Source organism: Zootoca vivipara, chromosome 10 (genome assembly GCF_965207765.1).
Source record: "Zootoca vivipara chromosome 10, rZooViv2.hap1.1, whole genome shotgun sequence".
Classification (NCBI taxonomy): Eukaryota; Metazoa; Chordata; class Lepidosauria; order Squamata; family Lacertidae; genus Zootoca; species Zootoca vivipara.
This window is the reverse complement of record NC_142593.1, coordinates 25,991,985-26,064,073: the sequence shown is the minus strand read 5'-3', so window position 1 is coordinate 26,064,073 and position 72,089 is coordinate 25,991,985. Positions and strand designations below refer to the sequence as shown.

Below are 72,089 nucleotides of genomic sequence, written 5' to 3'. Positions count from 1 at the left end.
ATTGCCATTTGAATAGTTTTATTGATAAAACATAGGTAAAATACTGCCAAGTATTACAAAGACAATGCTTGTCAATGGGATTTACCTTTTAAGATTCTGCAGCATGATGGAATCTAGGATTTCCTGATTTCCTCATGAATTGCACATAGCTTGAGCTGTGACTGATACTTCTATAACTGCAAGGCTTTAATCTTCGCATGGTTCTCCAACTTGCCAACATACATTTTGTGCAGAGTTAGAGTTGCATGCCTCCTGAAATGCTCCAGATGTCAGTGTGGAAATTAGTTTCAGGGTCTCTTTGTTTTCTTGTTAGAGGACCCATTAATCCTGCTCTCTAGTTGAGATGGCCCTCGCTTCTTACAAAGCGAACACAACCACTTCACCACACCCCAGATTCTGTGAGACAACACGTAACAATCTTAGCCTAAACAACAATGCATCAGAATACTGAGAAACAAAAATAATTATTTTTTAATCCAGTTGGACTGTGTGTTGAATTGGTTTGGGTATTAATTAAATTCAAAAAACACCCAAAGGCATCATAACTAATTTACATTAAAGACTCTTTTTTTATCAATGGAGTAAACAAAGGTAGCTTGGTCTACACACCCAGAGGTCCATTTTAAAACAAATGTTCTTTAATCACTCCAAGGACTCACTTGGTGCTTAAAACTGGCTCATTCAGGCCAAAACTTTAAACCAGCAATGCTTTGCAAGTGTCACCGCTCTAATGCACACCTGGAACTCTTCTGGTACATTTATTTATATCTGTGTGTATTGATCTAATTAAGGTCTATACGATTGATTGTAATAAATAATTTCAAGGCAGTTTACACATGTAAAAAATTAAAACTATTATAAAATTATTAAATACAATAAAAAGGTGAGCCACCTACCGACAGCATTTCAATCCCCCCCAGATTCAGTCTTAAGTTTATTGCACATGAACTTGCACATCTTCTTTTTTGAGCTTCTGAGTAACAGCTGCCCACAGTCATTGTTCTTTCTGCATATTGAAGTTTGTGTGTGCAGAAAAGTGAAAATGGTTTTAGGGCCTCCCGGTTTGTGGCATCATGATTTTCCAGCATAAATGCAGTTGAAGGTCTGGTTCAATGAGGCCAGCAGGCAACCTTAAAACATTCTTAGTGCAAAACCATTAGAGATTCTCTTCCGCTCTGCCTGCACAGTCAGATGCACAATGCAAAAGGTTTTCCAGCATGTGTGCATTAGTATTCTTCATGCTCATTCGCAGCATGATATTCCCCACTCGGCATGCTGTTCTGTGAAAGCACACAGACTGTACTATGGATCCAAAAACTAACTGCCAGGAAAAAATGAGCTTACGATGTTTGGTGGTCAAATCTGTCCATTTTAATGCTAATTTTAGGCATAATTCATGCCCCCTTGGACAATTCATGCCCCCTTTCTCCTCAGTCCCTATCACTATCTGTCTCTCAGTAGGTAACAAGTATAGCTGAGCAAAAAACCTCCCACACCTCCCATACAGAGATCATTAGCTGACAGTATGGTCAGGCTGTGCCGCTCACCTGACATCTCTCTGGTTGCATTTGTTGCATATTGAAATGGACAGGGGGCAGTAAGAGGATGTGATGAGGTTGATACAGTGCAAATGCAGCAGCAGAGCCAATACAGTGCACCTGCTGGCGTGTTTGTACCTCACCACCCTCACCGCCCCCTCCCACACTCCATCCTGGCATGCAGCAGCGACTTAGCCCAAAGGAGGTCAGGTGAGCAACGTGGCTCCACCATGCCACCCACCACTGACTGATGCAGATTCAGTGGTTTGACTGTTCTCTGGGACTATGCATGCAGGCTACTGTACTTAATGGTGTGAGCATGTCTAGGTTGTATGAATAGCCCCAGGAAGGAGCAAGATAGTAGAATCTGCATGTGGGTGGTGTGCATGGGCCTTCCTGTTCCAGGAAATGGCCAGGTGCATTGCAATGTGTCCGGCAGGAAGTGATGTCAACAAAGGAGGAAGAGTTGGAGCCACATGAGGATCCTGTGCATTTTGCTGCATGAGCTGCTTATATGGGAGAATCTGGATTGTGGCCTTTCTTTGGGGATAATTTCGTTTTAGTCCCTGTGGAGAAGTCCTATTTTAAAATGTGTCTAATGAGTTTGCGTTATATACACAATGTCTAGGAGTTCACTGTGTGTGTGTGCGACGTTCCCAATGTGACGGATTAAGTTTAAAATACAAAGGATCCACTCACTCATGCTGCAAAGATCCCTCAACCTTTGGTGTAACATAAATCAGTGTCCCAAGTCTGCTGACATGGGCACACTTAGCAGAGCAAACTGCGCAACAAAAAGAGTCTTGAGGCTTGTGAAGACATACTAGCAAACTACGGATTTATTATCATAAATCAGAAACAAAGAAACATGTTGTCTCTCTCCTTGCCGTTCTTCCGAAAGTGAAAAGCAAAAGCAACAACAACACAACGGAAGTTCCACTTGTTCCAGCAAACAGTGCTGGAATGTAAACAGACACATGACACACAAGAATCCCATGTCTGCAACTAAAGGTGGAATGGAAAATTCCCAACAGTTAGTTGGTACTGAGTTATATTCTTCTTTCTTTCTTTGGCGATCAATCGTAGCCGAGTAAGATTGTCTTCCATGAACACAGTCTTAACAGTGAGTCATGACTGTGGAGGCCAATTCTGGATCTACACGTCCTTCCGCAGTGGGGACATAAGTTTCCAGGCAGGAGATCATCACAGTGAGGGTTTGCCAAACGTGCCTTCCTCTTAGCTCATTTCTCCTTTTCACCCTGAGTTTGTGCTTCTTCAGAGTCCATGACACCTTTGGAAAAGGCTGCTCTCCAGTTGGAGCACTCGAAGGCCAGTGTTTCCCATTTATCAGTGCTTATGTTACCCAGGTGGCGCTGTGGGTTAAACCACAGAGTCTAGGGCTTGCTGATCAGAAGGTCGGCGGTTCAAATCCCTGCAATGGGGTGAGCTCCCATTGCTCGGTCCCTGCTCCTGCCCACCTAGCAGTTCGAAAGCACGTCAAAGTGCAAGTAGATAAATAGGAACCGCTCCAGCGGGAAAGTAAACGGCGTTTCCGTGTGCTGTTCTGGTTCGCCAGAAGCAGCTTTGTCATGACCTGGAAGCTGTCTGCGGACAAACGCCGGTTCCCTTGGCCTATAGAGCGAGATGAGCGCCGCAACCCCAGAGTCGGACACGACTGGACCTGATGGTCAGGGGCCCCTTTACCTTTTTATGTTACTTTTTTTTAAAAAAAATATTTGCCTTGAGACCATCTTTAAACCTCTTTTGTTGTCTGCTGCTATTTCGCTTTCCATTCTTGAGTTGGGAATAGAGTATTTGCTTTGGAAGATGATAATCAGGCATCCGAACAACATGAACAGTCCAACGAAGTTGAAGAATCATTGTTTCGACACTGGTAATCTTTGCTTCTTCCAGTACGTTGGCATTGGTTCGCCTGTCTTCCCAAGTGATGTATATTTTTTTCCCAGAGACACCATTGATGGAATCATTTGAGGAGTTGGAGATGGCGTTTATAAGTGGTCCATGTTTCACAAACATACAGAAAAGTTGGCAGGACGATAGTTTTGTAAACAAGCATTTTGGTTTCCCTGCAAATCTTTACTGAGTTATATAAGACTGGTCTGAGAACAGCAAGGTTCTTTTTATATTGAGTTAGAGAATGGTAAAATTGCACTTCTGATTGGCTCGCTGGATTGAAATTCTTGGTCACTCATAGGACAGGATTCTCTGCCACTGAAATCTGATTCGTCGAAGGGTAGGCTGTCTGGAATATAAATAGGCTAGTTCTCCCACAGCTCAGGGAAGGAGTATGACAGATTGAGACTGCTGACAAAAAGCAGAAGCAGAGGAAGAACCTGGAAGAGATGGCTGAAGGCAGGAATCTTACATCTGCGGCTGCAGCTGAAACAAGACAGGCAAGAGGCTATTGAGATGAGGGAAAGCCTGGTAATATTGTCTGCCCCCAGATGCTAAATCATTGACTTAAGCCAAATATTGGCAGAGAGGCCATCTAAGGGCAGTGAGCAGTGAGGAAGATTTTTGCAAGGACCTTCTGGAGCAGACCAGAGAAAAGAACTGCCTGAGAGACTGAATTATAAGACAACCAGCAGAAATCCTTAGTACTAAGAGGGACTAAGGATAATTGGCATATACACTAACTCTTTGCAAATCGGTCTCATGTAGGTGTCTGCATTTGAAAGCAGCTATCATTTAAAATATCAACCACCTTTTAAAAGCCAGCATAAGCCTTAAAGAGACAGCAACCAACTAAGTATAGTATTTATGTTACCTTATAGCGAATAATAAAGAAAGAACATCTTTCTTTTTCTTTTTACTTATGAAGTGTGTCTGGCTGGTTTTGCACCATATCTAAAGTACCACAGCTACTGGGTTATACATTAAATGCACAGTATTTGATGGCAGTGCTCTGAAGATGAATCGGCAGCAGTAAATAAAAGCTGATTCTCCACACATTAAAGAAAGCTAAATTTCTACTTTTGAATTATGGTGCTGGAGGAGACTTGAGAGTCCCATGGACTGCAAGAAGATCAAACCTATCCATTCTTAAGGAAATCATCCCTGAGCGCTCAATAGAAGGACAGATCGTGAAGCTAAGGCTCCAATACTTTGGCCACCTCATGAGAAGAGAAGAATCCTTGGAAAAGACCCTGATGTTGGGAAAGATTGAGGGCACTAGGAGAAGGGGACGACAGAGGACGAGATGGTTGGACAGTGTTCTCAGAGCTACCACCATGAGTCTGACCAAACTGCAGGAGGCAGTGGAAGACAAGAGTGCCTGGCATGCTCTGGTCCATGGGGTCACGAAGAGTCGGACACGACTAAACAACTAAACAACAGCAAAAATTTCTACAGTCCCAAGGTGCATATTACAATCCATGTGTGCCTAACTCTAGGGATGGGTGGATCTGTCCGTTTTGGTTTCTCTCAGCTTCTCATTTCCTTTACGTTCAGTTCTCCACGATTCCGGATCACTTTGCGATTTTTGTTGTTGATGCATTTGCTCTTCAGGTAGAGCCACAACATACATTTAAACCATATGAGTCATGCCAAGAATAATGGAATAATGGAAACTATAGTTGCCTCCTCATGGCGCTACAATTCCCAGCATACTTAAACTACAGGTCCCAAAATTCCTTGAGAAATAATATGCTTTATATGTACATTGGATGTGCTTTAGATGTCTGTTATGTAAGTGGTCTCCTTCTCCTCATGTTCCTCCTTCACAATCCATAAGCACCCACCTTAAAGGCTTCTTTTGAAATTCAAATAGTTCCAGGGAGGTGTGGCTAGTTTGGCCCATGTTGCCACTGCAACTCAAAAAGAAAGCAATTATAAAATATGTTTTTATTATCATTTCCACCATAGGCCCCCACCTGCAGCTACTGTGCCCAGTCATTTCTGCCTATCATCACTTGCATCGTTAATGCCTATAGGATCTCGATGCCAAACACCAAGTAAGTCTCTATATATTTGAAGTTAACTTTGCTCTATATTTAGAGAGAAGCTTATGTTTCACTCACACCACAACTCCTAAGAAAAGATACTGTCTGGATTGGACCCAAATGGAACATAGCATGCCCTCAGTCAGGTATCTCATTGTCTCCTAAAATAAAGTTGACTACCCCTTGAACTCAATTAAGGTGAGTCGCAAACTGGGATATCTGGAATAAAGATCAAGCCTCCCTGAAACATATGTTTATATGCTGTTCTATACTTCCTAAATTTTGGGAGAAAGTGCTGGATTGTGTAACTATGACTATTCAGAAAAGAACTAAAATTTTCAGCAGAGAATATTCTTCTGCACCATATACCTACTATACGGAAGTTAACCACGAGACAACAAAAAATGGATTTTACGTGCTCTAATGGTAGCCAAGAGGCTGTTGTTGATGAGCTGGAAGAATTAAGACATGATCTCCTTCAATCAGTGGATTGATAATATGATAACACTTGCAACCTACAAACAGACTGCTTACAGACATAGACTCTGCTTGGATAAATGTGACAATATTTGGAATGAATTTATGCAAAATGTAGTAAGCTATTAATATTTACATTAGTATTAGGAGAATAATACCAAATTCATAAAATAATCTATGGGTTACAGTTTTTTAAAATATATTTTCATTTAATTCCACCCTTTACACAGTTGTGTGTTTTGTTCTTTTTTTTGTATCACTTTATTGCTTTATTATTGAAAAAGATTCAATAAAGTATCGATTATTTTTAAAAAACAAACAAACAAACCACAATCCAGCTGTTTCATGTTATTAGTATTCAGTCACCCCTAAAACAAATTCAAAGTTCTCCAGAGTTGAGTCAGGCTGCTGAAATTAGAACTAAGCAAAAGTTATGCTTACATAATCATGCAATGTGCAAACAATATGACCTAGCATGGTGAGAATCTGTAGCATTCAAAGCTGCCAATGAGAGGAAGCTCTGGGGAAACACAGCATACGGGGACACCTTCTATTTTTACTGGTTGTGTTTTCAGAATAAAAGAGAGTTTTTAGCCACCACGGGCATGTATGCCTTTAAGAAGATTGTCCCCAAGCTGAAGGCAGGAGTTTGTATCCTTTCACATCCCCCTAATACTTTTTATCCCCATTCCCAACACAGTAGTTAATCTTACAGCCTCTTTAGAGAGGCCTTTCCCAGTAAACTCCCTGTTCTCATCCCTCAGTGTCCCAAACCACGGAAATAGGATTATTCTATCTTCTAGACATGCCAACTCTGGGAGGAAGTGGAGAGTGGGTGAATTAAAAACAGCCTTTGAAGCTGCTGCCAGTGCAAAATGTAGTAGCCCATCTTTCAACAGGAGCAGAGAGTATAAAACTCTGATCTTGGCACAACTTCGCTGCCTGCCTCTTATGGGCACAGCTCAAAAGTGCTGCTTTTTGACAGCTTCTAGGGCTCTAAGCAGACAGGGACCTGCATGCTGGCTTCCATATTTTCTTCCCTGACCTTCAGTGAGGATGCCTGTGTAAAATAACCTTTCTTAAATCAGCTTACTTTGGCCAGAACATGGTGTCCCAGGACAGAAGCCAGACATAGCTGTTTGCTGAATTTGGCAACTAGTAATCATCATGATCTTGCAAGAAGGGAAGAATGGGTGTGTGGTTAAGGCATAGGATGGGGTATCTGGGTTTGCATCCTTGCTCTCCAGCAGATTGTATGTCTGGTTTTAGGCCTCGGTTGCCCCACATGCAATTATTATGATTAAGAAACAGACAGATCACTTGATCATATCAAGATCCAATATATTCATATTAGGTTGCATAGCAGATAGTCATAAAATGTAAAATAGTAGCAGTGCATGAAAGCTTTTGCAGTAGCAACTCTCCCCTGCATCAAGACTAAACTGCCTTCTAACTGCTTCCAATTAAAAAGGATATATGCCGATTTCCTGAAGTTCTGTTTCAGAAAACTCTGAGCAAATGAAAACATGACTAGTGCCATCTAGTGTATCTTTTTTGTTAAAGGGAACGTCTGAAATCTGAGGAATGTCATCATCATCTTATTGCGATTAGCATTAGTTAGTCACTCGATCAAAATAAAAAGTCTCAAAGTGACTGGGCAACAAGATAAAATACAAACAGATAAAGAAAACAGTGTACACATAAAGCACAACACTGCAAGGAGGGTAAGTCCTACATCTCCCCACTAAAAGATGAGTGCCATAGTAGAATTTAGCTTAGCCTCCAAAAGTCTAGGCAAACAAGAATGTCTGAGGCTGGTGTCTAAAAACTGACAAGGCCAAGGCCAAGCACATTTTCCTGAAGAGAGCAGAAATGGGAAGGGGGGCACCACTGAGAAAGTTTGTTCAATGTGCGTATTGTGAGCATTGGCACCAGCTTGCACCCGCAATTGAGGAAGCCGACATCCCTCATGCGACATCCCGCACGCCATGTCGTGCAATGTTGCCTGGTGTCGTGACGTCTCCGCTGGATATTGAGGGGGCTCAGACCCTCCTTTAAAACTTCGGGGGGGGGGGTGCCTTCCTGCCAGTAGCTGGCGCCCCTGATTGTGAGTCTCTGAAAATAGTATTTTGAGAGAAAGACAAAAATCTCTCTCTGCCCCTTTTCTCTACACCAATATTGGATGTATAACATACATTTTCCACAGGTGGCAAATCGTGGCTTTGTGTTACCTGCTTCTGTAAACAGAATGTAATACCTCTATGAACTAGAAAGTGCATTTGAGTTAAATACATCTCAGGTTCTGTTCTACATTGAATAGGTGCATTCAAATTGAGGGAGACATTCTGGCACTTTTAAAATACATATTCGGCTTATTAAATGTATTGTTGTGAGGTTGGGTTTTTGGGGGGTGGGGGTGGGGAGTAGGCTGTGTGCCTGAGTCCCTTCTAATTCCACCAATGATTCAATTGTTGGAATAGCCAGGGCAGTTTCTTGGTAATGCCCTCCCCTAAGTATGCCCCCCTTGGTAATGCCCTCCCCCAAGGTAACAAAGGAAGTGGCTCTGTGCCAGAGGAAAAATGGGTGGGCCCCTTTCCTTAACCCAACAATAATAAAATAATATAAACATATTAAACACAGATTCAACAATATAATATTGCTGATGCCAAAACATTGACAAGGTTGGTGCCAGGCCGGCCTTTCTGAGGAGAGAATCCCATAAATCCCATGGGTGGAGTATAAATAAATTACTACTACTACTACTACTACTACTACAAAAATAAAATAAAATACCCATTGTCTTGTGGCCACCATTGGACTCTGCATGCAGAGCAGGGTCTTAGGTGATTATCTCAGGAATTTCAAACTATAAAAAGGGCCTTCTCGATGGTGGTACCCACCCTGTGGAAGGCCCTCCCATCAGATGTTAAGGAAATAAACAACTATCCAACTTTTACCGGTAGAAGACATCTGAAGGAAACCCTGTTTAGGGAATTTTTTTAATGTTTGATGTTTCATTGTGTTTTTAATATTCTGTTGGGAGCCGTCCAGAGTGGCTGGGGAAACCCAGCCAGGTGGGTGGGGTATAAATAATGAACTATTATTAAATTATTATTATTATAAAGTGTTAAAACAAGCCCTTTGAACTGGGCCTGTGCTACCTGTGTAGTCAGGGCAGAACTGGTGTTATGTGTCCATGTTTTTTCTTGTTCCAGTTAACAATCAGCATTCTGCACTATCTGTAGTTTCTGAACCGTCTTCAAAGGCAACCCCACGTACAACACATTGTAGTTGTTCAACCTGGACTTTACCAGAGTTACAGCCAAGACAACACAGGCTATATACAGGCTAAAGTCGAAGAAAATGCTCATTTCTGTTTTGATGTAATTTTTCTCGTAAAAACAATGTAAGATGAAAAAATTGGAAAAATAAAATATTTAAAATATATATAAAAAGACAGCTCAGGCCATCTCTAGATAGACAGTCACAAAGATATTCCGCACCCTTCTTGTGGCCAATCCCCCATCTCTGAACCTGCTTTCATGCATCTGCTCACACAAGCAGGTTTAAGTTGGAGCAGAAAACTCATGTGAGATTGAGACTTCTCTCCTGTGTATGGTGTGTGGGGGGGTGCAATTTGCTTAGTGTGAGCTGTAGACAAGCATTTAGGTAACTATAAAACACTGATGTGTTGATTTTTCTAATAATAATAATAATAATAATGAAGAAATAAATCTAAGCATACAGTGGACCTAATGTAGCACCTTAAAGACCAACTAAGTTGGTCTTTAAGGTGCTACTGAAGGAATTTTTTTTTTTTTTACTTCGATCCAGACCAACACGGCTACCTACCTGTAACCAGTGGACCTAATGGTCAGGGGTCCCTTTTAAGCATACAGTGCCCCCTAGAGTTGATTTTTGGAGAACACTACAGTGGTGCCTCACTTAACGCATGCCCTGCTTAACAAAATTTCCGCTTAACGAAATGATTTTTCGAGCGGAGGTTGCCTCGCTAGACGAATTCGTTTTATGAAAAAATCATCTAGCGAATCGTGGTTTCCCATAGGAATGCATTGAAATTCAATTAATGCGTTCCTATGGGCAAATAAATAAATATTTTTTTTTCAATGCATTCCTATGGGATTCGCTAGACTAATTTTTCGTTATAAGAAAAGACCAGTGGAACGAATTAAATTCGTCTAGCGAGGCACCACTGTATTATTTCACTACAGTTAAAATTTAATTATTACTATCCGTACTTTTCTGCATTGCATTTCACTGATGATAATTCCCACCCCCAAATGTGTAGATATTCCTGGAACTCAGGATATCACTTCATGCACCTGCTGAAGTGGTTGGAGCTTATGTCATAATACATTTCTTAATCTCTAAGGTACCATAAGGCTCGTTGCTCTTTTTACCGCAATGGACTACACAGCTACCAGCCTGCCCCAAAATGGCTAAAAAACATATTGTTGTTGTTTAGTCATTTAGTCATGTCCGACTCTTTGTGACCTCATGGACCAGAGCACGCCAAGCACTCCTGTCTTCCACTGCCTCCCGCAGTTTCATCAGACTCATATTACCGCTTTCCAATCAATATAAATTGTTTGAAACGCTTTATCGCATGATCGTCTTATTCAGCCCCTCAGTTCCTGCTTCCTCCATCCCTTTCTCAGCTGTTGTCCTTGCACTTTCAGCGCTCTGTAATATTTATGAAATGAACTTTATAATCCCTGTCAATGTATATGTTGCCTGTGACAGTGTAGATGGAAATCTTTGCACCCATTCATAAGGGGAATTTTGCCTTACATCCTGTTCTCAAGTCCCCCTAGAGATACATGCATGTGGAGGGTGCCTTCTATGAACCAGAATCAGTTCTGGCATTTGACTTGCCATTTTGGTGAATGGCTGTGACAACATATTTTATGGCATCTTTTCCTATTGATGTCCAAACCCAGCAGGAAGCAGTGGATCCAAAGGCTGTTCAGATCATATCACATCACACTTCTAAGGACAGATGGATACAACTGATCATTTTGGGTTTTTTTAATTTTTTAAAAAAATAATTAGTATTTTTTTAAGTCTGCTCACCTCTCTTGGTGTGGCGGTGTGGCTGGATGGAAGAGGCTTCACTGGGGCCCCGACAGGGGAATTCAAATGGCAGTGCCCTTCCTGATAGGCGGAGGGGACATATGCCCCCGCCGCCTATCAGGAGCTGGATCTTAGCCTGCACCCTGCATTGGTGAATGGGGATGCAGGCTGGGACGTGGGCTGTGCCAGGGGTCAGAGCCAATGGAACAAACGGTGGGCTTCCCTTGGATCCGCCCCCTGCCCATTTAAACAGCCCATACCTGGGGCACAGCCTGTTTGTTCCTGTGCTGGCCCCCCCATCCCACCCACCCACGGTTTACGCTGATAGGCAATGACTTTGCTTTGGCTACGGTGGTCACCTTTCTTTATGGGGCCAGGTAGGAATTTGCCCACCCGGCTAATTGGCACTGACCTGGTGGTTTTCCCTACCTCATAGCAATTCGTCACAACTGGTTGAGCATTGGGGCAATCCCTTGTTTAGGATGGAGGGGAGGTTGTAGTCCCCACCTGCCCCTCCAAACGCTGGGGTATCCCGTTAAAGGGATCCAGGGGGAGTGGCCATGTCTGTGGACAAACACTGTGGAAAAGCTGTCTGTGGACAAACACCAGCTCCCTTGGTCTAAAAGTGGAGGTGAGCTCTGTGTGTGTGTGTGTGTGTGTGTGTGTGTGTGTGTGTGTGTGTGTGTGTATAATTTGTACCAAACCTTTCTCCCTGATGGGACTCAAGGTGGCTTAGACATAAAAACAAGAGCAGCTTAAAAACATAGAAAAATCCATCATTAAAATACAATTGAGCATTGATGGAATTAAACTGATATATTCTTGTATGCTTTGGGGTTGTTTTTTTTAAAAAAATGTTATTTTAATTATATTTTATTATTATTTCATTTTGTTTTTAATGTAAAATGTTTTAGGGAAATTGTTTGAGAAGTGGGATGTTTACAGCAAGTAAAAAAAGTAAAAAAGGCAATATCCTAATGCTAATTCTACAGTACATACATAAATAAGAGTTTTTATCCCATAGGTTTTTGAATAAATGCTTAGGTGTTTCATTCAGTAGGACTACCAAAGTGAATTTTGTCACAAAGCAGAGCGGTATTTCTCATACTGCATTTTTACATTCATAAAGATACATGCCATTAATATCCTCAAATACTTCCCAAAGTTATAGGATTTTAATGTGGTCCTAATGTAACTTAAAAAAAATATCATACAATGTGATAGAAATATAAAACTGTGATTTGAATATTAAAAATGGCAAGACTAAATGTCCTGTGTTGGATTCTAAGTAAACTGTCATCGGACCAGAGTGTAAAATGCATACTAATTTGTATGTAAACTTAGAGCTGGGTCTTTATTTCAATATCTTTATCATGAGGGCATATAATTTTGAGGGTTTGCAGTTGTTTAGCAAATTTGCTTTTTCTTGCATTGGAACAGAAGCAGCTGACAACAGCTTCCAGGGAAAATCAAAAGCTGAAACTGTTCTAAAGTAATATTATATGGTGCTGTGCCATTTTTTCCTTTCAAAATGTGTGGTGCGAAACTTCCCAATACCGTATCTTTCTTGTGTGTTTCTCAAGCATTTTGATAAATGGAAGAATGTCTGCCTGAATTACACAGTAAAATCAATATTCTACAGCCTTAATGATGGTTCAACCAACTTTGACATAATAATCTCACTCAGACTGTTGATTTAAGGAACATATTTATTGTAAGTAGGTAAGCCTGTGACATAATTGGTTCGTAGACACATTCTTGGGTTTGGTTATACTGTATATTGGTAAAGTGTTGTATAGGTTTAAGGTTGGTTCTGTGAATATTATTGTTTCCTTGTTCATTTATTTAAAGCCCCACATAGAAATGCCACACCGCCTAGTATGGAAGACAGCCAGGGGAGGATTAGAGTATGCATTTGAAATACTTATGTAGTAAAGGGACCCCTGACCATTAGGTCCAGTCGCAGATGACTCTGGGGTTGCGGAGCTCATCTCGCTTTACTGGCCAGCCTGACAAAGCTGCTTCTGGCGAACCAGAGCAGCACACGGAAACGCTGTGTACCTTCCCACTGTAGCAGTACCTATTTATCTACCTGCAGTTTGACGTGCTTTCGAACTGCTAGGTTGGCAGGAGCTGGGACTGAGCAACAGGAGCTCACCCCGTCGCGGGGATTCGAACCGCCGACCTTCTGATCGGCAAGTCCTAGACTCAGTGGTTTAACCCACAGCACCACCCGCGTCCTGCTACTTATGTACATAGCTGTCAAGTTCTCCCTTTTTTTTAAAGGGAAATTCCCTTATGCTGAATAGGCTTCCTCACGAGAAAAGGGAAAACCTGACAGCTCTGCTTATGGCGTACTTCAACACTGCTGATCTTTGCTTCTTCCAGTACACTGATATTCGTTTGCCTGTCTTCCCAAGTGATGTGTAAAATTTTTCGGAGACACCGTTGATCCAGAATTGGCCTCCACAGTCACTTATGGACCCATTGTTAAAATCGTGTTTATGGAAGACAATCTTACTCGGCTACGAGTGATCACCAAAGATGTAGTACTAATACTATTAACAACCACTAGATGAATAATATTGATAATAACCGCTAGATGGAGCTCCACACTCTAAACTTGCTAATAAAAATCCCTGCTTGTTATTACAGTGAGTCTCAGTGTCCTGTAGCATATCAGTTTGCCATGATAAACATTTTATTTAAATAATGCTCCCATTGGCCCAGAGCTCTTATCTACAGGATATAAAGAAGTAGCCATGTTAGTTAGTTTCTTGCAGTAAAACCAATACAGAGTTTTGTGGCAAATTAAAGGAATACTGCAATCCTAGCCATTTCTACTTAGGTCTAATTGAATTCCATGAGGGTTACTCCATGTGAGTGGCATTAGAATTACAGCCTAATACATGTAGCTTAAATCCATTGATTTCAATGGCCTACTCTGAGTCAGGCTAACATTGGCTATCACCAATGACTTTCATGGGCTAGAATACGCTTCATCAGATGGGTAAATGTCAACAGGGGATTTATAGAGGGTCAGGTGGTCATGAAATGCAAAAAGTGTGCTCTGTGACCATTCCATGCAAAATAAGCAGAGCAGCCATTCACAACAGGCTGTAATTGGTAATAACACGATCACCGTCAATTTGGGATATCAGTAGAATCTAGGATAACAGATTCAATTCCAGGATGTTTCTGTTTTCAGTACTAATTTGTGAAGAGTCTGCAGTAACTTTACATTTAAGCTTTAATTTAATGGTCTGTACATTTTGCATTATTCCCCCCTCTCTCACAATCTTCCCACCTGCATCTATCTCTATCTATCTAATCTATATCTATCTATCTATCTATCTATCTATCTATCTATCTATCTATCTATCTATCTATCATCTATCATCTATCTATCATCTATCATCTATCTAAAAAAGGTAAAGACCCCTGGACGGTTAAATCCAGTCAAAGGTGACTATGGGGTTGTGGCGTTCATCTCGCTTTGAGGCTGAGGCAGCTGGTGTTTGTCCACAGACAGCTTTCCGGGTCCTGTGACCAGCATGACTAAACCGCTTCTGGCACAAAGGAAACCAGAGCGCACGGAAATTGTTATGTATTAAGTTAACTGCAGTATTCCTTCTGGCCACCGTGGCTGCAGTTCTTACCCTGCTCACTGTGGCTGCAGTTCTCACTCAGGTCCACAGTAGGTGTTATGTATTAAGTTAACTGCAGTATTCCTTCTGGCCACCATGACTGCAGTTCTTACCCTGCCCACTGTGGCTGCAGTTCTCACTCAGGTCCACAACATGCAAATGAAGGATTGAGAGTGCTATTCACGGATTGGGTAGCTAGGGGAAGTTTGTTACTGTTGCAAGTTACTGAGTACTATATAAGCCAGTTGGCTAAGCTGCTGTTCAGTCTGGACTCAGAGCTAGAATAAAGAGCTTGTTGTTTTGAGAGCTGTGTCTTCATCCTTCTTACCCACTATTTTACAGAAATGCTGTTTACTTTCCTGCCATAGTGGTACCTATTTATCTCCTTGTACTGGTGTACTTTCGAACTGCTAGGTTGGCAGGAGCTGGGACAGAGCAACGGGAGCTCAGCCCATCATGGGGATTTGAACGGCTGACCTTCTGACCAGCAAGCCCAAGAGGCTCAGTGGTCTGTCTGTCTGTCTATCTATCTATCTATCTATCTATCTATCTATCTATCTATCTATCTATCTATCTATCTATCTATCTATCATCTATCTATCTATCTATCATCCCAGCCAGATGGGCGGGGTATAAATAATATATTATTATTATTATTATTATTATTATTATTATTATTATTATTATTATCCATCCTTCTATCCACCTACCTACCTACCTGCCAACTTCAGATAACACTTCATGCATCACTGAAGTGGATTGTTGTCCATGAAAGTTTATGCCGCAATAAATGTGTTCAGTTTTAAGGTGCTCCAAGCGTCTTTGTTGTTTTTGCCTTGATAGATGAAAGGCAGCAACCTTTCTGGAAACGATTATGTTAAGAAGACAATCAATAGGAAGTGAAATTGACAAATGCAAGAACAGCAGATGGTGCTCTGAGTAACAGAAATCTGATATTTGTCTGGAGATGACTAATCTTTCCATAGTTAGAGAGTTAACAAAAGTTAATCTTGGCTGTGACGCATTATTTGCTCACTCAATGAAGAGTTGGCACAACTCTTTCTGTTATTGGTCTCAGCCAGTCTGGAAAAAAGGCAAGAGAAGCGACAACTGTGATGGGATGAAAGCTGCTCTCTGAGTCCCTGGAGAGCTGCTGCCAGACAATGCTGGGTTAAATGGGCAAATAGTTTAACCTGATAAAAAGAAGCATCCTATCAAAATCCAGATAGCGTTTAATTCAAATACAAAAGACAAAGGTGCTATGGTGCTCTCTTTTTTGCCCAAGTTAGAAGCGAGGGGTGGAATTCAGTGTTGCGCCATTACAAACAGTCCATCTGTGCAACAACCAAACCAGGGGAGAGAGGGAACTTTTTACTTTGTTCAAAGTACCAGACAGAGAATCCAGAAGCATGTCAAAAGCTTTATGGAGGAAGACTATTGGCCCCTTTACTTACCTCTGTTCAGCTGTTAGCTGCAATACCCATATCTGGTCATCTGCAGCGGTGGTGCTACTGCTTCCTCTGATAGAAACCTACCATGGAGGAGCAATGAGCAAGGTGTCAAGACCCCATTGCTCTGGGCTAAGTCAGCTCTCCCATCTCCCATCTTCTTAGACTAGCAGAAACAGATAGTTGGTCTTCTTCTTCATTGTCATAAATGGTTGGTAGGGGGGAGATGGTCTAGTACAGCCTCCCCCAACCTGGAGACCTCCAGCCTTTTGGGACTACAACTCCCATCACCCTTTACCATTGACCATCCTGGCTGGGGCTGATGGGGTTTGGAGTCCAAAACATCTGGCTAACACCAGGTTGAGAAAGGCTGGTCTGGTGAGACTGATATCACTATTCTGTTGTACAGAATAAGAATTTAAATGCACATAAGCTATATGGATAACCCAATAGTGCGGGTGACATGGGCCTTTGTTGTGAAGCATTGTTAAAACACGGGGGATCCCTAACAACAGCTCATTTTTCCTAAATGGGAAAACTCTCATAGTAGTCATTTTTGTGTGTCTTTGTTTTCCAGAGTTAGAGGCATATACTAGCCAGAGCAACAGACCACCCTTAATTTTAGCGCCAAAATATGTTGGTGCCCTTTTATCATGATTAATTTCTTTCCAGTAGTTTCACTGACAACAGTGCCAGCCATGCGAAAAGCAATTAGGAATAGTAGATCAGCTCCTTGGGTGACCTAGAAAATAGTAGGCGGCAAAGGCAAATGGAACGGACCCAATAACAGCCTCTGTGTGTGCAACATGAAATGCCATAATTAACTACTTTTCTTGGAGCCTGAACATCACACCCTCCCACACACTGCAGAGGTAAGTAAACAGGAAAGATCTTTGCCTCTGCAGGCTACATTTCAGTTCTGTTTCAGGAGAAATTATACGTGCCAGCATTGCGCTCTGTGGCAAAAAATAATGATGGGCCGTAGTTCAGTGGTTGAACTTCTGCTTTGCAGGGCGAAAAGAGGGGAGGAAAGCCCTACTGAGCAAGCAGAAGCCTTGCACAAGGCTGATGAGGCATTTTAGTTGAATCCTGAGAGATTGAGAATGCTGTGTTTGTCCTGCATCCTAGGAGTGGCAGGAAGTTTTTTCCAGCAAAGCAAAAGTGGTGATTGCCTAAGCATCCCTTGTATTTCCTCCTATTATCTTGCATCTCTTTTATATAAATTTGTCACCGAGTCACGCACTATTTGACTTGGCTTTTGGAATACGGATGATGGAACATTCCCTTCTTTCTTAGCAAGAATATTTGCCATGCTATGCGTTAGAGACTTCATGATCCTCAAAGGAAAGGATTCTGCCCTGGCTCACTGCCTTTAATGGGACTGACATATGGCATTGGCTTTATCACTAGCCGAGCTTTTATTGCTTTATTCCACAGAGGAACTCTGGACTTCATTAATAAACCTGCAAATCTTTCATTCTAAGTGCACTTCCTTATCAGGCTGTACAGACCCGCATTACTGCATGTTTTAGCATTCAGAACATTTAACTGATAAGAAGTATTGTTAAACAAAACATTAGTAGATAAAACAAGAGCAAACCCATATTCTTCGCTACCGATATCACAGCAAGGGAGAAGAAATCACTCTCTGCTGCGTATTCTTAGATATCTAAATAGCTGAAGTAGCTTCACCATTAAGAGCTATTTCCCTGATAACCATTTGGCTACAGAGCTCTTGTTCTTGTCTAGTATCGTAAGAGGAAGATAACACTTGTCTCCATCAAAAGGCATTTTGCCTGGTTGCATCTTAGGGAGAGGTGAGAGGGCAAGGCCCACCTCCTGGGCCTGGCTGGGACCAGGTGGCATCTTTCTCCTCCTTTCTCCACCCCCCACCACAGCTGTCTCCCCTCTTGGCCATTCCACCATTACTGTATAACATTATGTAATCATTGGTACATGAATTTATTGGGCTTCCTCTTTCCGTCCTAGCTTCCCCCCTCCACCACTTTTGTCATTGAATCTATTACATCACACATCCTTGTTTTAAATTTTAAAAGGCCTCCAGTGAATGATCAGAAAGGCAGAGTTTAAACTGCAGTAAATAAGTAACAAAATAAATACCTTGATAAGAGTTACAAGCAATATTATTTACAGAAACATCAGCAAAGCTACTGTGACATGGGCATACAGACTGTCTTTCAAACACATATAGAACAGTGCCTTTTTTGCTAGGGGTACGCAGGGGTACGCATACCCCTAAACATTTTGTGAATCTTTGTACTTTTATCCATTTACTGTATTTATTTTCCTCGATTTGAACTATAAAATGGTGGTTTTCTTGAGTCAAAATGAGAGTACCCCTAAACATTTTTTTAAAGAAAAAAAAAGCACCGAGTTTGAAACAGACAAACTCTGCAATCCCTAAGCAGGCCCCCTGAACACTGCAATCTGAGGCATGTCTCTTCATTGAGTTCAATGGGGCTTATGCCTAGATAAACCTGTGTAGGATTGCAACCCAAGTCCCTGTCTTGTTACACACACGCACATGCTTACACACACACACACACACACACACACACACACACTACACACATAAACACAGGTCAGTTGCCATGGATGTTTTGGAGGAAGGGCAAGATAAAAACATTAATCAGGGAGGTAGCAGAGCTGTGCCTTAGAGACACGCATGAGGGTGAGGCAACCGCCTCAGGAGGCACCCTGCCAAGGGGCAGCACACTTGTTCTACCACCCAGCTCTTTCCCTGGCCTCTAGGGGCAGAGAGTGGCTGAATCCACACATACATAAAAACGCTTTGAAAATGCTTTTTAAAAAAGTTTAAAAATATATATGGAATTTGCCATTGGCCCAGCAGCGCCATCTAGTGTCACATTTCTATAATGCACTTAAAATGCACTGAAAACGTCATGTTGTTGTTGTTTAGTCGTTTAGTCGTGTCCGACTCTTCGTGACCCCATGGACCATAGCACGCCAGGCACTCCTGTCTTGCACTGCCTCCCGCAGTTTGGTCAAACTCATGTTCGTAGCTTCGAGAACACTGTCCAACCATCTTGTCCTCTGTCGTCCCCTTCTCCTAGTGCCCTCAATCTTTCCCAACATCAGGGTCTTTTCCAAGGATTCTTCTCTTCTCATGAGGTGGCCAAAGTATTGGAGCCTCAGCTTCACGATCTGTCCTTCCAGGGAGCACTCAGGGCTGATTTCCTTAAGAATGGATAGGTTTGATCTTCTTGCAGTCCATGGGACTCTCAAGAGTCTCCTCCAGCACCATAATTCAAAAGCATCAATTCTTCGGCGATCAGCCTTCTTTATGGTCCAACTCTCACTTCCATACATCACTACTGGGAAAACCATAGCTTTAACTATACGGACCTTTGTCGGCAAGGTGATGTCTCTGCTTTTTAAGATGCTGTCTAGGTTTGTCATTGCTTTTCTCCCAAGAAGCAGGCGTCTTTTAATTTCGTGACTGCTGTCACCATCTGCAGTGATCAAGGAGCCCAAGAAAGTAAAATCTCTCACTGCCTCCATTTCTTCCCCTTCTATTTGCCAGGAGGTGATGGGACCAGTGGCCATGATCTTGGTTTTTTTGATGTTGAGCTTCAGACCATATTTTGCGCTCTCCTCTTTCACCCTCATTAAAAGGTTCTTTAATTCCTCCTCGCTTTCTGCCATCAAGGTTGTGTCATCTGCATATCTGAGGTTGTTTGATATTTCTTCCAGCAATCTTAATTCCGGCTTGGGATTCATCTAGTCCAGCCTTTCGCATGATGAATTCTGCATATAAGTTAAATAAGCAGGGAGACAATATACAACCTTGTCGTACTCCTTTCCCAATTTTGAACCAATCAGTTGTTCCATATCCAGTTCTAACTGTAGCTTCTTGTCCCACATAGAGATTTCTCAGGAGACAGATGAGGTGATCAGGCACTCCCATTTCTTTAAGAACTTGCCATAGTTTGCTGTGGTCGACACAGTCAAAGGCTTTTGCATAGTCAATGAAGCAGAAGTAGACGTTTTTCTGGAACTCTCTAGCTTTCTCCATAATCCAGCGCATGTTTGCTATTTGGTCTCTGGTTCCTCTGCCCTTTCGAAATCCAGCTTGCACTTCTGGGAGTTCTCGGTCCACATACTGCCTAAGCCTGCCTTGTAGAATTTTAAGCATAACCTTGCTAGCGTGTGAAATGAGCGCAATTGTGCGGTAGTTGCAGCATTCTTTGGCACTGCCCTTCTTTGGAATTGGGATGTAGACTGATCTTCTCCAATCCTCTGGCCATTGCTGAGTTTTCCAAACTTGCTGGCATATTGGGTGTAGCACCTTAACAGCATCATCTTTTAAAATTTTAAACAGTTCAGCTGGAATATCATCACTTCCACTGGCCTTGTTATTAGCAATGCTTTCTAAGGCCCATTTGACTTCACTCTCCAAGATGTCTGGCTCAAGGTCAGCAACCACACTACCTGAGGTGTACGAGACCTCCATATCTTTCTGGTATAATTCCTCTGTGTATTCTTGCCACCTCTTCTTGATGTCTTCTGCTTCTGTTAGGTCCTTACCACTTTTGTCCTTGATTATGGTAATCTTTGTACGAAATGTTCCTTTCATATCTCCAATTTTCTTGAACAGATCTCTGGTTTTCCCCATTCTATTGTTTTCCTCTATTTCTTTGCATTGCTCATTTAAGAAGACCCTCTTGTCTCTCCTTGCTGTTTTTTGGAAATCTGCGTTCAGTTTCCTGTATCTTTCCCTATCTCCCTTGCATTTTGCTTGCCTCCTCTCCTCCGCTATTTGTAAGGCCTCGTTGGACAGCCATTTTGCTTTCTTGCATTTCCTTTTCCTTGGGATGGTTTTCATTGCTGCCTCCTGTATAATGTTACGAGCCTCCATCCATAGTTCTTCAGGCACTCTGTCCACCAAATCTAAATCCTTAAACCTGTTCCTCACTTCCACTGTGTATTCATAAGGGATTTGATTCAGATTGTATCTTACTGGCCCAGTGGTTTTTCCTACTTTCTTCAGTTTAAGCTGGAATTTTGCTATAAGAAGCTGATGATCTGAGTTACAGTCAGCTCCAGGTCTTGTTTTTGCTGACTGTATGGAGCTTCTCCATCTTTGGCTGCAGAGAATATAATCAATCTGATTTCGATGCTGTCCATTTGGTGATATCCATGTGTAGAGTCGTCTCTTGTGTTGTTGGAATAGAGTGTTTGTGATGACCAGCTTGTTCTCTTGACAGAACTCTATTAGCCTTTGCCCTGCTTCATTTTGAACTCCAAGGCCAGTTGTTCCTTTTATCTCTTGATTCCCTACTTTAGCATTCCAGTCCCCTGTAATGAGAAGAACATCCTTCTTTGGTGTCATTTCTAGAAGGTGTTGTAGGTCTTCATAGAATTGGTCAATTTCACTTTCTTCAGCACCGGTAGTTGGTGCATAAACTTGGATTACTGTGATGTTAAAAGGTCTGCCTTGGATTCGTATCGAGATCATTCTGTCATTTTTGAGATTGCATCCCATTACAGCTTTTGCCACTCTTTTGTTGACTATGAGGGCCACTCCATTTCTGCTACAGGATTCTTGCCCACAGTAGTAGATATGATAGTCATCCGAACTGAATTCGCCCATTCCCTTCCATTTTAGTTCACTGATGCCCAGGATGTCGATATTTATTCTTGTCATCTCATTTTTGACCACATCCAGCTTACCTCCACTCATGGTTCTTACATTCCAGGTTCCTATGCAATATTTTTCTTTACAGCATCGGACTTTCCTTTCGCTTCCAGGCATATCCGCAACTGAGCGTCCTTTCGGCTTTGGCCCAGCCGCTTCATCAGCTCTGAATCTACTTGTACTTGTCCTCCGCTCTTCCTCAGTAGCATGTTGGACGCCTTCCGACCTGAGGGGCTCATCTTCCAGCGTCATAACTTTTATATGCCTGTTGTCTTTGTCCATGGAGTTTTCTTGGCAGGGATACTGGAGTGGCTTGCCAGTTCCTTCTCCAGGTGGATCACGTTTAGTCAAAACTCTCCACTATGACCTGTCCATCTTGGGTGGCCCTGCATGGCATAGCTCATAGCTTCTCTGAGTTATTCAAGCCCCTTCGCCACGACAAGGCATTGATCCATGAAGGGTTCAAGGCATTGATCCATGAAGGGTTCATCCATGAAGGGTTCAAACGTCATATTTGCAGCTATATAGCCGAGTCACTGGACCTCTGTGGAACACCTTCCCTCTTGCTGAGTGAGTGAGTGAGAGGGGAGGTGTTCCACCATGCAGCTTTGCTGCTGCTGCTGTTCTCTCTCTTTCTCTCTCTGTGTGTAGATTTCCCCCCACCCCCAGCCTGGGGGTGTGGCAGGGCTTTGCATCAACTAGAACTCCCATCATCCCTATGGTAGCTAGCAGGACTGGTGGTCAGGGGTGGTGGGAACTGTAGTCCAAAAACAGCTGGAGACCCTGCTTTAACCCATTGCATTGGCAAATGTGTGTTTAGGTTGCCTAGTACACCTGACTGCCATCACAGTAGTTCTTGCACAGGCAGAGGCAAACTCGGCCCTCCAGATGTTTTGGGACTACAACTCCCATCATCCCTGACCACTGGTCCTGTTAGCTAGGGATGATGGGAGTTGTAGGACTACCGAGTTTGCCTATGCCTGTTCTTGCACAACGCTGGTATCCCATGTTGACTCTGAATGTCATCTTGTCCCAACTGCTTAAGTTGGTATTGTTTCACTAGAATAACCACCACTATCAAATGCATTACAACAGCTTTCCTTTAGCAGTGGTGCTTTTAGGTAATTTTAGACTCAAGACTCAATGGTTTCAACACCCCAGGATCTAATAGTCTGGGGTGCTCATCTCACTTTCAGGCCAAAGGAGCCAGCGTTTGTCCACAGACAGCATGACTAAACCAATTCTGGTGCAACGGAACACTGTGATGGAAGCCAGAGTGCATGGAAACGCCATTTACCTTCCTGACACAGAGGTACCTATTTATCTACTTGCACTGGTGTGCTTTCAAACTGCTAGGTTGGCAGGAGCTGGGACAGAGCAATGGGAGCTCACCCCGTTGCAGGGATTCGAACCTCCGACCTTCTGATTGGCAAGCCCAAGAGGCACAGTGGTTTAGACCACAGTGCCACCCGCTCCCCTATCCTGCATGACTAACCTGTGACCCTCTGGATATTGGGATTATGGAAGTTGTAGTCCAGCAAAAACTTTAAGGCCAAAACTTTAAGGCCAAAAACTTTCACCACCCCTCCTTTAGATGGCAATGTGCATGACTTCACTTGCTTCAAGATCATGTCACTGCTTACACTGGAGGGACTTCTTGCTCATTCTGCTGCATGGGGCCCTATACCTCTGCCCCCCAAGTCCTGCTCTGAGAGCGCCACGGCACTTTGAGGCAGTCCTTCTGTGCTTTTCTTCAGATTCAACCCTTCATGGCACTGCCTCGTATTTGCAAGCCACATGTATTTCATGTGACGTCTCTGTGTTGTGCTTCTTTACAAATGTTAAGACCACACACTCTGGGCTCTGCTATCACATTACGTTGTATTATGCTATGATTAAACAAATGTAAATTTTAACATCACATCACATCATATACATATGGCTGTTGCCAACCCAACAAGCCATCAAAAATACTTTATTGGACGAAGTCGTTTTGCTCAAATAAAAAAAAAATGGTTTGCTGTCATTTATTATTTTTAAAATTTGTAATAATTTATTGTTTTCAAATTGTGTCTGATAAAAGCTTTAATATGTTATAAATAGCTGTAAAGAAAATATAATTCCCCTTTGAGACAAGACATACTTTATCTTTCATTTTACTTTTTCACAAAACACAGACTGGCACCAAGAAAAGACTAACAAAAATAATTTAACATCTATATAATGCACTCTAGGTTGGAAGCATTCAAGCAACAGAATTTGTATCAGAGGACTTTAAATATAGGTCTCATGTAATTTTAGTTACAATAAGGGTTGTTGATCTTAAATGAACAAAGCTAAACAAAAGGTATTCCGAAAGGGTTACAATCATGTATTGGCCATTGCTGATGTTAATTAAGATGTGCAGTGGTAAATTGTTCTACTGTTCTACTGCTCCCTAAAGGAAGCAGCCAGTAAATACCACAATCTAAGCTAGATATTAATGAGGACTAGAAGCACTGCATTATGTACAATGTGGCTCACAGGTTCTGATAACCAGAGGGAGGAACTTGGCTTTCCAATTTCCTGTTAATCATCCCATCTTTACTTCAACTGTTACTTTCTATTAGGTTATTATATCATTGAACTTTCTGTTCCCTATCAGGGTTTCCAAAACTTGGGCCTCCAGCTGTTTTCGGACTACAGTTCCCATCATCCTTGACCACTGCTCCTGCAAGCTAGGCATATGATGAGGCACAAGTAGAAGGAGAAGAGGAAGGTTGAGAAGGAACTAAACTAATGAAGGGTGAAGCCCCTAACAGCCAATTTTTCACCTCATGCAGAGACCCGTTGCTACTGAAGGGATGTTCTCAAAAGGCAAGTGGGCATGCCTCATGGTGACAGCCAATGTAATGAGCACCAAGAACGGGAAAAACTATAATTCTTGCTGTAATCAAGACCACATTTGTGCATGCTTTGAGGTTCAGTGGGTGCGAACCAACGTCACTGTGGCGTTTCACCTCTAGGGGACCAGCAAGAGTTAAGTTGTATGGGAGGTGAATAGCCAATAGGAGCTCTCTAGGCAGAAGCAGGGGTATATAGGGAGAAGCAGTCAGTCAGAAGGGGTAGTTGATGAGTGAGGTGGAGAGGATTTGAGATAGAGAGAGGGTTAGAGAAGCTAGTGTGGTGAGCTGTGGTGCTGAATCGGAGAGAGAAATAAGAAGGGAACTTCAGTCAGCGAGGAAAAGGGGGGAACTACGGTAGTACTAAAGGTTAAGTTTAAGCAAAGGTACCTGAGAAACCGTGAAGAATTTATATGCTTGTAAGATCATCACCTAAATAAACTTAATTGTTTGGTTTACCTTTCACCTGACTGGAATCCAATATATGTGTACCAGTACACAGAATTACTGGTTGGTGGCGGCAAGGAAGAATATAGGCAAGGGAGATACTGGGTCAATAGACCGTGAAACGTCTGGGGGCCTTTACCGGGTAACCTCGCCACAGTCACCATGCACAGCTGGTTGGCGCTGCAGTTTGATCTGAAATTAGCATTACATACTGTAGGTAGCTGCCTCATATTGAGCCAGCTCCTTGGTCCACCTGAGTTCATTGGGCCAGCTCATTGGTCAGTATTGTCTATAGCAGGCATAGTCAAACTCTGGTCCTCCAGATGTTTGGGACTACAATTCCCATAATCCCTGACCACTGGTCCTGTTAGCTAGGGATGATGGGAGGGCCCAAACATCTGGAGTCCCAAACATCTGGAGGGCCAGAGTTTGCCTATGCCTGATCTGCAGTGACTGACAACACCTCTCCAGAATTCCAGGCAGGACTTTCTCCCAGTCCTATATGGAGATGCTGTGGGACTGTTTTCGTGCAAGGAAGATGGTCTGCCAGTGAGCTACGGCCCTTCCCCATGACTGGATTGTATAGAGGAAAGAGAGGGGTAGAGTGGGGAGATGTTGATCACCACTGTTTATTCACCTAGCTATGAGATTTACATTAGTTTCATCTAATTTTTTAAACTGTTGATTCAACAGTGTATATTCTCCTTTGGGATGCAACTTCAACGTAATGGATTACAGCTTTATTCTATACAAAAAATGTGCACATGGGGAAAAGGTACTATTCCGCTCAACAGCCTGCAATTTATACTTTATTTTGAACCTTACCTGATGGTTGAGCATTTCCCCTGGCAGTCACCATACCTGTAGCTAGATGCTGTGCAAGTGATGTTTTCTGCCACAGCCCTTTCCCACATTTTCTCTTCTGTCCTCTTTTTTATCTCCTGTCCTCTTGATTTCTTTTCACTGCTCCTGCGGCCTCTGTGCCCACATTTTGTTTCACTAGTTATTTCCTTGATGACCTCTCCCTCCCCCTTTCCCCCCTTTTCTTTTTTCTTACCTCTTTCAGCCTTGACCAGGGTTCAGGCTAAGGTGCCTCCCTACAGACACGGCCTCACCTAATAAAGCAGCCAAGCCAGTCTAGTTATCTTTCATTGAAATGTTTCTTCCGCATTCAATTTCCATTTGTTCTTAAAGCACCCATGCCTCTCTTCCCCGGTTTTTCATTTCTGACAAAATAGCCTCTCTGCTAGATGTTGACAAATGTGTCATACAGCAAGAAAAGCACCACAATAATGCCAGATCTGGTTAGATTCAGCATTTTCTATTTATATTTAGTACTCTCTGGTTATATTAGGGCTTTCCCCCAGGAAGCCTGTCTCTTGAAATGTATGGACTTAGTTTTGATATTTTGGGGGGTAGAATTAGCACATTCAGAGCCTAATAGGGCTGTAGAGTTTTAACACCAGCAAAAGGGCCTAACTGGACTCATTAGATCCTGATGCCCAGGCTTTGGTATGGTGCTAGTCACATCTGCATTTCTTCCTGTGCCTTATTAAAGAAGACTGGTGCTAGTAGTATCCTATTTACATTTCCCAGGATCTATATAATCCATGTAGATCCAAGCATGGTATAGGTGTTGTATAGGATTCTCCTAATAAGTTATCTGGTTATCTCCCGCTTGGACTACTGCAATGCGCTGTACGTGGGGCTACCTTTGAAGGTGCCTGGAAACCACAATTAATCCAGAATGCGGCAGCTAGACTAGTGGCTGGGAGTGGCCGCCGAGACCACATATCACCGGTCCTGAGAGATCTACACTGGCTCCTAGTACGTTTCCGAGCACAATTCAAAGTGTTGGTATTGACCTTTAAAGCCCTAAACGGCCTCGGCCCTGTTTACCTGAAGGAGCGTCTCCACCCCCATCATTCAGCCCGGACACTGAGATCCAGCACCGAGGGCCTACTGGCAGTTCCCTCATTGCGAGAAGTGAGGTTACAGGGAACCAGACAGAGGGCCTTCTCGGTAGTGGCACCCGCCCTGTGGAATGCCCTCCCAGCAGATGTCAAGGCACTAAGCAACTATTTTACTTTTAGAAGACAACTGAAGGCGGCCCTGTTTAGGGAAGTTTTTAATGTTTGATGCTGTACTGTTTTTAATATTCGGTTGGAAGCCACCCAGAGTGGCTGGGGAAACCCAGCCATTATTATTATTATTATTATTATTATTATTATTATTATTATTATTATTATTATTGGATCAGGGCTAAGAGGTTCTACATACAAAGTAGATGGTCCGCTGATTGTCAGTGCTTGGGCCCAGCTACATTTTTACCTATAGAGGCAGGTGGGTGTGGCTTGTCCCTAATGGCCTGGCAGGCATATTTAGGCATGTGGACCAAGTGCTTGAACCACAGCTGTAGGGAATAATTTTTTTTGAAGGAGCCTTTTTACATGTGAATCTAAACTAGGGCAGGGTGGGGGATTGGGTCCACAGACAACCTTCAGCATTTGGGGTTGAAAGGAGTTGGCTGGATTTCATGACAATACTGCCTTATTCCTTCTGAAAGGAGATCTTCTCTATGGGTTGAAGAACTCACTTAAATCCAGGAGAAGATAGATAATCGCTGGCTTTTCTGCTTGAAACAATATCCCTGACTGCGGTTGGTAACATAATTTTTTGGACAGGGCCTACTGCATTCATTCTCTAGTGTTTTCTCAAGTTGATAAATCAGTCTCATTCCTGAAGGAAGCTGCCTGTTCTCAGGATTATTGAAAGCTTTTCATAAAGGTGTGCTTTCCTCACATCTAACAAGCAACCCATTCTCTTTCTCCTAAAGAAGATAGTTGGCATGCAGAAAGCCATAAAAATGATGATGATGCAGATTGAATAAGTGGGTACCAGTCTGGAATGAGGAGTATTAAGGAGATGGGGTGCCTGTGAATGTTTCCAACCTAGTGCCTTATTCTATATATGTATATCTTAATCTTTTTCATTCAGAATGTCAACCAAGGCTTGGAGTAGTCTGTCATCCCGATGCTTGTATGGTTTGGTATTGTAGAAAAGGTCAACATAGTCACTATACAGAGACTCCTCTGAGTCTTTCAGCTGAGAGGCTTGGTTAAGTTTCTCCAGAGCTTGATAGAAATGTTCATAGGGAATATTTGAGTTTTCACTTAGCACCTTTGTTGGTACTCGCTTCCCACCCATCTGGTCACGAAAGGCATTTTGCAGTAGACGGAGCATTGCATCTGATGAGGCCACATCCTGTAATTTCTCTGTGCCAGTGGTACTTTCTGTCACCTTCCTTTTCCCACTCAGGTTCTCCAGTGTGGTGTGATCCTGAAATATAGATATGTGTGTGTATGAGTGTGCCAAATGTCAAGAGCCATTGAATATTAGCAAAAGGAAAAAGAACCCCACATGTTTAAAGCAAATGCTGAGCAGATTGGAAACCCCAAGTCAAAAGTTGAATGTTGCCTGTGGGGGTTGAATTCATACAACCAGCTGTTCATGGCCTGGGGGCTAGCACACTCAAGCTATCCTCACAGCTATTATGTGCAAAGGGGCTATAAAACAGGTCCTTAGCTACCTGTGAATGGTCCATGCAGTGTGATGTGAGCTATCAAAGTTCATTTGTGTTCAGGCCTAGTGCCAGTGGTCAGCCAGGTCAGGCATTGTCTAAGAGCCTGAGAAGGGTCCCTCATTGCTCTGACCCAGCGATGCTTCCATTAATGGTGACCACCTGTCATCTAAATGCACCCAAAATGCAAGGTCTGTGCTTCTATAAAATGTACAGAACCCATTCTATGGATCTATGGAATCTATATATTTCATATCTATATATTGCTGGGGCACTGCATTTTGGCAGATGGCAACCATGGTTGGAAGCTGAGCTTCACTTCCATTCAAAAGAGGAACCCCCAGGGACATCTAAAGGTTGGCAAAATTTGCATCAAGCTATCATGACTAACAGTTGCTGTTGCATCCTTCATGAAATTATCCAGTCCCTTTTAAAGCCATCTAAGCTACATACCGGTAATAGCCATCGCCACATATTTTTGCCTGCCAATTCTGTACATTAATTAGATATACATAGACCCAAGAATGGAGGAATTCCAGAAAGACAAAAACATTTTAAAGGGGGAAATTTCCTCCTGTTTGATTCTAATGCTACAAGGATGCTTCAAGGGTGGGTATGATGAGAATAGATTGATACCTCTACAAAATCCGTCATCTTTTCCGCACCTCTCCTGTCATTTTGGACAGTATTGTATGATGTGTAGATGCGAGGTTTCTTCATGTGCTCAGGTCGAGTTGAAGTGCCATGCAAAATCAGTTTCCAGTTCACAATTCTTCCTTCGTTTTGCAATCGTCTAGACTGAGGGATCATAGCGCAATAATTAGCCTTCTACATTGTACAGGTGGGAGACAGCGGAGAGTAAAGTGGTGGTGGCAGTGACTCCAAGTGCAACACAAATGGTGTGCAGGCCGGCTGAATAATTCTACACACTGTTTGTGTTACTCCATGAAATCCATACATTGTCCTGTTGCATTTATTCCTCAGTACCCCAATTTCTTCAAAATAAATACATGCCTGCTCTTTAAAGCAATCTCATGAATCATTGCTTCTGTCACAATGTGCAAAAAATAAAGCATTGATCTTTTATTAGGAACATTGATGCCTTCTTGTCTCAGCTGAACTCCTGGAAGCACCACACGATAATTTCCAGGTGAAACTTGGAAAATTAGAATATCGTCGAAAGGTGCCTTTATTTCACTAATGAAACTTTTTATTTTTTTATTTTCCTTTTAATTTTTACAAATGCTTTCTTTTGGAAATTCCACCGTAATAAAACAAATAGTTACAATAATACAAAAATAAACATCGCTATTACATTTCATTAATTACATTCCTTTTATAATTGACCCGCCTAACGACAAATAATTACAACAAATAAAGGCTTGACATATCTTGCTTTCCATGTCGTCTATCTCATATATTGGTTTCACCTTTTAAGTTGCATTGCTGAAATAAATGCACTTTTCGACAATATTCTAATTTTCCGAGTTTCACCTATCCAACCCAACTAAGTGATAGGTATTCGCTGATTATATTTCCTTGCTTCTGAAGGAAGGGGCTTACACCCCTCGTATCATTTCACTCATGCATTTGACTGCTTCAGTAGCTTCCCCTGCTTACCGTATCAACAACTTTTAAAGTCCATGTGCCTGTTGGATTCTCTCCCCAAGTGTGAACTGACATAAAATCCCAGTCTTTAAAGCCATTGGGTGACTTATCTCTTTGCCGTTCGGCTAGTAAGACTGTGGTGGTCCCTGTATTAGAGGAATGGAATAAGAATCCCAGGGTAAGGTCACATGAGGAAAACTGATGTGGCTTAGCAGATAGAGATAAATACAGTGTCACCTCTGGAGACACAGAACGACCTTGAGTTTCACAGTCTGTACCACTTAGGTTCACTGAGGAATAAAGGAATAGCTTGTTGTCCCTCAAGAGCTATAGTAATATGTGAATTTGGGAATGCTGAGTTCCTGTAGATCATAATGCAGTGCCAAAATGATTCAGCACATTGAACAAATAAAATCAATGACTGAATACATTGTATACTTTCCTGGAAGTTTAGAAATTAGGCATTGAGATCAGTCACTTACAAAATCCACAACTTCTGACTTAGCAGCCCCCTGCACTGCTTGCCAAGCTGCTCATAAAGTGGGATGTTAGGAGTGACCTCAGCTGTGATGCAGAGATCCTTGGGTCAGAAGACAAAAATAGGGATTCTCCAATGATTCTTTAGAAACAAATGTTTGCCCAAGGACTTCCATGGATCCCTGCCATTATCTGCAGCTTTCCACATCATTGCAAAACTCATCAAAACGAGTTACCGGTAAACATTAGCTCCCTGCATGTGTTGAAAGAGCTCCTTGGACCACACTACCAGCACCATCCCTGACACTGGAAGTCTTCTCCTGCTCCACTACCAAAACCCACACATTGGACATGGACATCTGAGCAGTGGAAGCCAGGTCTGAGCAGTATGCAAAGAGGTTTCCACAGAAGCTGTAGTCTTGATCACCCAGGGTTCCAGCTCCTGTTTAAATCCTATGAATGGAGAGTCAACATACACCGAATTCCATTGCTTAGATGTCCATGCCTAAGAGCAGGGACAGGTAGATGCACAAACTCAAGGATAGGGATATTAGCATGGCTTTGCTTCTCCTTCAAAATGTAGTTATTGTGCAAGATTGTAGGTTCTGCATATGTTGAATGGAACTAACAACATGTCCATTAATGTGTTGATATACTGCACAGGCAAAAGGAAAAAAGAAACTGCCATGAGCAGGGTAAATGGCCTTGGCTTTGGCTTAGTTTTTAAGTACAGTGGTACCCTGCAAGACGAATTTTTCGCAAGACGAATGCGTCTTGCGATCTGATGGTTTTGTGAAAAATTTGTCTTGCGAATCGTGGTTTCCCATAGGAATGCATTGAAATTTAATTGATGCGTTCCTATGAGCAAAAAAAGCAATTTCAATGCATTCCTATGGGAAACCGCGATTCGCAAGATGAATTTTTCACAAAACGAATTGACTCGCGGAACGAATTAAATTAGTCTTGCGAGGCACCAGTGTAATTGGTTCAGATTTTATGACTGGGGAATAAGATTCAGAATATAGTATTGGTGGGAGTACGTGGGCTATGATCAGTGCCTTTGTCATTGATTTTAATGAACATAATAACATGCCTTATACTAAGTCATACCAATGGTCCATCTAGCTTAGTATACTGGTGGGTAGCAGCTCTAAATTTATTGACAGCAGGTTCAGAAACAGGTTTCCTCCAGTCCTCCTTGGGGACGCTAGGAATTGAAACGGGGGTCTTCTGCACACAAACCATGTGCTCTATCATTGAGCGTCATATTTTCTCTTCTCTCAATTTGCTTTCTGCAACACATTTGTTTTAGAGTAGTCCTGTTTGATGACAATCGGCATGCTCTGGAGTAAGCAACTTAGAGATTACAACCTAAAGGAGTAGATAAGGGAGGTGGCTTCCCTATTTTGCAAATTGACAGGTTTTGTGATCTCTCACACTATTATCTTCTTTATGGATGAAGCACCAGAAAGCTTGCTTCTAATTTTAATGAGAGCTTGAAGGGGCCCTGAGGATTGGTCATGAGAAATAATAAGAATTTTTTAAAAATGCCTAGAAGCTATAAAATGGCAGATATAAAATAGGAGAGCTCTGTTGTAGATGAGTTCTGTTGCTAAGACAACAATGGCTGGTTGCAGATAGATTAAACTCCACATGCCCTCAATAAGGGAGAGTTATATTTCAATTTTAACACTGCTGGACCTCTCTACTTCACATTATTGGCCTTAGCAGGGATTTACGCACACAATCTAACTAAGGCGGAGCCAAGGAAGTATCCCCACATCTTAGTGAAAATGGTGACGGACCTTTTCAGAGAGTTTCTGCAACAAGAAGCAACATCTCGGTAGGTGCTACTCTTTGAGAATGCCCCAATGGGGATGATGCTTCTACAGCATAATGTGCAATCTCATTCCCAGGGTGCTCTGGGTTTTAAAAAAGAGATGGTTGCCTCCATTGGCTTCCTCCACTTTTTCTTCACCCCCTTTGCTTCATCCCCTTAAATCACTGAAAAAGTGGTCTACGTATACTTTCAGCAAGGTGATGCTACCAAGAGCCCAGGTACAACACCTCTGCCTTAGCCATTGTTTTTCCCTTGTCTAATTTGCCAGAGGGCACATGAATCATGGCCATCTCCAAGAAAACCATGGAGTAACTGAATTTTCCAGGAAGTGAGAGCTGGAGGCAGGTACAAAGTATATAGACTGGGGAAGGTATTTCGTTTCCTTTTTAATTTCCTTTGTGCTTTCATTTCTTTTTCCTTTTTAGGGTTTTCTCCTGGAAACATGTGCTAGGAGCATTGTGGTGTCTGGCTCACCCCTCCCCAAACCCATGAAAATCTGTGTATCAAATACCTGCTCAGTTCTGGTAGGTTTGTTAGAAGATATGCATGTTAACATGTGGTTGGGCTTGCTACCGGTACTGGCAAACAATGGTTACAGGTAGGTAGCCGTGTTGGTCTGGGTCGAAGTAAAATAAAAAAATTCCTTCAGTAGCACCTTAAAGACCAACTAAGTTTTTATTTTGGTATGAGCTTTCGTGTGCATGCACACTTCTTCAGATACAGTGAAATAGAAGTCCCCAGGCACTTATGTAGAGAAGGGGTGGGGAGGGGTGGGGATGGGGAGGGGAGGGGGGATCACTCAAAAGGGTGGTGGAAGTGGGTGATTGACTGACTGATAGCTGTTGATGACCGCAAACGACTGCAAATGGTTTTGCATGAAAAAGCAAGGGTTGAGATGGCTGAAGATCGCTTATCATGTATAATGAGATAAGAATCCGATATCTCTGTTCAAACCAGGTCCCTCCATGGTTTTGAGCTTGGTGATAAGTTGCAATTCAGCAACTTCTCTTTCCAGTCTATTTCTGAAATTCTTTTGTAGTAAGACAGCTACTTTGAGATCTTGTATAGAATGTCCTGGGAGATTGAAGTGTTCTCCTACTGGTTTTTCTGTCTTCTGGTTCCTGATGTCAGATTTATGTCCATTTATCCTTTGGCGTAGGGTTTGGCCTGTTTGTCCAATATAGAGAGCTGAAGGGCACTGTTGGCATTTGATGGCATACACAATGTTAGAAGATGAGCAATTAAATAGTCCTGAGATGGTATGTTGGATGTTGTTGGGGCCAGTAATGATGTTGTCCGGGTGTATGTGGCAGCAAAGTTGGCATCTGGGTTTATTGCAGGCTCTGGTACCAGTGTCCATGTTAAGTCTGGTGGTTGTATTATTGTGGGTAGGAGAACACTTCAATCTCCCAGGACATTCTATACAAGATCTCAAAGTAGCTGTCTTACTACAAAAGAATTTCAGAAATAGACTGGAAAGAGAAGTTGCTGAATTACAACTTATCACCAAGCTCAAAACCATGGAGGGACCTGGTTTGAACAGAGATATCGGATTCTTATCTCATTATACATGATAAGCGATCTTCAGCCATCTCAACCCTTGCTTTTTCATGCAAAACCATTTGCAGTCGTTTTCGGTCATCAACAGCTATCAGTCAGTCAATCACCCACTTCCACCACCCTTCTGAGTGATCCCCCCTCCCCTCCCCACCCCCCTCCCCAACCCTTCTCTACATAAGTGCCTGGGGACTCCTATTTCACTGTATCTGAAGAAGTGTGCATGCACACGAAAGCTCATACCAAAATAAAAACTTAGTTGGTCTTTAAGGTGCTACTGAAGGAATTTTTTTATTTGGCAAACAATGCTTTGCCATCCAAAAGCGCTCTCATTGATACATGTTTTTAGTTTGACATTTCAGGGGTTTTTTGGTGTGCTGATACTAGCATCCCACTTCCCAAAGGGAGGCTTAATCCTTGCAGCTCCCAAAACATTACAAAACAGTAAAAAGAAAAGAGAAACTGGTTGTGTCTAAGGTACAATTACTAGACATAGCAGAACTAGGTAGTTTGTCTCCTGTACCTGATGGAGAAGTCAGGGTCACATGAAGATCACCTCTGCGGGAATATTCAATCGTTGCTTCAAATTGTACATGTTCCAGGAATTTAATGGCATTTTCTTGACCTTCACAAGCTGTTGTGGGAATTTCAATGGTAACTTCACCACTAGATCTTAATAACCTGGCAATGTTACAAGGAAATTATCCAGTTATTTCCCCCCCAATGTCAATTTATTCTCTTCATCTATTCAGTGAGGTTCTGTTGCCTTTTTACACTTGTGATATTAATAGTCTCAAGGTAAGATATGGACATTTTGCTTCATTTACTGTTCCTGTAAAGCTCCTTTGAAATAAATTCTGGGTGAATGAGCAGGAACGTGTATAATGGTTTTTTCATCCCAGTGTATGGGGGACCCCTAGTATTTCACAGGTCCAGCAGCAGCACCTGAACTGACAACCTAAGCAGGGTTCAAGGATCCACTGGTCTTTGATGCTTGCTCTGTACCAGGCAGCTATGGGCTAAATTTCCCACAATGCCCAAGATTACAATGCTACATACACCTCTGAGAACCATGTGGAAGTTTTCAAAGCAGCTCATAGCTGTCTGGTATTGGGGTGGTGGTGGCGGCACAGAGCAGATATCATTTCTGTCTTCTCTGACTGGCAGTAGCAATCCAGGGCCAATCCATTGCCCTGAAAGACTTTTGACTGGATTGAACCTGGAACCATTTACATGCAAAGCCAGATGCTCTGCTACCAATGAATAGTGGTCCCTTTCTAATTCATCGCCTTCTTCTTGTTCTAATGCACATGAAAGGGAAGCAGTAGACTAGGAACACGTGTTTTTTTAAAACTTAAGTGGGTTGCTGACTGGACCAGACCCTCTATGCTAGCTTCCCAGCAGGTGGATCATTGCTTCTTACAGGGAGGGAGCAGGATGAGGTGGCAGGGAGGTATTCACAATGCAAATGCACTGACAGAGCCAATTGGAAGCACCTGCCATTGCGTTTGCACCACCTTGACCACCCTGCTGCCTCTCTCCTCTCTCCTGGTAAGCAACAGTGACTCACCTTCTAGGCTTTTCAAGTGTCTTTAACGGGGTAAAATATTTCCGGTAGACATAGGCTATTAGCTAACAATGGAATTCTTACCTCGGTTCAAAGCTGCTGTCCTTAACAATGCACTCTTTCTTTTCGGGTACTTCTTTCCAGGTTTTAGGGTCAGCCAAATCTACCAGTGCTTTGGCATTGAGCAATCCAAATCCAAATCTGCTGTTCACCATCAGTCCGGCTCCATTCTTCTTCCATCCCGGATTGTTGGCCAAAGGATCGAATTCGGATGTCCAGACTACCAAATGTTGCATATCTCTCCAGGTTAGATTAGGACTACCACAAACAAAATTCTAGTCAGTTTCTAAATATCTCACCCAATGGTATTTGACCACAATCCACTGGAATTTTCTTCCACACACTCAGCACATTCTTTCCAGTGGGTGGGGGCTAGGCTCATGAATTTTGGCACTCTTAGCAAAATATCCTGGGGCTTTCATCCTCTCCGCTGTTCTTCATATAGTTCCATCAATCAGCAGATCCCTACTAGGTTCCCCAGCCATGTTTTTGCAGGGACTTTTATAGAGATTATGTTGTGTTGGCTGGAATAGTAGGTTAGAACAGGCATCCCCAAACTTTGGCCCTCCAGATGTTTTGTACTACAATTCCCATCTTTCCCGACCACTGGTCCTGTTAGCTAGGGATCATGGGAGTTGTAGGCCAAAACATCTGGAGGGCCGCAGTTTGGGGATGCCTGGGTTAGAAGATCAATGCTACTTCATTATATAACATTTGTTAAGTTGATTCACTATTGTGTCATAATACTATTCCCCATTACGGTATATATCTCTGCAGCCTTCACCGCAAACATTTATGAAGGCAATTTTGGGGTTGAACAAGGAAGATCATAATGATTTATGGATGAAAGCTTTGCCCTTTCTCTGCCCTTTCTCTTTCATTTAGCCTCTGAGAAAGATCACCACCTCGAAACTTGCAGGGCATCTAATTCCTAGGATCGAAATCAATAATTGTCAATGCCAGTGATCAATAATTGTCAATTGTCAAATCAATAATTGTCAATTTACCGTGGGTTGGATCCATATTTAGTCATGCCTAGAACCAGGGGGGTGTAAGTTACAGAACAGTTCTAACCATGTCTACTCAGAAGTAAACTCCTGTTTAATTCAGTGGGGTTTACTCACAGGTAAGTGGGGTTAGGATTGGAGACTACCTGTATGTCCCATTGATCTACTCTAAACATGATTAAGTCTGGAGACGAGCCTATATGTTCAACAGTGTGAGGAACAGTGAGATCTGATTAAAAACAATCCAGCTAACTTTAAAGACCTGAACTGCTGGAGGGTTTTTGCCATTATTTTCACAGTGATGATAACAAGAAAGAAGGAGATGGGTACTAAAAGGGAGTTTAAGAAGACTTACTTGGCCTCCAGGGCGAGAGCAAAGATCCCTGCAGCTAAAGGAGCAGAAGCAGATGTCCCAGTGTGCGTGGAAGTGCATTCATTATGAAGGTCAGCACTTATCTGAAGGAGATAAACATCATACATCACAGAATTTGAGTTTACTGTCTCCATGCGCTAAAACATTCTTGTCTATGGGTGGGATACAGAATGAGTTATGTATGCTTAGAACAAACCCAACAATCATGTCAGATTGTTGAGCCTGGATCTAGTTCCCATTTTTGTAATGAGTTCAACCTGAGGGCATACGGTATTTGCCTCTTTCGAATCCCTGTGACGGGGTGAGCTCCCGTTGCTTGGTCCCAGCTCCTGCCAACCTAGCAGTTCGAAAGCATGTCAAAATGCAAGTAGATAAATAGGAACCGCTACAGCGGGAAGGTAAACGGCATTTCCATGTGCTGCTCTGGTTTGCCAGAAGCGGCTTTGTCATGCTGGCCACATGACCTGGAAGCTATACGCCGGCTCCCTCGGCCAATAATGCAAGATGAGCACGCAACCCCAGAGTCGGTCACGACTGGACCTAATGGTCAGGGGTCCCTTTACCTTTACCTTTAATAAAAAAGTGGATGGGATTGGAAGACTCTTCTTTACTGCATTCATTTTAATTCTAGTTTTTGAAACTTGTACTGAAGGAAAATATGTCCAAGTCAAGCAACTTGCCTTATTCTGAGATCTCAAGGAGCATACAAGTGAGCTTTCCATGTTTACCAATGAATCATAAAGCACATTGGTATGTTGGGCTTAGGAGTTTTTAAAGAGCTTTCTGGCTTTAAAATCACAGCGTTTGAGACTGAATGTTGCTCTTCCCCTCCAACAGAAGCAGAACACGGTCATTCGGAAAATGAAGCAGATGATTTGTATTAGAAAATGAAGTTTCCCACTTAGATAAAGTACCTAACAAGCCAGCAAGGAAAGGTACAATGTGTGGAAGTGAAGAACTAATGAAAAGGGCATATTCTTTTTTGCACTTATGGGGAGCTTTATAAATCAGCCCCAAATTGGAAGTATTTCTGACCAATCACACTTCAGTTATTTTAAACCCCATCTCTGTTTCACAATCAGACCAGGGTTTTTTCCTCCTTCCATGTTACAGGAGCAATATGATTGCTTCTTCCATGTGGTTTTCTGATAGGGTTGCAGTGGGTTTGCATACTGCCTCCTGTTTTAGACACATGACAAGAAGGGTGATCTGTTTAGGGTTGCCAGACTCAGTAGAGGGCAGGACTTCTGTGCCTTTAATTGCCCTGCTCTCTTTTGAGTCTGGAAACTTTAAAGAGAAACCAGCAGACCCTTTGTTTAATTTCCAGCCAAAGGGTCTGCTGGTTTCTCTTTAAGGTTTCCAGACTCAAAAGAGAGCAGGGCAATTAAAGGCACAGAAGTCCTGCCCTCTACTGAGTCTGGCAACCCTAGTTTCTGTTCACTGCAAGATTAAATCTATCAGTTGGTCTATGAGCAGAGATGTTCCCTGCCACAAAAGGGACAGGAAACCCACAATTTTTTTACCCAAACACGGAAAGCAAATTCAATCCAATTCGCTGTCCAATAAGTGATAAAGAGGCAGTTTGGCCCTTCAGGGTGACAGATTTGAGAGAGCCTCCTCTCACCCATAAGTGACATTCTTTTTTTCAGCAATCAACACCATGAAGACAAAACTATGGATCACTTCTTGCTCTGAAGTGAAAGACTGTTTTGTCTCATCATTAGGGAAATGCAGTACTGTATCTTACATCCCACTATTAGAACTTAAAACATGGATCAGGCAATTTCCTTCCCTCCCCTCAAAAAGGAAAGCTTGTTAAATCTGGTAAAAACAACCTACAATTTTCTGGTCAGTATAATCCCCACTGCTGTATGCTGTGGCCATTGTTGAAGAGCACTTCTCTGCATACCAGGGAGAATGGCCTTGCTGAGAAGCACTGCTGATGGAGATCGTGTACAGGCTATCTGTGTAGCCATCGCAGTCACAGTTGTCTCCTTGGCGGCCGCCATTCCCAGAAGCCCAGACAAAAATAGAACCTTTCCCCTTTCGCCCCTACAGGAAACAAAAGGGCCAACATGGTTATCACAAGAGTGGGAGCCTCATTGCCGTACGTTCCCGCAGAAAAATCATCGTTGCAGCCATTTCGTAGGCTGAACTGAACACATCAGCAATAAGTGAGCTATATAAATCGATTGAGAAAAGGTTGTCCCCTTATTTTTTTATGGAATAATAATACAATATAACAATATATAACCATTTGTAATTGGTGCAAGAGTACAGCACTTCATGGCTATAAGGTCTCTGGAGAGTTGCAGCCATTCAGAGTAGATAAACATTACACTGAGTCGCTATAAGAACAGTCTGACGCAGAAAGGGTCAGTCATGGAAGGTTGAAAATGAATGCTGTTTCTCTCTTGTAAATGAAAGGATAACTTGATTAGGGAAACCCTCACATGCGGTCTAGTGCAGTGCGGTGGAATGGAGTGACAGGGGTTTTCAAAGGCTTGACCCCTTAAGGCTAAGGGGAATGAGACAGGAGGAGTATGCGGTGAAAACTTCACATTGGGGGACAAAGTGGTTTTTAGTGATGGAGAGGTTCGAGGGGTGGTTGGTTAAATAGCATGGCTGTGTGGCTGATGAATTAGAGGCTCCATACTAAAGAATGTGGTTTGTTCCTGAAATCTCTAGTTAAAAAGATCAGATAGCAGGTGATGAGAAAGCTCTCTGCTTGAGACTCTGGAGAGTTGCAGCCATTCAGAGCAGACAATACTAAGTAGATGAACATTTCTTTTTTTTAAAGAGAAACATTCATAATTATCCTTAGATATGTAGAACAACAACTTCTAAAGATTTAGCAGTATCTAACCCCACTTTTTACAATAGGGGTGGTGGTAGCAATTGCACCTGGATTTCTCTTGATTTGCTCAACTGAACAATATATGACCATTAGGTCCAGTTGTGACCGACTCTGGGGTTGCGCCGCTCATCTCGCATTATTGGCTGAGGGAGCCGGCGTACAGCTTCCGGGTCATGTGGCCAGCATGACTAAGCCACTTCTGGTGAACCAGAGCAGTGCACAGAAATGCCGTTTACCTTCCCGCTGTATTTATCTTCCCTATTTATCTACTTGCACTTTGACGTGCTTTCGAACTGCTAGGTTGGCAGGAGCTGGGACCGAGCAACGGGAGCTCACCCTGTCGCAGGGATTTGAACTGCCGACCTTCTGATCGGCAAGCCCTAGACTCAGTGGTTTAGACCACAGCGCCACCTTCGTCCCAAACGAACAATGTATAGTCACACAGAAAAACAAAACATAACCAACAGAAATAATTGCTGTGACGGAACACCACCGAATCCAGGTACAGTATATTTTTTTTAAACAACACTTAAATAGATGCTAAGAATTCATTTCATTTCCATGAATTTCATGTATAATATTGCTGATTTATTACCAATGTGACTAGTGTATGATTCACAAAAGTGCATTGGCATTTCAAGTGTTCTATGTTTAGCATGTACTTTCATGGCAGTGGAATAGCAAAATCTATAATCTGTGCCTTCCTGTTGTTTCAAAATCCATGACTCTCCATTAGTTAAAGTCAGGGACCAATCGCCCCCGTTGCCTTTTGAGTCTTGGATGATGAGTGAGAGGTAGCTATAAAAATGCAAACACTCAGAGCTAGAGCAGCATGAAAAAAAAATTGGCTAGATCTTGTATTAGCTTGCTGGTGACCTTTCAGCAGATAGTTTTCGTTGAGTCTTTTTTAAAAAAGGGATTAATGAACTTACACTCACTATAAAGAACAGTGTGGTCCACTATTAATCTGCTTGGGTGAATTTCCAAATGAATAGTTCACAGGCTAGGACAAAGAGTAGTAAGAAAGAAATTATTGTTGGTAATGTTTGTAAGGAATGCATTTGATTAACTGGAGTGGGGGTGGGCAACTTCAGGTCCCAGGGCAAATTTGGCCCTCCTGGCCTCTTTATCTGACCTATAGGATTCTCCCCCAAACACATCCCTCCCCAGTCCTGCTCCATGTTCTCTCCAACTGCCTTTGCTTGGCAAGAGTTTGTCATTGGACTGTGACAACGCCTCTTTGCTTGCCTGGATGAAAAAGTGTCTGTGTCAAAAGTATCTGTCAAAAGTCAGAAACCTTTGATTTTCCATGGGTAGGATACTGTAAAGGGTTGTCCCCAATGTTAGTGCTACTCAGAGTAGAGCCATTGAAATAAATGGATGTGTCTAACTTATGTCCATTAATTTCAATGGGTTTACTCTACATATAACTAAAACTAAAAGCTCATAATCTGCTACACCACCCACTATTGCCGTTGGACCCATCCACCACTTGAATGGAGGCCCCAGAAGGCTGTCCATGAATAAATGGGGCCCTCAGGCTGAAGAAGGCTCCCCATCCCTGAGTTAGAGCAACAAACAAACATGTGATGAATAAAATGCAACATTGTGTTGGGGCTCCAGCTTCAAAGATGAATCCAAGAGCATCACTAGATGCTCAGGGGGAATTCAGCCCCACCCAAAGCAGGCCATTGATCAATTATCCTGACTCAGGAGCTACCCACTCACAATGCCTCCATCTTGCCAGGATTCAGAATCAGTTTGCTCACCCTCATATAGGCCACAACAGAGGCTATGCAGCAGTCCAGGGCTGGCATGGCACAATTACTTAAGAAGGATAAGGCAGGAAGAAAAACTTCTTCTTATCCACTTCATCCACCCCTTATTCACCTTCTGAAGGGACGCGGGTGGTGCTGTGGTCTAAACCACAGAGCCTAGGGCTTGCCAATCAGAAGGTCGGTGGTTCAAATCCCCATGACGGGGTGAGCTCCCGTTGCTTGGTCCCTGCTCCTGCCAACCTTAGCAGTTCAAAAGCACATCAGAGTGCAAGTAGATAAATAGGTACCGCTCCGGCGGGAAGGTAAATGGCATTTCCATGTGCTGCTCTGGTTTGCCAGAAGCGGCTTAGTTATGCTGTCCACATTACCCGGAAGCTGTCTGCCAACAAACACCAACTCCCTCGGCCAGTAAAGTGAGATGAGAGCCGCAACCCCAGAGTCGTCCGCAACTGGACTTAAAAGTCAGGGGTCCCTTTACCTTTACTTTTACCTTTTTCACCTTCTAAGCAAAAACAAAAACAACCCCCCCCCCACCAATTTAAAAGGGAGTAGCTCCAACCTCTTGGGCACTTTCCCAGTACCTTTCCCAGTACTAAAGATACCCTTCTTGAGGTGAGAACTATGAAAAATATAAGTGAAGCTTTAGAAAGGCTGCTGGTCTTCTAAATTGCCTTGCAGCCAAGTTGCTTTCTGTACATTTGTTGATGGATCACTTTCATAACTATGTCTATACAAGTCATTGCTGCCAGCTAAAATGGGGCTCCCTGTTGTGCGAACTATGTGGGCCAACAGGCAAACTACAAAAATGGAGCAATATATTAAAAGCAAATACAATTAACTTCAAATGGATTTATACAGAGGCCCTTATTCAAACTCAGGCCTTTTTGTTTTTCAGCTGGAAGTCACTGGAACTCAGTTCCGACATCTCTCAGGTGGGCGCCATTTGCATTATAGGAGAACAAGGGAGGCTTTCATGGTGAGTTCCAGCACCTCTTTTTCTAGAAAAATAGCACTGTTCAAATCTAATCCCAGACATCTGATTTATTGCAAGTGCTACTAGGATGTGGCTGAGTATTCCCACTGACATCAAAAGATGCATCCTATTTGTTCAACTGGGCCCAGATGGGCACCATTATGTGGGTACAATGCATAGGTGTCAAATCTATGGTGCTGTGGTCAGCTGGGGATGGGGCTGAGGCCTCCCAATCTTGAGGGGCCAGGCCCTGCCAGGCCTCCCTGCAAAAGTGGAGGACCTTGCCAGGCCTCCAACACAATGGTGGAGGGGGCCCCTAGACCTACCCTCGGTGGCAAAGGGCCTCATTGGGCCTAGGGGCCTCCACCCAATGCACATGTCTCATGTGTGTGTTGCACGTGTGACGTCATGTGCACATGATGAACCTCCCCCCATGTCATGTGGAACTCAGCACCTTTGGTACAATGCAAACAGATCTTCCTGGATCAGCAAACAGCATCATAACCTACAGAATCTACATCATTTTCCTTTATTACATATACAGGCCAACAAGATAATGACCAACCCCCTCCAACAGCACACAAATTGATATTGTTAATTTGACTCAGCAACACACACACACACACACACACACACACACTGCAAGCAACCATGCCCTGTGCCCTCTGATTTCCCAGCGCTGGCATGGTACATGTGTATTTCATAGGTAGGCATGAATAAAAAGATGCCATTAAAGGCCTGCATGATATTTAGCTAGACCAAAGAGCGAACATGATGGAATCCCCCCCCCAAACGTGCATTCTCACCATCTTAATTATAATTGGATTGAGTTACTCCATGGGCTTACAAAATAATGCATAAAATCTTGGCATGTAAAGAGAGACAAATGCAATATTCATGAAGCAGAAAGTTTCCATCAATATTTTATAGCACCTCTTTGCACACACAAGACCCCTATTAGTATTGGAAGCAAAACAGGCAGTCAAGGAAATGAGCTGAAAGACAACGTGGGCTGCTGCTATCTAGATCTTGAGCTGAGCCCTAGAGTCTAAAAGCATACCCCCCCCAAGTGCCCTGATTTTTCCAGGGACATCCTGGCTTCTAATTTGATACTGGAATGCCCCTATTTTTCTCACCACTGCTGCCACCGCTTGGGGAGGAAGATGAGCTGGTGCTTGTCCTGAGCAGTGGCAGTGGCGGCGGCTGCAGCAGCTGCTGTGAAGTGGCATCCTGTTGCCTCTCTGTGGCCTCTCCATGGCCACTACTGCTGGCCTCCTCCCTTGGACAGCTTATAGCAGCTGCTGGAGAGCAAGCCAGGATGAGGCTGCTACCACTAAGGTCCAGCCCCACATGCCGTGGCGGCTCTGAGGGGCAGGCAGAGGGCATAGCTGCCAAGTACCCCCGTATTTTGTTATCGTTTCCCGCAGGTGTCCCGAATGGCAGAATACCCTGTATTCCCCCAGATTACGGAGCTCCTGCCAGCGGCCATGTTCTTCTGGTGCCGCGCCGGCACCAAAAGTCGCTTCTACGCACTTCCGGGCATGCATAGAGGCGACTTCCCATGCCGCTGTGCGCATTTCCAAAATATCCGCAGCGCCAGAAGTCGCTTCTATGCACTTCTGGACATGCGTAGAAGCAACTTCTGGCGCTGTGGACATTTTGGAAATGGCCATAGCGGCATCGGAAGTCACTTCTACACATGTCCAGAAGTGCGTAGAAGCAGTGCTGCTGATCCCGGATTTTTCAATCTGGAACTTGGCACCTATGGCAGAGGGCAGGGCAGGGCTGCCCTGGGCAGGAAGAAAGAAGGAGCAGAGCAAAGTGCAAGGAGTCTTGATTTTTTTTTTGAAAAGTTTTGTGTGTCTAATCTTGTGCCTCTCTAAAATTTATTTATTGGTGTGTGTTTTTCTTTTTGTAAATATCCCTATTTTCAACTGAGGAAAGTTGGAGGGTATGAAAAAGCATTCAGCCACTCTTGTTCAACTTGTCTCTAGAACAGTTCCAGTTTTTCTAAAGCAGCAGCATCTCTAAAACAGCAGAACGAGGGAACAAGTCACAAAAATAGTGTTCCTGGGAACGAAGCAAGTTCCCAGGCCCTATACCCTGGCATGTATGAACTACTTAAAAATACTGCCACGTTCTCGGTTAAGAGGCCTCACCTTTTTGATGCCGTATTCAAAAGCCTTCTGTGCCAGCCGGCCAGGTCCCTCAACAGTTTTCCCATCATCATTTGGGCCCCAGCTGGCACTATAAATATCCACATGATCTGGGCTGAAACCGATTGAACTTGCTTCTATGGCGTCTGTGACTATTCCGTCCAGCATTCTTATGCCTTAATGTGAGAAAGCAGAGACAAAGCAGAGATAGAGACAAACTAGTGGTTATTTCATGCTTTCTCAACATTAGTATTATGAAACATTTCTTGTCGCTATAGAATAGAAATATATTATTATCCAATATAAGCTGCCAGGGCTTAAAAATACAATTGACATGGGCTAATGGGAGTTGTGGTCCAAAACTTCCAGAGGGCACCAGGTTGGGGAAGACTGATCCAGGGCTTTATTTGACGCAGGGGATTCAATTCCATACTCTCCAACATTTCTTCATTGAAAATAGGGACACCCTATTCCTACCATTTTCATCAGCAGCCTCACATTCTGATGACTAAGCCGGCTCTGACTTGAGATGCAGTTGTTTCATTTAGGATGTTGGAAAGGTGTGAAGCAGGTTGAGAAAGTCAGACTGGAATGTAGCATGATTGATAGCTTGCAAGGCAGGAGAGGAGAAGGCTGTTAACTCAGAAGAATTCAAATGTGACAGCAGCCAGCTCACAGTTGTCTGCTCCACTTACAGCTGTCGCATTTTCATTTTTTAAAATATGTGTAAAAAGAGCAGTGTTTCTGCCCCCTTTAGTACTGCTTCAGAATCCTCTGTTATTCAAGATTTCTAAAATTTGGGTGGGTGCATACAATTTGAGTATAAGACAAGCAAATGACCTGGACACCACCAAGGTAATTGGGAAATTTGATTGATGACACTGCGAGAAAATCTGTGTAGAAAAATAAATAAATCTTTTACTTTGCAGGCTACATTACTCTTGACAAGGCATTTGAACTACATGCCTGTCATTCTCAGATTTAAAAAGCAAAACATAAACAAGCCCCTATCTATTTCCATATTACTCTTTCACTCAGACATGAACAAATGACACTTAGGAGTTTTGGAAAACATACCTAGATTTGTTTTTTGTTTTTGCATTTTTATATTTCTTTAACATTACTAGACTGACTACTATTTTTTTTCTTTTTTGTATCTTTTAAACATCCACAACAGGTTTTTTTAAAAAATAAATAAATAGTATTTTCACCAGTTTTCCCATTAGTAAGCCACTTTCAGAATAATTAAGAGAACCATTTTCCATTAGAAAACCTATTATTTTCCATTAGGGGCAGGGGGTGGGATGAGATCTTTTTCTTTCAAGTTGTGCCTGGTACTGGGAGTCCTAACTGTGACCTTTCCTCTTTGGCGTAGGAGTGGAGTTTTTGGCTGTGCAGAGAAGCATTTACATGACCCCTTCAACATTTGTGAAAGTGCATTGTATAGCCCCACAAGTGAATTTTAGCCCATTTTAAAGGGAGATAGGAAGAAGCCCATATTAGCAGCCTAGGTGCACAGACAGAAAAAAACATGAAGGTTAAGTGAATATATTATTTTCTGTTAAAATAAAATAGAGCAATGATACCTGGGGGAGAGGTTATAAGCCTTCTAAAGCATGCAACGTTTCTAGGAATACTTTCCAGCCCTTCTGCATTGCCACTGCATATAACAGAAATGGAAGACTTCCTCTAATAATACATTCTCACCAATGCAAGTTGCACCAATTGCTACGGTATTCCTTTGCTCAGACCTCGAGCACATCAGGGGCAGGAAACACCATTAAAATTGAATTGCTCTGTTGGATTCTTACCCCCAACTTTGGAATTGTAGGCAACTCCTACTCCACATTTCAGGTTGTTGGCTTGCATGGCGACCTCTCCTGCGCACCGTGTTCCATGTCTGCAACAAAACCCACAAGTCCATCCCGATCATTTACAACTATTATTATGAATGATGATTCATTTGAATGCATCAGATTCAAATGGAGCCCACAGGGATCAGATTGCAGTATGCTGCCATTGCCATTCATTTTAATGATAAGCCAATTTTAATGAATTAATTCCAAGGGCAAACCTAGTTTCTCAAGTGAAAAAATGGCAATACTATGGAAATACTATAAAGCAAAGCCTGCCTTCTTTCCAGTACACAAGATACCAAGGTATCTAGGAGAAATAAAACATAATTTATATGTATGGCTTGTCCTTGTTGCCAATCTCAGGGTAAATGGTAAGATGTTTTCTATGATGTGTTCTATATGATTGCTCACCTTCCGTAGATGAAAAGCTGCCTTATTTAGTAGTACAGCTTTGTATGCAGTTGAGCTGTTGAACGCTGCCAGTCTGAATTCCATTTACATATTAATAAAGAGCTGATGTTATGCAGAAATGGTAGATTTTAGAGATAATGCCATTTGAATTGGGGGATAATGGTCTCCCATTGCCGATAACTGCTGCAGAGAAGCCGAGTGATGGCTTTTCAAAAGGCTTGAAACATTAATCCATTGAAAACCTTCTACTAAGGTGATATTATTTCTGTTATAAGAGCATCCATATAGTAAATGAAATATCATTTTAGCCTGATAGATGCTGGTGAACCATTGTGTGAGTTCCTTATTGTGTCACTACAAACTAGCATTCTAATTGGCTTGGAACAACTACTTGAGCTGGACTCCATGTTTGAAATGAGCTAATTCTCCTTGCCCTGGACTTCTCAAACCATTATTAAAGGCCCAGCCTGCCGAAAAACCATATTGGCTAGGACAGAGGTGGGGAGCCTGTGGCCCTCCACTGGATGATGTTAGAATACATTTCTCATCAGCCCCAGATAGCAGGGCTAATAGCCAGGGATTATGGGTATTGTAGTCCAGCAACAAACAAAAACTATACCCCACCCCCAAGAGTTGAAAGGCTATAGATTTTTTTAATTAGCCATGGGACAAATGGAATGGTTTTGCCTGGCGCCTAAAGATATGTAATGAAGGTGCCAGGTGAACCTTCCTGGGGAGAGCATTCCACAAGTGAGGAGCCATCACAGAAAAGGCCCATTCCCGTGTTGCCACCTTCCAGACCTCTCACTGATGGCGGAGGCATATGAAGGAGGACCTTGGATGATGACTGCAGGTTCTGGGTTGGTTCATATGGGGGAAAAGGGAGAGCAAGGGGTATAGCCACCCACTTTTGGATCTGCACACACTCACTTTTGACTCAATCCCTGCCGACATCCATCATGCAGTCCTCAGCAGAAACATGGTTTCCCACCCCTGCGCTAGCTCATTTAAATAGCACCGTACATATTATGAAAGTGGTCAAAGTTCACCAAGGGTCAACTATCAAGATTTGTTTTGCAGAGATTATCAGCAGCATATATTAAAGAGAGAAACAGCAAGTCGTTACTCACTTGTTTTCATTTGTTGGGTCGTATCTAGGAAATGGATCGTGATCATTGTCATTGAAATCATAACTTGCCTCAGGATCCTAAGTTGAAAAATGAAACAAAGGAAGAGGATGGATAAAGAACACTTCTGAAATTGCTGAGGCAGCGGAGATAAATTAATTCTAACTTTTTGAAAACGCCCACCCCCTTTATTTGTTTTGCAATTGCAGCAGCATGATAATATACAGGGCTTTTTTTTTCCAGCCAGAACTCAATTATGGCACCTCTCAGGTGGGCGCCATTGCCATTCTAAGAGATCAAGGGAGGTGTTCATGGTGAGTTCCAGCACCTCTTTTTCTAGAAAAATAGCATTGATAATATATTTTAATGACTATTCCTGTTAGTTTTTTCTAACAGTTTTTTTAATATTTACGCTCGTGAGAGACATTTGAACTATTGTTCATTATTAATTTAACTTTATTTGTCATTTTTGCAATCTCCTGGCCTTTATTGAAGGATTCCGTTTTTATCCTCACAATACCTACATGAGGCAGTTCAGGCAGACAGAGAGTGACTTGAAGGTCACCCAGTGAGCCTCCTTGCTGAGCAGGGAGATAAAACTCATTTTCCACATCCAAGCCCCAAGAGTCTAGCCACTCCATTGGTAAATAATAACTGATTGATTGCTGAAGTATAAAACTCACATAGTTAATATAAATGTCGGTGTGGTTCCACTCCAAGCCATCGTCAAGCACTGTTACGACAACACCTTTCCCAGTAATCCCTTTTTGCCACACAGGAATAACATGGAGATCCAATTTTGGCAGAGACGGAGTCATTCTTGTGTCTTGCTAGGAAAAATAAAGGATAATACATTTATATACCCATGTAGTTTGCTTCAGGGTTTCATATAACAGACACCCCCCCCCCAGTCCTTCCCCGAGAAGGTGGGGATTGAATTTGGGGCTTTTTGCTTGCAAAGCATGTGCTCTCCTGCTCTCTAGTCAGATCGGCAGGGCTTAATTTTGGATTATGCCCAATAATTCTTGCAATGTACTTCCCAATCTTAAGCAAAAACAAGTCATATCATACTTAATGGGATTTGGTTCCCAGTACGTGAGCTGTAAATTGTAGCCTGGTAGCCTGATCTTCTTTCCTCATAAGCAAAGTCTGTTGGGTCGCAACCATGCTCACTTGTGGGATGGGATTTCCCATTTTCTGTGTCACAGCAGCAAACACAGAGTGTGGGGTATGGGCTGCTGATGGAGGGAAGAGTTGGCAGAAATTGTGCCCCCCAATGCATGAGTGGAAGTGCCTTCCTGCTCGCTTAGTTTGCTTCTGATGGCAACTTCAATGCATTTTATTCTAACAATTGCAGCCGAGAGATTATTCCAAACCACCAGTCTGTTCTTTGACAGCTGTTGAATTTTCCATTTCCAGAAATAAGAAAGCTACTGGAGAAAAGGAAAAACCCATCGCAAAAGGTGAAAACATTTTGCAAAAGTTCTTGTGCACTATGCTCTTAATTTTATAATTTGGAAGCTGAGATCTAAGGAGCAGAAAATTGCTTGTCAAGAGTTGAATACCTTGCATGTCTCATGCAGTCCAATCCTATGGATCGTTACTCAAAAGTAAGTCCCACTCGGTTCAGCGCAATGGCACTTGCTCCCTACAGAGGGTGTTTAGGATTGCAGCCTAAATGGTTGCACTGCAGCTCATAGATGACTTTCGACTTTTCTTAAGACATGTAGAGTCTACATATAAATGCAAGCTCTTACCAGATACCATTGTTGATTCCACATGGGGTCATTGAAAAGATTTTCTGCCGAGTCCCGCAATACCGAACGCTTACTTCGCCTCTTTTCATACTGTTGTTCTGCCCAAGACACCTGGAATATATTTGCCAATAGCAACATCTATAAAGAACCTGGAGTTTGTTGTTGTTAGTGCACCAAAGTATTTTTTATTGCATTTCTATCCCACTCCTTTTCTAAGAATCTCAGAGGCGCATTTTAGACTCGCAACATTTCTGTCTTTTTTAATTGTAGAGAAATCAGTGTGGATATTTTTTTTAAGGTACTGTAAAAGGAAGAACTTCCTTTAAAAACAACATCAGCAAGCACACTGATCTCCACAGCCTCTTCAGCTTCCCACACTTTAATTAAAATCCAGAGATGTTGCCCAGGGGACTTTTCCAGACCAGGAAGTGCAAGCCACTGGGGAGGCTGCTGAGAACTGGAGAAATATTTAATGGGAAGAAAAGCACCCAGATCACCCGTGGCCACTTTGCAATGATAACACAAGGTCACCCTCACAGCTACTGAAATTCTAAAGCACTCCAAAAGTGAAGTAGAAAAACAGAATCCTCTTTCACAGGGGAAGAAAGCTTTTTTTGAGGAACAGGCATACAGGTTTTTGGCACATCAGTAGCAGAAAATAAGCTCTCTCCCTTTTTTAAAGCAACAAGACTCACTCATGTGTATAAAAAAAACCTTTATTCATGAGCTACGGTTTAACATTTAGTTGTGTGAACTAGAAAACAATTCTAGCAGGGAATGTGGGAGATATACTCTCTTGTTATACCAGTATCAAAGTTGTTTATTCACAGTCCATATGCTCTTCCACCTGGCCCCGTAACTACATCTCATTGCAAAGCTCCATATTAAGAAAACTGTTACTATTAGATCATATCTAATAATAGAATAAGAGCATTAATGACAGAGGACTACACCCTATTTAATTTAGCGTGTCTGTCTATGGAAGCATTAAGAACATCCTATTTACTGGAAGATATGTTTAATTATTATTATTTTTTAGGTTGCTGGGTTGTTGTTGTTTAGTCTTGGCATGTGGTGATTTATTACTTTAGGAAATTATATTAAATGATTCTAACTCAACATACTGTATTTTCTTTCTAAAAGGTCATTCAAGCCTGCTCTACCAACTGAACTATCCCAGCAAAGGGTATTTGCATTAAATCGCAGGACAGGCATGCTCTCTATTTCATGTTATAATATATCTTTGCAGATTAGGCATAACCCTGTTTGCAAAAGGTTGTAGCAAGAGCCAGGAAGCTGGCCTTCTTTAGCAGCTGCTGCCTAGTGCAAATGTAATTAATATCGCTCTGCACACATGTCAGAGTTGACATCTAATATTGAAAACAAATTCTGCAACCAAGCCTTTGCATATACAAGGCCTGGAGGACCACATTCTGATAAGTGCTCAATTTTGACAGACAGTAGTTTGGGGGCCAGAGGGCGGGTTACTTAACTGACACCCATTCCCATTATGCAAAGTGGGTCTCCCTGCTGATTATTTCATGTGTAGCACCAAATTTCACATGGAAAACATTGATGCCACTGAACTTTGCAATGATCCAGTTTGGAAGGCAAATTTGTCATGCTTGTAAAGCACACTAGAATACTGAACTGAACCAACCACCCCAGCCCCATAGTTCTTTGGCGGCTCAGGTTACAATCCAAGCTGAAAAAAACTTCTCTTCCTATATATCTGGCTGTGGCTGGCAGCAAGGAAAGTCTTACTCCCTTTCGTTTCCTTTCACCTTCGTACTTGAAATGCTAGCACAGGGATGTCACAAAACCTGCATTTCCCAGCATTCTTAGGGCCTGCCATTTGCCATAGCGGTATTTCAAGAACCAAAGAGGAAAGAGTGGGAAGGAGAGAAAGTGGGGAGAGAGGAGGCAGAGATCTCACTCCATCTCTGCCACTGACTCAGCAAGCAGAAACAGCAGACACTGCTGCATTAGTCAGGCAAGTAGGTTTGAGTCTCACAATGCAAGGAGGGGATTCAGACCCCGTTGTGCTGCTGGTGATGTAACTGGGAGCACAGTTGGGCTCAAAGTGGGCACAGGATAGAGTCCAGAATACTTCTCCCCACCCCCTGCCCCAACATGAGAGAACTCAGTTGGTTGAATCCAGTTCTGAATTGAACTGGGAAGGGGGAAAGAGTTGCTGAGAATGCCCAAAGGATGTGAGCGATTGCCATAATGTCCGATGACGATGTCACCAAGACATCTGGTGTGGTGTGAACACTCTCCACTTTATTGGCTGTTGCAGGTTACACCCCCAGTGTGGAGAGACACAACCGAGAAGCTGCTGCAGTGTGAACAAAATAACACACACCTAATTGATTTCCCAGTGGCTATACCAAGAACTAAGGTATCAGCAATCAACTGGTCTATGTTACCCTTGGTTATCTGACACATAACTGCTTTTTGTCTTGTTTCCTAGGTGTGTAATTCCAGTAGCCAGCTGCCAAGCTGCTGGCCAAGATTCTACATCAAGATCTGGATCTTCGCGTTTGCTAACACTTTGCTTCTGAGAAATAGCATTGTCATCACAATTTCCCTCTTTCCTCTTCCTTCGCCTTTTGGTTTCTTTAAAAAAGCAAGGAATCTGTTGCATTTTAAGTAGGGTTGCCATATTTCAAAAATGACAATCCAGACACAAAAGTTGTTGTTGTTTTTTGGCAAGTTGTTGAGCTTTGCCAATTTCCACAGACTCCCCTTGGGCTAGTAGTAGTAATTTATTATTTATACCCCGTCCATCTGGCTGGGTTTTCCCAGCTACTCTGGGGGGTTTCCAACAAAATATTAAAATACAACAATCTGTTAAACATTAAAAGCTTCCCTAAACAGGGCTGCCTTCAGATGTCTTCTGAAAGTCTGGTAGTTGTTTTTCTCTTTGACATCTGGTGGGAGGGTGTTCTAAAGGGTGGGTGCCACTACCGAGAAGGCCCTCTGCCTGGTTCCCTGTAACTTGGCTTCTTGCAGTGAGGGAACTGCCAGAAGGCCCTCAGCACTGGACCTCAGTGTTTGGGCAGAATGATGGGGGTGAAGACGCTCCTTCAGGTATACCTTCCTTCCAAGGCCATTTAGGGCTTTAAAGGTCAGCACCAACACTTTGAATTGTGCTCGGAAACGTACTGTAGGTCTTTCAAGACCGGTGTTATTTGGTCTCGGCGGCCGCTCCCAGTCACCAGTCTAGCTGCTGCATTCTGGATTAGTTGTAGTTTCCGGGTCACCTTCAAAGGTAGCCCCACGAAGAGCACATTGCAGTAGTCCAAGCGAGAGATAACTAGTTCCTCAATGAACCCCAGAATTTCTGATGATTATATTTTTCACCCTTTTGTAGGGCAAATCTTGACATTGACACCATGAGGCAACAATAGCCCTACTATGCAAACATTATCTACTTGCCATAAATTTCATCAGTCTGCTTCACTCTCCTACATTCAGGGCTGGCCCTACCATTAGGCAGTAAATACCAGGTGAAAGCAGCTCCCCTGAGCCACCTGGTCATTTCCACCTGTCGGTAATCAGAGCTATATGTGCCACACAGCCTGTTGGGCATCTGCTAAGCAAGCCTGCTGCCCTCAAGTGCTGTGGAGGATCACATCCCATTGCCAGAGCTGAAATAAGGCCCCATCTGCAACATTTAAAGGAGTTTCATGTCACTTTAAACACTCATGACTTTCTCCAAAGAATCCTGGGAACTGTAGTTTGTTAAGGGTTCTGCGATTTGTTAGACTTATATTCCCACCGCAGAGTTGCAGTTTGCTGAATAGTTTAACAAGCAGTCACTCTTCCCAGGTAACTCTGGGAATTGAAGCTGTATGAGTAGAATAGAGGTCTCCTAAGAACTCTCAGGACACATAACAAACTACAGTTCCCAGGATTCTTTGGGAGAAACCATGACCGTTTAAACTGGTATCATGATAAAATTGGGGCCTAAGATTCAACTGCTGGTCCAGTCAGCTTCTGTACCTTAAACTGAGGGTGGGGCGCAATTTGTCACCGACAGAGCAAACTCTGACAGCTGTGAAACTCCCCATGTAACTTTGAGCCAGACAATGTTTCTCAGCCTAACCTACCTCACAAGATTGTTGGAGGGGTAAAATAGTTGAAGAGAACCATGGGCAATCCTTTCATCTTCTTGGGGAAAGGGGAGATATGAATTTAATAAACAAATTAAAGGCCCGAGGAGACTGCAATCCTACGTATATTTGCTCAGAAATAAGCCCATCTGGGCACATGGGGGCTTATTCCCTTGTAAGTGTATTCAGTATTGCAGTCTACGGGAAACTGCGAATGCAATACTTACGCGTTGATCATCCAAGAGTCTTTTTGTGATGTGAGTAGCACTCCTTCGCAACCTTCTAGGATGGCTCTTATGTCTAAATAGATAATGATTTTCAAGTGATCCAATCTGCAATACACAGGATGATTTCTGAGATATTTTCCCACAGGGAGCAAACAGTCAATAGCATCGGATAATTGGAATTTCCCAGAAATGCTTCGAATAGAAGAACATTCAATTTTGCGGGATAAAATATTTATTCAAAAGCAGAAGTGCAAAGACTGTGGGAACAGAACTGTGTCTCCACCAATATTTTCCAAGCAATTAAACACGTGAATAATTGTCAACATACACTGTTTTTAATCTAATAGTAATGTGTCTTGAAAATATGCACAGGGGACAGGATTTTTCTTAGAATTAAAAGGAACAAATAGGTTCCGACTATTACCCATCTATGTGTACAGACGATAACTGTTATGTGCTTTTTATTTAGAGCATAGGACTTCTCCATCCTTATCCTCAACCAAAACAAAGGCTGAGGACATATAAGTGCATTTGCCTACCTTCATTTGCCCAGGCTTTCCCTCATCAGACCCTGTTTGAATCCTTTCAGTTCCAGATAGATACCGGTAGATAGATATAGAACTGAAATGATTCAAACACAGGAAAGGATTCAAGGAGTCCCAGGCGTCAAAAGAGCTTATTTATGTATGCTACTACTGTGGCCCATGTTTTGCTAGCCCCAAAATGGAAAACGAGCGAGGTCCTAACCAAAGAAGAATGGCAACTTCAACTGATGGAATACGCGCAGCTTGCAGATTTAACATATAGGATAAGTGTGGGATGCAAAGGGTTAAGTGCAGTCAAGTCACAACAATCCCTAGATAGTCCACTTGGAGGACTGAGGAGGAGGATATGACTAAGCGTAGTTTCCTCTTCCTTCACATGCAAATGAGTTGAGGAAGTGGCAGATAAATCCTGAAGGAAACAGCCATTTTCCCTCTCTTGGACCAGACCTCTTGGACTACACACATCTTAGTGAGTCTCTCCCTCAAGGCCTCCAGCCTAGAGAGAGAGATGAGATGGAGTCTCACTTCTTATAAGTGAACTTCACAATGTATATATTACCTTTTAACTAAGCAAGTCTACCTCTTGAGTGTGCTGTACCTCGAGATGCTTGTAAGTAAACATCTTTTATACTTTTAAGAGCATTGTGTTGTGTCTTTTCTTTTAAGAGGGAAAAAGGGGAAATACCAGGAAAATACACTTTATTTTAGTGGCTTAAATCAAGCCTGCGCAAACGTTCTTCTGCTGTGTATTTTGCAAAAGGGGAATGTTTTACTCTGCTAAAGTTTTGTGCTTGCTAGCGCAAGCGGGGATAGGATATATTAAACAATATCTCCTCATCCACATTCCTGAACATTCCCACATAGGGTTATTGCGGCCCAGAGTTGCGTATTTTGTGTATTTTTGAAGGATTGATTTGGATTGTGATTTTGAACTCTGTAGGATTTTTCCAGTTAGGATTTCCTGGTTGAGCACATGGTCTCTTTGTTCTGCAGTGTGCTTGGGGGATTAACTACCCCTCCCCTCCCTCAGAGTTTACAGCACTGAGAAAGCTCAGAGGTAGTGAAGATATTTTTGAGATTTTGAATTTGATTTTTGAAAGATTTTTGAATTTTGGAAATTTTTGAAGTTTTAAGATGGCAAGCTCCAGTTTTGATAGTGAGGCAAGACCAAGTTTTATGCTGCTGGATGACAATAATTTTGTGCAGTGGAAGCAGCGCGTTTTAGTTTATCTTGCTGCTAGGCGTGTTCTGCAGGCCATTAAGGAAGAAAAGCCTACAGGAACCGATGCAGAAGCTTTAGCTAAGATAGAAGCTTGGAGTATTAAAAATGATGAAGCCAAGCACATAATTTTGAGCAGTTTGAGGAATGAGCATCTATCAATGATAAATTTTGAAGATGATGCATCTAAGATCCTAGAGGACATTGAACGCATTTATGCACAATCTACAGAGAGTTCCTATAGATACTTGTTGGATAAGTTACTCAAGTTGAAGATGAATTCTAGAGAAGAGTTTACAGAGCATTTTAAGAATTTTTCTGAGATTGTTCAAAGAATTGCCCTTACTCCCAGAGCCTTTGATGATGTGACTAAAGTAACGTTTATGCTTGCATCATTGGGACCTACGTTTGCTCCATTTAAAAGTATAATGGATCACACAAAGGATTTAACTTTTAATGAGCTTATCAACCATTTAAGAGAGGAATGCAGAGATAGCCTTGATTCTCAAGAAAGGAATCCAAGGAGGAAGGATAGCAGCTATGCATCCAAGCATTTTGGAAAGTCCAGACAGACATCTAGAGAAATAATTTGTTTTAAATGCAATGGGAAAAACCACATAGCAAGGAACTGCAAGAGTCAAAATGGGGATAAAGTTGAATCCCACCCCTCAAAACCACAAGGTGTTAAGAAGGGGAGTCATGAGCAAACCATGTTGATGCAGGAGAGGAGTTTAGCTGTCCAGGATTGTGAAAATAAGCGCAATAAGTGGATTCTTGACAGTGGAGCGAGTTCTCATTTCTGTTATGAAAAGGAGTATTTTAATGAGATTAATGGGGATGAAACCTCTGAAATTGAGATTGCTGATGGCAACATTGTAAAGGCAATTGGTTCAGGAACTGTGAATTTGAAATTCAACGTAGATCATGAAACAATTAATACTAAGATAACTGAAGTTAAGTTTGCACCAAAGCTTAATTGCAACTTACTCAGCGTGTCCAGTTTGGACAGGAAAGGTTTTAAAATTACATTTGAAAAAGGACAATGTATTGTGACTAAGCATGATGAAGTTTATGTTCAAGGCACACTAAAGGATGGTGTATATGAGCTTAATGTTTCAGAGAACCAGCAGAACCAGTCTGCAAAGGTGGCGCAACCAAGTCAAAAGGACGAAGGAAGTCTGGAACTCTGGCACAAGAGACTTGGACACAGAGACACCAACGTTATTCTGGAACTACAGAAAGGTGATCTTGTGAGAGGTCTGCAGGTAAAGCAAAGCAACACAAATACACCAACATCAAAATGTATAACTTGTGTTAGTGAGAAAGCAACTAAACCTTCTTTCCCACGTTGTGCAGAGAAGAGAAGCACTAAAGTATTGGACATTGTCCATACAGATCTATGTGGACCAATGAATGTGTCTTCTCTAGGAGGTAATAAATATATTTTGATATTTTTGGACGATTTCTCGAGATTCTGCGTAGCCTACTTTATCAAGGAGAAGAGTGAGACAGTGGAATTGTTCAGGGACTATCTTAACATGGTCAAGAACAAGTTCCAGCGAGCCCCTTCCATTTTAATGTCCGATAATGGTGGGGAATTTTGTTCACATGAGATGCAGGCCGTCATGGCTAGAGAAGGCATATCACACGTGACCACAGTTGCCTACACACCCCAACAAAACTCAATTGCAGAGAGGAAATTTAGATCCATTTTGGAAATGACAAGGTGCATGCTAAAGGAAGCTAACTTGTCACACAGGCTGTGGGGTGAAGCGGCTCGTTGCTCAGTCTATCTTCAGAACAGACTGCCCACAAAAGGCGCAGAGCGCACACCATTTGAACTTTGGCATGGAAAAGCCCCAAATTTGTCACATATACGTGTATTTGGAAGTTTGTGCTACTATCATGTGCCCAAGGAGCACAGACACAAACTTGATTCCAGAGCGAAGGCAGGGATCCTAGTTGGGTACGCTTCTGGAGGAAAAGGATATAGAGTCTTGGATCCGCAAACTGGCAAGACAAGTTCGCAGCATGTAATTTACTTCGATGAGCAAGGCAAAGTTGATACAAAGGACACTGCCATTGATTGTTCCAAGGAGCCACAGGATGAGGAATTTGTGATTTTTCCTTTTGAACCAATACAAAGTACTAATCCAACTTCTAGTGTCGTAGCACCCCCTATAGGTGACACCCGAGAAGACGTGGAGGTCCAGGCCCCTGGCAGCACCAGAGACGAAGATGATGACGAGCAGCTGTATGGGGATATGCCACTGCTGGAGGAGGATGAGGAAGCTGATGCGGTCGAAAGACCAGAGGTCAGACGCTCATCCAGAACCAACAGAGGTGTTCCACCATTACGGCTGTCCTACCTTACAAGGTCGGCGTCTCCACAGGAACCTTCCAAATGGGAAGAGATAGAGAGGATGCCACCAGATGAAGCCAGTCTCTGGAGGAAAGCTGCTCAGGAGGAGATAGATGCACTTCATCGGAACAGGACCTGGACACTCACAGAACTACCTCCTGGTAAGGAAGCAATTGGAAGTAAATGGGTGTTCAAGGTTAAAAAGGGTTCAGAAGGGGAGGTGCAACGCTACAAAGCTAGGCTTGTGGCACAAGGTTTTTCCCAGAAGTATGGAGAGGATTACGATCAAGTGTTTGCACCGACAGTTCGATACAGCAGTGTCAGACTACTTTTAAGTATTGCAGCATCTAAGCAAATGTCAGTTTACCATATTGACATTGCGACAGCCTTTCTTCACGGCGAAATTTCTGAGCAGATTTATATGAAGCAGCCCAAAGGTTTCATTAAACCAAATGAGGCACATCTAGTGTGCAAGCTGCAGAAAGGACTTTATGGTTTGAAGCAAGCAGCGAGGGCTTGGAACCAGAAACTCCATGAGATGCTGGTGCAGCTTGGGTACAAGCAAGGGACTGCTGATAAGTGCTTGTACACCAAACAAAGGAATGGACAGTTTTCGTACATTTTAGCCTTTGTTGACGACCTTTTAATTTCTACGTCAAATGAGAAAGACTATAAAGACATAGTCAAACACCTCAACAGGGAAGTAGAGGTCAAGGAACTTGGAAAAGTGAAATACTACTTGGGAATTCAAGTTGAGAGAGAAGAGGATGGATCGTTCTTACTCAGCCAAAGGCAAAAGATAACTGAACTGATTGAAAGCATGCAGATGCAGGACGCACACCCAGTTGCGACACCGATGGCCACAGACTTCTTGAAGAATCAACAAGGTTCGAAGTTGCTGCCAAACAACACGCAATACAGGTCAGCGGTCGGCAAACTTTTGTATTTGGTTACCACATGCAGACCTGACCTGGCAAGTGCAGTGGGGATCCTAAGTAGGAAAGTAAGTTGTCCCACTGAGCATGATTGGGCTGGAGTTAAGAGGGTTGTTCGTTATCTAAAGGGAACCATGGACTGTAAATTAAAACTGCCAGCTGTCAGAGACCCTAAACTGCTTGGGTACACTGATGCGGATTGGGCTGGGGACAATAAGGATTATAAATCCACAAGTGGCTATGTTTTTATGTATGGGGACGGAGCTATTGCATGGGGCAGCTATAAACAGAAATGTGTAGCTTTATCGTCCACAGAATCTGAGTACATTGCGGCTTCGGAAGCTTGCAGAGAGATCCCCTGGCTGGATCAGCTCCTGAAGGACTTTGGCGTGCCAAGAACGGGACCTGTCAGCTTGATGGAGGACAATCAGAGCAGTATGAAGCTGACACAAAGTGAAAAGTTCCTTGCACGCACCAAACACATTGGGGTCAGGTACCACTACATACGCCAGGTGATCGAGGATAGACTTGTTGAAATGTGTTACTGCAACACTGACCAGATGACTGCAGATGTCCTAACAAAGCCCCTGCCAAGAGAGAAGTTCCAGGATCTTCGTGGCAAGCTGGGACTCTTGGGTGGTTGATTAAAGTTATTTATGTATGTTTTTGTGTATGTTGTGAATTGCCTGAGAAGGGGTTTGTGGGATGCAAAGGGTTAAGTGCAGTCAAGTCACAACAATCCCTAGATAGTCCACTTGGAGGACTGAGGAGGAGGATATGACTAAGCGTAGTTTCCTCTTCCTTCACATGCAAATGAGTTGAGGAAGTGGCAGATAAATCCTGAAGGAAACAGCCATTTTCCCTCTCTTGGACCAGACCTCTTGGACTACACACATCTTAGTGAGTCTCTCCCTCAAGGCCTCCAGCCTAGAGAGAGAGATGAGATGGAGTCTCACTTCTTATAAGTGAACTTCACAATGTATATATTACCTTTTAACTAAGCAAGTCTACCTCTTGAGTGTGCTGTACCTCGAGATGCTTGTAAGTAAACATCTTTTATACTTTTAAGAGCATTGTGTTGTGTCTTTTCTTTTAAGAGGGAAAAAGGGGAAATACCAGGAAAATACACTTTATTTTAGTGGCTTAAATCAAGCCTGCGCAAACGTTCTTCTGCTGTGTATTTTGCAAAAGGGGAATGTTTTACTCTGCTAAAGTTTTGTGCTTGCTAGCGCAAGCGGGGATAGGATATATTAAACAATATCTCCTCATCCACATTCCTGAACATTCCCACATAGGGTTATTGCGGCCCAGAGTTGCGTATTTTGTGTATTTTTGAAGGATTGATTTGGATTGTGATTTTGAACTCTGTAGGATTTTTCCAGTTAGGATTTCCTGGTTGAGCACATGGTCTCTTTGTTCTGCAGTGTGCTTGGGGGATTAACTACCCCTCCCCTCCCTCAGAGTTTACAGCACTGAGAAAGCTCAGAGGTAGTGAAGATATTTTTGAGATTTTGAATTTGATTTTTGAAAGATTTTTGAATTTTGGAAATTTTTGAAGTTTTAAGATGGCAAGCTCCAGTTTTGATAGTGAGGCAAGACCAAGTTTTATGCTGCTGGATGACAATAATTTTGTGCAGTGGAAGCAGCGCGTTTTAGTTTATCTTGCTGCTAGGCGTGTTCTGCAGGCCATTAAGGAAGAAAAGCCTACAGGAACCGATGCAGAAGCTTTAGCTAAGATAGAAGCTTGGAGTATTAAAAATGATGAAGCCAAGCACATAATTTTGAGCAGTTTGAGGAATGAGCATCTATCAATGATAAATTTTGAAGATGATGCATCTAAGATCCTAGAGGACATTGAACGCATTTATGCACAATCTACAGAGAGTTCCTATAGATACTTGTTGGATAAGTTACTCAAGTTGAAGATGAATTCTAGAGAAGAGTTTACAGAGCATTTTAAGAATTTTTCTGAGATTGTTCAAAGAATTGCCCTTACTCCCAGAGCCTTTGATGATGTGACTAAAGTAACGTTTATGCTTGCATCATTGGGACCTACGTTTGCTCCATTTAAAAGTATAATGGATCACACAAAGGATTTAACTTTTAATGAGCTTATCAACCATTTAAGAGAGGAATGCAGAGATAGCCTTGATTCTCAAGAAAGGAATCCAAGGAGGAAGGATAGCAGCTATGCATCCAAGCATTTTGGAAAGTCCAGACAGACATCTAGAGAAATAATTTGTTTTAAATGCAATGGGAAAAACCACATAGCAAGGAACTGCAAGAGTCAAAATGGGGATAAAGTTGAATCCCACCCCTCAAAACCACAAGGTGTTAAGAAGGGGAGTCATGAGCAAACCATGTTGATGCAGGAGAGGAGTTTAGCTGTCCAGGATTGTGAAAATAAGCGCAATAAGTGGATTCTTGACAGTGGAGCGAGTTCTCATTTCTGTTATGAAAAGGAGTATTTTAATGAGATTAATGGGGATGAAACCTCTGAAATTGAGATTGCTGATGGCAACATTGTAAAGGCAATTGGTTCAGGAACTGTGAATTTGAAATTCAACGTAGATCATGAAACAATTAATACTAAGATAACTGAAGTTAAGTTTGCACCAAAGCTTAATTGCAACTTACTCAGCGTGTCCAGTTTGGACAGGAAAGGTTTTAAAATTACATTTGAAAAAGGACAATGTATTGTGACTAAGCATGATGAAGTTTATGTTCAAGGCACACTAAAGGATGGTGTATATGAGCTTAATGTTTCAGAGAACCAGCAGAACCAGTCTGCAAAGGTGGCGCAACCAAGTCAAAAGGACGAAGGAAGTCTGGAACTCTGGCACAAGAGACTTGGACACAGAGACACCAACGTTATTCTGGAACTACAGAAAGGTGATCTTGTGAGAGGTCTGCAGGTAAAGCAAAGCAACACAAATACACCAACATCAAAATGTATAACTTGTGTTAGTGAGAAAGCAACTAAACCTTCTTTCCCACGTTGTGCAGAGAAGAGAAGCACTAAAGTATTGGACATTGTCCATACAGATCTATGTGGACCAATGAATGTGTCTTCTCTAGGAGGTAATAAATATATTTTGATATTTTTGGACGATTTCTCGAGATTCTGCGTAGCCTACTTTATCAAGGAGAAGAGTGAGACAGTGGAATTGTTCAGGGACTATCTTAACATGGTCAAGAACAAGTTCCAGCGAGCCCCTTCCATTTTAATGTCCGATAATGGTGGGGAATTTTGTTCACATGAGATGCAGGCCGTCATGGCTAGAGAAGGCATATCACACGTGACCACAGTTGCCTACACACCCCAACAAAACTCAATTGCAGAGAGGAAATTTAGATCCATTTTGGAAATGACAAGGTGCATGCTAAAGGAAGCTAACTTGTCACACAGGCTGTGGGGTGAAGCGGCTCGTTGCTCAGTCTATCTTCAGAACAGACTGCCCACAAAAGGCGCAGAGCGCACACCATTTGAACTTTGGCATGGAAAAGCCCCAAATTTGTCACATATACGTGTATTTGGAAGTTTGTGCTACTATCATGTGCCCAAGGAGCACAGACACAAACTTGATTCCAGAGCGAAGGCAGGGATCCTAGTTGGGTACGCTTCTGGAGGAAAAGGATATAGAGTCTTGGATCCGCAAACTGGCAAGACAAGTTCGCAGCATGTAATTTACTTCGATGAGCAAGGCAAAGTTGATACAAAGGACACTGCCATTGATTGTTCCAAGGAGCCACAGGATGAGGAATTTGTGATTTTTCCTTTTGAACCAATACAAAGTACTAATCCAACTTCTAGTGTCGTAGCACCCCCTATAGGTGACACCCGAGAAGACGTGGAGGTCCAGGCCCCTGGCAGCACCAGAGACGAAGATGATGACGAGCAGCTGTATGGGGATATGCCACTGCTGGAGGAGGATGAGGAAGCTGATGCGGTCGAAAGACCAGAGGTCAGACGCTCATCCAGAACCAACAGAGGTGTTCCACCATTACGGCTGTCCTACCTTACAAGGTCGGCGTCTCCACAGGAACCTTCCAAATGGGAAGAGATAGAGAGGATGCCACCAGATGAAGCCAGTCTCTGGAGGAAAGCTGCTCAGGAGGAGATAGATGCACTTCATCGGAACAGGACCTGGACACTCACAGAACTACCTCCTGGTAAGGAAGCAATTGGAAGTAAATGGGTGTTCAAGGTTAAAAAGGGTTCAGAAGGGGAGGTGCAACGCTACAAAGCTAGGCTTGTGGCACAAGGTTTTTCCCAGAAGTATGGAGAGGATTACGATCAAGTGTTTGCACCGACAGTTCGATACAGCAGTGTCAGACTACTTTTAAGTATTGCAGCATCTAAGCAAATGTCAGTTTACCATATTGACATTGCGACAGCCTTTCTTCACGGCGAAATTTCTGAGCAGATTTATATGAAGCAGCCCAAAGGTTTCATTAAACCAAATGAGGCACATCTAGTGTGCAAGCTGCAGAAAGGACTTTATGGTTTGAAGCAAGCAGCGAGGGCTTGGAACCAGAAACTCCATGAGATGCTGGTGCAGCTTGGGTACAAGCAAGGGACTGCTGATAAGTGCTTGTACACCAAACAAAGGAATGGACAGTTTTCGTACATTTTAGCCTTTGTTGACGACCTTTTAATTTCTACGTCAAATGAGAAAGACTATAAAGACATAGTCAAACACCTCAACAGGGAAGTAGAGGTCAAGGAACTTGGAAAAGTGAAATACTACTTGGGAATTCAAGTTGAGAGAGAAGAGGATGGATCGTTCTTACTCAGCCAAAGGCAAAAGATAACTGAACTGATTGAAAGCATGCAGATGCAGGACGCACACCCAGTTGCGACACCGATGGCCACAGACTTCTTGAAGAATCAACAAGGTTCGAAGTTGCTGCCAAACAACACGCAATACAGGTCAGCGGTCGGCAAACTTTTGTATTTGGTTACCACATGCAGACCTGACCTGGCAAGTGCAGTGGGGATCCTAAGTAGGAAAGTAAGTTGTCCCACTGAGCATGATTGGGCTGGAGTTAAGAGGGTTGTTCGTTATCTAAAGGGAACCATGGACTGTAAATTAAAACTGCCAGCTGTCAGAGACCCTAAACTGCTTGGGTACACTGATGCGGATTGGGCTGGGGACAATAAGGATTATAAATCCACAAGTGGCTATGTTTTTATGTATGGGGACGGAGCTATTGCATGGGGCAGCTATAAACAGAAATGTGTAGCTTTATCGTCCACAGAATCTGAGTACATTGCGGCTTCGGAAGCTTGCAGAGAGATCCCCTGGCTGGATCAGCTCCTGAAGGACTTTGGCGTGCCAAGAACGGGACCTGTCAGCTTGATGGAGGACAATCAGAGCAGTATGAAGCTGACACAAAGTGAAAAGTTCCTTGCACGCACCAAACACATTGGGGTCAGGTACCACTACATACGCCAGGTGATCGAGGATAGACTTGTTGAAATGTGTTACTGCAACACTGACCAGATGACTGCAGATGTCCTAACAAAGCCCCTGCCAAGAGAGAAGTTCCAGGATCTTCGTGGCAAGCTGGGACTCTTGGGTGGTTGATTAAAGTTATTTATGTATGTTTTTGTGTATGTTGTGAATTGCCTGAGAAGGGGTTTGTGGGATGCAAAGGGTTAAGTGCAGTCAAGTCACAACAATCCCTAGATAGTCCACTTGGAGGACTGAGGAGGAGGATATGACTAAGCGTAGTTTCCTCTTCCTTCACATGCAAATGAGTTGAGGAAGTGGCAGATAAATCCTGAAGGAAACAGCCATTTTCCCTCTCTTGGACCAGACCTCTTGGACTACACACATCTTAGTGAGTCTCTCCCTCAAGGCCTCCAGCCTAGAGAGAGAGATGAGATGGAGTCTCACTTCTTATAAGTGAACTTCACAATGTATATATTACCTTTTAACTAAGCAAGTCTACCTCTTGAGTGTGCTGTACCTCGAGATGCTTGTAAGTAAACATCTTTTATACTTTTAAGAGCATTGTGTTGTGTCTTTTCTTTTAAGAGGGAAAAAGGGGAAATACCAGGAAAATACACTTTATTTTAGTGGCTTAAATCAAGCCTGCGCAAACGTTCTTCTGCTGTGTATTTTGCAAAAGGGGAATGTTTTACTCTGCTAAAGTTTTGTGCTTGCTAGCGCAAGCGGGGATAGGATATATTAAACAATATCTCCTCATCCACATTCCTGAACATTCCCACAATAAGAGAACAAGAAGAACACAGGTTTAAAGAAGACTGGAAAATGTTCACTGAATATATGGGTGAAAATCTAAAACACATTTAAAAACGCTGGTAGCATTAAGATAAATTCAGGAGTGTAAATCAGTTTTGATGGATGTAACAATGGATTACTGAATGGTTTAGTTTAATTCATGCAAAATATGCAGGGATGTGTGGTGTGCAAAATGAGCCATGGAAAGAGAAGAAGGGAAGTCATTGATTTAAGGTTGTCTAAATGAATATATTGAACTGTAAATTAGAAAATTATATATATATATATATATATATATATATATATATATATATATATATATATATATATATAGACACACACACACAACAGGATGCAGGCCCCTCTAGCCCAGCATCCTGTTCCCACCGTGGCTCCTAGATACCTGTGGGAAACCCAGAAGCAGGACATGAGTAAAAGCGCCCTCCCCTTCTGCGGTTTGCAGCAGCTGGTACTCAGAAGCATTGCTGACTCCAGCTGTGGAGGCAGAGCACAGCCACCTCATGATGTATTCCACTCTGTCTTCCTCACTTTTCTCTTATCCAATGGCCTTGCTATGGATGGATTTCATTAGACAGCACTTCTTGGATTCCCCACAGCTCATTTCATCATTTCCCATTCTTTCTCCGTAACATTGATTTCCCCCAGTATATTGCCGTCTCGCTCATCTTTGAGATATTAGAGCAAATGATATATGGAATCACTGTCGGCCTGAATGCAACATGTTCAGTGCCCTCCACTTCTCATTACCAAGTGATCATCGCCGAAATGATAATTGGTAGAAATGTCTAAGGTAGTGTTGTTTGCATTGCTATGCTGAAATAGTCTGCTTCTGCAATGCCACAGTGATCTTGTGCAGCAGCCATACAAATTCTGGCTTGCTTAGAATCCTCATTTTTCCTACTTTGTGTTCTGGCAGTTGGAACTCATGTTACATGCTATGCAGAGTGGGGGAAAGATTTTTGAGAGGACATTTACTTGACCAGAAAAGCAGGCTAAATCTTGGAGCTTATTCAAATAAGGTCTTTCAGAAGTCAGGACAGGGAGTGGGTTTTATTTTCAGCATGGATGGAGATCTAATTCCCTTCGCTAAGGTGGCACCAGAAACATAACTCTTATTTGTTGGGTTGTAATGGCCTGGCATGCATGGTTCTGTTTTAAAATTCCTGGCACATTGGCCGCAACAGTAGCAGGTCATAGACTCCAGCCATTTAACTGCAATTATGAGCAAATGTTAGGAATCATGTGGAAATCTAGATGGAGGAGAGGTAATCACTGCATGCCTAGAAACTACCCAGCTAGTGGCATAATACAGGAAGTGTTAAAACAGAGATAAGTGCTTGAGTGATTCCGCCTTCTGTTAAGCACTAAATGAGACTGGTTTCAGTTCTGCTCAGCAACAATTCTTACCGCCTTTTTAATTGGGACAGGAAATGTGAGCTCCTAGAGCTACAACTGTTGCCTGATTCAGGCAGTATGAACACAGGTTGGTTGCCACTGAAATCACTTCTGGGGCTCCAGGTAGCCACTGTGATGTTCAGCTCAGCTCCCTCATATAAGCCTGCCAGCGGTTAGTAAATAGCCATGCTAGGGCCACTGCCCCCAGTGGATCTGGCAAACATTTGCCAGAGCCAGTTATAGGTGTTGCGGCTGTGTCGTGGAGCTCCTACCATGTGGAAGTGGTTTACTGCTGATGGCAGCCACAACCACATTTACAGCACTAGAACCTGGGCCATATAACATGTCATCCTTGTTAGCTTCATCTCAAACCAACATTACCGCCTCCCATTTAATGCAGCAGCAATCTAAGTACTACACATCTTCATTAGAGTGCTTGCAAATGTCCGCCACTACTTGAATTCCAAATGCATTGCAAACAGCAACTCCCATGTATTATCCATGTTTAGATCTTTGGGAAATTTAGCAAGGCGGAAATATTTAAAATAAACAAATCAAAATTTCTAAAACGAGATCTGCCAAAGCGGTTCTTGACAGGCTTGGAGCGACACCCTCTGAGCTAGAAAGCCTGCCTTCCAAATCCAGATATATATGTGGCAAAAGAAAGGCAGAGTTTTCTTTATTATTACTTGACAAGCTCCAGGGATGAGCTATTGCTTTGGAATCAGTGTCTCTTGCTGACTCAAGTTAAGTTCTGAAAGGAGGGGCGTATCGAAGTGCCTATGAATCAGTTGATCTTGTATATAGGAAACCTGGCCATGAGATGTGTATATCTACAAAAATTCACAGTGGCTTATTCTCGGGTAGAGAGAACCCTCTGAAAAACAAGGGGGGCATTTAACTTCCGGTCAGTTGCAATCTCTTTGCAACAGCTCACTGCCCTAGATTGTGCCAAAGTAGCTGACTCGGTTGGGGTACAAAAGCTCATCGCATGGTCTCTGGACCTGGACTCAAGGGCAAAACTAGGCTTTATTTCACCCAGATCAAAGACCCAGTTTGGCACCCCCCCACACACATTTGCGTACATACACACACACACACACACACACACACACACAGGCTGGGAGCCTCAATGGCGCTCCTCTGGAGCAGCGTTTCTCAACCACTGTTCCGCGGCACACTAGTGTGCCGCGAGACGCTGGCTGGTGTGCCGCGGCGTGCAGCGACGAGAAGGGCGATTTGCATTGTCACGTGCCTACCGGCCGCCAATATTGAACTGACCCGCTGGAAAGCAATATTTCTCCTCCTCTTTCCCAAAGCTCAGTGCAAACGAGCCTGGCGGCCACCAATACACAACACTGACCCGCCGGAAAGCAATATTTGGCAAGTGTTTCTTACAGTCATAATTATAATATAGGGTGGCACAGAGTTAAATTTTTTAACTTTTTTAATGGTGGTGTGCCTTGTGATTTTTTTCACGGAACAAGTGTGCCGTGGCCCAAAAAAGGTTGAGAAACACTGCTCTGGAGGTTTCACCCTGGACAAAAATCCTGACTAGCCCCGCACCCCCCACCCCCAGCTACATTGCCCCTCATTGCTCATCTCTACATGACACTGTATTCCTGGGTGCCTCTCTTCTGCTTCATTGGGTGGTCTGAGTCGTTGCCAATGCAATATTGTCAACACCCACTGCTGTGTAACAGGCTGGGGTAGGCTTGTGCCGCTGGCACAGGATACAGCAGTGAATCAGATCCTATGCACTTCTATTTGCCAGCACAGCAGTTCGTCAGCACCACCTTTATGGGGGCGCGGGGAGTTAAATTTGCTTCCAGAAGTGACAACGGAGCTTCTTTCAAGCATAAGAGGTAAATGAGGATAATAAAAGAGAAAGCAGATGTTAGACTTTGATCTCCACCCTCTCCATGCTCTGCATCACTGGACTAGCACACAGACATATTAGGCTGTTTCTTTAGAAACCAGATCAGAGGGTTTTGGTTTCTGCACTACTGGAATCAACTGCTGGGGTACAGGATACAGGTAGGAAACTCTACAATTAGATAACGGGGCAAGGTTGCTATTACGTAAATGAAGTTACTCATCCCTGACAACAGTGACGTCATGGCATGACAAACTTGGGGGGAGGAGGTGGGCTGGAGGGAAGGGAAGGGAAGGGAGAGGAGATTGTGGAAAACACCTGGCGCTATTAACTTTTAGGATACAGTGTAGGATTGCTCAATCCACATGGCACCTTCACCAAACCACGGAGGCACAAAAATCTCCCTAAGAGCAGAGGGTTTGGGGAGAGAAACGGCAAGTGGTTTCATTGCTCTGGGCTGGTAGAACTTTATCAAAGGAGGGGGGCGGGAGGAACGATAGAGCTCATTCTTTGTCTGAAAGCTCGGTCCGCGGAATGACGGCTTCCTCCTGCATAAACCCAGATGTCTGTGGTTACTCAGAAGGATGGGGGAAGTACTCTGTCCACGCATTCTCCTTCTGCATACTGCTTCACCCATCCCCGGGGAATTATCAATTCTCTCGATTGTTGCTTCGTATAATCCTGGCAACTGAAACCGATCCTGAGGTTGGAAGCCCAGCTAAAGGCATTCCACGGTCCACCTTCAGCAACGGCACTTGGGGAGCTGTAGGGGTTAATGCAAAGCAAGGAAGGTCTCCTTGCGGGGGCTTCCGAGGAGGAAGCATCCCTCGGTTCCCCCGAGTTGTAATTCCCAGCACCTGCTGACGATTCCACTCCGTTTGGTATTGTCCCCGAGAAAGCCACCTCTCGCAGAACTCAAGGGAGTGTGCTATCCCTAAAGTCATTTCCTCAACTCTGTTTAAATATTATTATTATTATCATTATTATTCGGTGGTGTGCGTAGAAAAGCAAAGAATCCTGTGGCAGGAGAGAAAGCTTGGGAACTCTGAGGACTTTCCCCGGAGACTGTGCTTGCCATATGGAGGGAAGATTCGCCATCCTGAGCTAGGAAACCCACCTACCACTCCCTAATAATAATAATAATAATAATAATAATATCATGAGAAGTCCTTGCTTAAGGGAGTCAGTGTCTGGAAAGGAGCACGTGACGTGTGTAGCTCTCTGTCTCAGCAACAGAGCCATTAGCGCACAGCCACTATCTCGAGCTGCTAGTCAATGGCATCGCTAGTCAATGGCATCGCTTGTCAATTACGCGCGCCGCCCGGTTCCTATTCGGGAAAGCGGGAGAAACAAACTTGCCTGCTTTGCGCAATGGGGTGGGAGAGGGGTGGAGTGGGGAGGGAAGCGGGGAGCCTTACCTGCCCCAGAAGTTCATACTCCAGCTCGTCGGCGATGGCCTGGGCTGCAGCCGGACCTCCCGGGATCTCGGCTGCCCACTCGTTGACGAACTGCCTCTCCGCCTGGGCCAGCAGGACGGCTGCGCTCCAGGCAGCGAGCAAAGCTACGGCCGCGCTGCGCCCTGCCCAGCCTCGCCTCTCCATGGCAGCCGGCGAGGAAGAAGGAGGACGGAGCGCTTTGGAGAGAACGAGGAGAATCGATCAAGGAATCGAGCCAGGAAGCTGGAGAAGTCAGGATTCGTGGTTCAAAAAAAGGAGGAAGAGTGGAAAACTCCTTCCCCTCTCTGGTTGCTATGCGATCAGGAGAGAGGCTGGTGGGGGGTGGGGTGGAGAAGGAGCTGGCTGTTCTCAGGAAAGTGCCTGGCTGCGATCACAGGTCGTCCGTTTCTGCCCGGCTCATGCTTGAGCAGGACTCCAACCCGCCACAGCCAGAATGGAAATGAGGGCTTGACACGTCAAAACGACGAAAGCGATCCCTGACGTCAGATCTCCCGGGCTCGGATCGAAATGGTTGTTCCCAAGGGAGAGGAGGAGCTGGAGGCGTTTGCTAATACAGTATAGGGGGTGGACTGCAGGATATTATTATTATTATTATTATTATTATTATTATTATTATTATTATTTTATTATTATTATTATTATTATGAGTAACACACACACACGCAAGAGGAAGGGGAAATTCTCCAGCGTCTGTACCAGGAGCTGTCCATGGTGCGAAGGCTCCGGCAATCCATCTCACTGTCCGTCTCTTTCGCCTCTCTAAATGCCTTGACAACCCACCGCCGGCTTCCCTACAGATAAGCAAAGCTCTTTCTGTAACATGAAGGTTGCCCGCAAACGCATGGGCACTTCGATCAACATATTGTTCCTGTTGCTTTCCTGATGCGGTGCCTTCGGTCACTGTCTTTCTGAAGCTCTGTGGTTCACACTGCCAAAAGAATCGATAAAGATCTTGGGGGTAGGTGGGAGAGAGGTTTTAGCTGATAGGCTGCTTGCTTGTAAACAGATTTCAAAGAGGTGGCAGTGTGTGTGCAGTTGGGGATCATTTCCCTATCTAAAGTTGGGAGGAGGGTTCTGCCCTGTCAACCTATTGTAACCCCACATGCAGGTCTTTTGGGGCAACTCACAGCTCCTGTTGGGAAGATGATTTATTAGGGTTTCATGCCTCGCCTATGCCAAATGTACAAAATGCACAAAATCACAAGCCCAGCACTTCGAAACCACAAGATTTGTCAGGGAAGGGGGTTTCCAGTTCTATACAGGGTGAAAGGAGTTCTCCACAAAGTGAGAATGGAGGTTATACATCCAGGTACATTGCAAATTGCATGCAGTGGGAAGAAGGAAGAGAATGTGGTAGAACAAACATGGATCTGTCCATGGATCTACAGATCTCCACCATTGCTACACCAAAATGGCACATATTTTGAATCACAGAGGTTTTTCCCAGGCAGGAGATGTATGAAAAACGATGGCATTCCTCTCCAATGTAGAGGAAGGTGGGTTTTTAAAACTTTATTTAGAAAC

General features: G+C 43.1%; 1 protein-coding gene across 2 annotated transcripts; it reads right to left on the bottom strand.

Annotated features, from left to right (window-relative positions):
- Positions 1-27,609: 27,609 nt before the first annotated feature.
- On the bottom strand, positions 27,610-71,006 carry PCSK1 (proprotein convertase subtilisin/kexin type 1). 2 transcript variants are annotated; one of them, XM_035099803.3, is made up of 14 exons: positions 70,527-71,006; positions 54,505-54,609; positions 50,160-50,270; positions 49,086-49,232; positions 48,406-48,482; positions 46,820-46,908; positions 45,012-45,184; positions 39,084-39,296; positions 37,227-37,327; positions 35,889-36,122; positions 34,761-34,918; positions 30,376-30,509; positions 29,392-29,553; positions 27,610-28,514 (listed from the first exon to the last, which is right to left on the bottom strand). In XM_035099803.3, exons 1-14 carry the CDS (start codon positions 70,707-70,709, stop codon positions 28,155-28,157), a joined length of 2,247 nt encoding a protein of 748 aa, XP_034955694.3. In that variant the 5' UTR covers positions 70,710-71,006; the 3' UTR covers positions 27,610-28,154. The 2 variants fall into 2 exon arrangements, with proteins under 2 accessions (XP_034955694.3, XP_088508749.1); XM_088652623.1 differs by lacking the exon at positions 54,505-54,609 and having other exon boundaries at positions 70,527-70,856.
- Positions 71,007-72,089: the final 1,083 nt, after the last annotated feature.

Bases quoted from the DNA above. Each gene is read 5' to 3' on its own strand.
- PCSK1 (XM_035099803.3), bottom strand. From the start codon at position 70,709: ATGGAGAGGCGAGGCTGGGCAGGGCGCAGCGCGGCCGTAGCTTTGCTC. The intron at 30,510-34,760 runs GTACAGGAGACA...CCTCTAATACAG, and splicing joins GACCCTGACTTCTCCATCAG to GGACCACCACAGTCTTACTA. The intron at 28,515-29,391 runs GTATCAATCTAT...TCTATATTTCAG, and splicing joins AGATGACGGATTTTGTAGAG to GATCACACCACACTGGAGAA.